This window comes from Eumetopias jubatus, unplaced genomic scaffold (assembly GCF_037043125.1).
Source record: "Eumetopias jubatus isolate StellerSeaLion01/CBP00866 unplaced genomic scaffold, mEumJub1_p1.0 scaffold_11, whole genome shotgun sequence".
NCBI lineage: Eukaryota > Metazoa > Chordata > Mammalia > Carnivora > Otariidae > Eumetopias > Eumetopias jubatus.
In genome coordinates, this window is record NW_028274817.1 from 31354709 (window position 1) to 31426797 (window position 72089).

The 72089-nt window shown below is 38.2% G+C and overlaps 2 protein-coding genes and 1 pseudogene across 2 annotated transcripts; 2 read left to right on the forward strand and 1 right to left on the reverse strand.

The window, feature by feature from the left end:
* Positions 1 to 10067: 10067 nt before the first annotated feature.
* LOC114196961 (glyceraldehyde-3-phosphate dehydrogenase pseudogene) lies at positions 10068 to 11083 on the forward strand (annotated as a pseudogene).
* An 8749-nt stretch (positions 11084 to 19832) lies between these two features.
* Positions 19833 to 21304, forward strand: CT83 (cancer/testis antigen 83). The gene is made up of 2 exons (XM_088028538.1): positions 19833 to 19901; positions 20999 to 21304. The coding sequence occupies exons 1-2, from the start codon at positions 19833 to 19835 to the stop codon at positions 21302 to 21304; spliced, it is 375 nt and encodes a 124-aa protein (XP_087884664.1).
* Positions 21305 to 23783: 2479 nt separating this feature from the next.
* Positions 23784 to 48055, reverse strand: SLC6A14 (solute carrier family 6 member 14). Its single transcript, XM_028087801.2, has 14 exons — positions 48008 to 48055; positions 46824 to 46989; positions 43292 to 43423; positions 41870 to 42031; positions 40612 to 40750; positions 38869 to 39001; positions 36593 to 36733; positions 31310 to 31538; positions 29677 to 29802; positions 28213 to 28331; positions 27558 to 27657; positions 27217 to 27326; positions 24902 to 25069; positions 23784 to 23930 (listed from the first exon to the last, which is right to left on the reverse strand). The coding sequence occupies exons 1-14, from the start codon at positions 48053 to 48055 to the stop codon at positions 23784 to 23786; spliced, it is 1920 nt and encodes a 639-aa protein (XP_027943602.1).
* Positions 48056 to 72089: the final 24034 nt, after the last annotated feature.

Sequence of the window (72089 nt, forward strand, 5' to 3'; positions counted from 1 at the left end):
GATTATAGAGATTATAAAAATAAATAAGAACAGGGCACCTGGGTGGCTCAATCATTAAGCGTCTGTCTTCGGCTAGGTCATGATCCCAGGGTCCTGGGATCAAGCCCCACATCGGGCTCCCTGCTCAGCAGGAAGCCTGCTTCTCCCTCTCCCACTCCCCCTGCTTGTGTTCCCTCTCTCACTGTGTCTCTCTCTGTCAAATAAATAAATAAAATCTTTAAATAAATAAATAAATAAGAACTATGATGAAAGCACAAAATGATATTTAAAAATCAGATATGGAAAAATAAAAAAAAAGAATTTAATTTTTTCTAAATGGATGAGTCAAACAAATCATAATGGAAATGGTTATATAACTGTAATTGAATAATCACAAAAATACTACATATAGGAATTTACTATGCAGTTATAGTAATTAAAACAGTGTGATATTGGCAAAATGAAGCAATTAGGCTAATGAAATAGAATTAAGCCAAATGTATATGCATACATTTGTACGTATATGAAAATTTATCATATAACAGAGATGACATAAGAATTACTTAGGAGAGCACACGCTTTTCAATAAATGGCATTGGACCAATTGAGTGTGTGTGTGTGTATATATATATATATATATATGTATATAGTGTAAAATTAAAATCATGTATTTTTCTTCATATGAAGAAAAATAAAATTGGATCCCTACATCACATAATAATAAAAATCAATTACAGATGGATTTAAAGACCTAATATGAAAAAAAAAACTTTTAGACAAAATACAGGAGACTATCTTTATGATTTGGAAATGTCACTGGCTTTCTAACACAGGAACCCAAAGCTAAAACTACAAAGTAACAGATCAAAGTTTGAGTATGTAGTAATTTAAATTTTTCTGTATGACAAAAGACAGGGTTAAATTAGAAGATATGACTGGGGGAAGACATTTCCAATACATGTAAACCAAAAACACACTGGGGATCAAGAATCTATAAAGAACTCCTATATATATATTTTTTTAAAGCAGTTAAAAGGTGGTCAAATACGGACAAGCAATTCACAGAGGAGAAATACGAACAGTCAATAAACATATGAAAGGATGTTCAATCTCAATAATAATCAAAGAAATACAAATTTAAATAAATATCTTTCACACCCAGCAAATGGATGAAACTTTAAATCTGACAGTGTAAATTTAGGCAAGGATACAGAAAAACAGGTTAGGTTCACTCAAATGCTGTGCGGCTGGAGTGCAGTTGTTAAAATAATTTTGGAAAGAACTTTATTTACAATGGAATTCTACTCAACAGTAAAATAAATGAACAAGGCCAACATGGATACATCTGAAAACAAAATGAATGATAAAACAAGTTACAAAATAATTCATATATAATAGTAAAATGCTTATAAGTTAAAAAAAAATCACACAACCAGGGTCCACCTTAAAAATAAAATAGCCAGTTATTGAACCAGCAAAAATGAATTTATTTGGAAATAATGTAGGAATTGCTGTCTTGGGCATGCAAATTAAGGCAAACCATAGTCCAGTTCAAAGAACTAAGGAGCAGAGCATGCTTTTATAGAGGAAAGGAGGAAGTTGAGAAGGGTCATTTTGAACAAAAGCTCACTGGAGGAGATGGAAAGTTCAGGGTAGTGGCAGTGTCTCATTGGCTAGGTTGTTGCTAAGCAGGGAGAAAAATCATTCTTCCTGCTAAGTATGGAAAGAAAGCTGTGAGGAGTGGTACGTGAGTGAGAAACCTTCCTTCATGGCTTCCCAACTCCATTTTGAATTAGGTTTCCTGTATTAATTTTCACAACAGTAATATACTGTAAATGGTTTATGGAAACATTTTGCTGTATTAACATAAAATGAGACATGGAGGACACTAACTTTAAAATGGTGGTTATTCCAGGAAGGGAAGGCATATTGGAATAGGTTCAGGGTACAAAATGGGCTTCAATTGCAGCTATAAGTTTTATTCTTTAAAAAAGACTCAAGCAGATATGGCAAAATCTTAATATCGGTGAAGGTGGATGGTGGATTCTTAGTGTCCAGATTATTGGAAAGAACATAAAAGCTCTCCTAATCCCAACATCCAGAGTTTACCATCGTTAAACTTGTAACACATTTCTTAGAGCCTCTGTGCTTCTCCCTTGTTTTCTTATTCTGTGTGTGTGTGTGTGTGTGTGTGTGTGTGTGTGTGTGTAGTAAATTGGGATCATGAAGTTTTACATACTAATTTCTTCATCTAACATCATATAGTAAGCATTTGAGAACTTGATATATAGCCATTTCAATACCTTCCAGTTTTTCACTACTTATGTAAATAAGAAATGGCTGTTTCTGATGTGCATCTTTGGCCCCATCACTGAATATTTCTTAGGATAGATTTCTGATGTGGAATTACTTGGAGATTAATACTTTAAGGCTTTTGATACCTATTTTGCTATATTGCCTTTGAGAATATTTGGGTTAATTCACATTCCTATCAGTAAAATGAGTATCCACACTCATCACGGAGAATTAGTATTTTAAAAACATTAGTCAAATAAATATACCTCATTTTAATTTTCATTTCTTTGATTGCTAATTAGGTTGAGCATTATTATTATTACCTTGGCCAATTGTTTCTCTTCTTTTTTATGTCTGTATCAATTTTTTATTAGAATATTCATCTTTGTTTGGAGTTTTCTAGTCTCTTTCCATTGTCTTTATATTCCGGTTCTAACACCACATTGGGGTTAAAGTGTTTCTTTGATACATTTTTATATAAGCAAGTAATCTCTCTTTATTTTTGTTGTTCAAAAATTTCTTGGCTGTCTCATGTTTTAAAACTTCCAGATGAGTGTTAAAATCATTTTCTCAAGTTTCAAAAATCCCACTGGGATTTTGATCTGAATTACAATAAACTTACATCTGAATTTTGGAAAACTTGGCATGTTCATATTGTTTAGTCTCCCTATCCAGGAACATGTTATTCTTCTACGTTTGTGTAAATCTTGTATCTCTCCCAGTAAAGTTTTGTCATTTTCCTCAGCCAATTTTTAATTGTTTGCTTCTGGGTATTTTGTACATTATGTTGCCATTTTCAGTGGTCTTGTTTCCCTGCTGTATTTCCTAACTAGTAGTTATCAATATGTAAGAAAGCTCTTTAGTCTGTTTGTTTCCTTTGTATTCGGGCATTTGACTAAACTCTCCTGTTAGTTCTAAGATTTTTAATGCAGAACCTCTTAGATTTTCTATGCAGATATTTCTTGTTGCATTGGCTGGAATTTCTGTGCCATAATTCTAACGATGAAGTATGCTTGCCTTGTTCTTAATTTTGATTATAATGTGTCCAGTGTCTCACTGTTACAGATGATGTTGCTTATTGTTTTCATCTCAATATCATAATATTAAGAGCCTATTTTTTCATGCGTAGGCTTTTAAAAAATTAATGCTTAGCTTCGTTTATCCAGAAATGGGTGTTGAAATATAGCAAATGCCCCTTTTGGCCATGTACTGAGATAGTCTAGTAACTCAGTTTTCTTTTGACCTCTGGGTATGATATAGTAAGAGATTTCCTAATGTTGTCAGGCTAACATTCTGGAATAAATGGTACTTGGTGATATTATTTTCTTTTTAATACTGGCCATATTTTATTGGCTTAGTTCTTTATGTCAGTTTTTTTTTTAATTTTAAGAGAATCAGTCTTTAATTTCTATGTGCTGTCTGGTAAGATTTTGTATCAGGGTCAGATTAACTTCAAAAAATGTGTTTAGGAGCCTTCCTTCTTTCGTCATGGTGTGATTTTTTTTTTTTAAATTACCGGCTAATTACATATTCCATAAATATCTGAAAAAAAACATAAATAATCAGTCTGGGAATTTGAATAGAGCTTCTTATAAGCCGCAAGGAGGATTTTTGTCTCTCTTGTTCACTACTGTATTTCTACTATCTAGAACAGTTCCTGGCATAGAGTAGGTATTCAGCAAATATTTGTTGAATAAATGTATTGGATAGTATCCTCAGACCTTTTGTATAGTATTGTTTGGACGGTTTCTTTCTTTCTGAATTATTCTGTATTTTGCTCAATAAAGCTCTTTTAGTGTATCACTTAACACACACACACACACACACACACACACACACACACACCCAAAAAACTGGTTTATTTTAGACAACCAAAGTATAGGTGTTACTAGAAAGATCATGTATTGTGCTTAAATTCCCCACTGATATTAAGAACAATTATCAAAATTTTCCAATATTATGTTTTAACAAGGCTATAAATTATGTTTTAAGAAAATTTTCAAGCTGACATTTCAAAGTTTCAGTGATAGACATAATGAATTGTTAGTCTCAATTTGAGATGGACATGTAGCTCATTCTCTTGGTAAAAAAGCTAAAAGCAATTTCTCTTCCAAGTCCCTTAATACTTTCCAGAACACATTACAGAACTAAAAGTCACTTAAAATAAGCTCTAGATGTCACTTGAAGTAAAACTATGTCACTGAAAATAAAATATCAAATTTAAGCATCATCGCTCAGATTATATAATCGTTTTCTTTTGCCTATATTACAACATCAGGGGTAATATGGGGATAGAGGAGCAAAAAATGTCTCAGGTTGGGATTGATCATAATATATATAGTTTTTAATCCCTTTCTTTTCAAACAAAGAGAAGAAATATGGTCTGATAATGTTAACTCAAATATGATTAATTTTAAAGAGCATGACCTCAGCAAAATACGATGGTAATTTTTATGTAGCGACTTCTGGATTACGGTGTCATAGATCAATGATCTGTGGTATATTTCACAAATACAACATACCACTTATTTATTTGACCCTGGATAATATGGTACTATTCCAAATGAAAGGAAGCTGTGATTGAACAGTATAGAGCAACCAAAAAATGAAATAAACCTACAATGCCCTCTGTTGATGAAATGTGTGACTACAGAATGCATGATCAGAAAGGAAAAATTCAACATATGTTTCTTAGTTCATTTTTGTATCAGTTTAAAGTAGTTTCTCTAAAATATGTCTTAATTTAATTTCATAAAATGAATGTTCCATTTTTATAGCAGTCAGCACAGAACTATAAAAATTAATAGAAAAAAATCAAAATAAAAATGATTAATGCAGTAGTTCCAGTCACATGGCTTTGAACAGGTATGATCTAGTCTGGCCTTGTTCCAGGAGAACAACAGTAGGGACAGAAGAACCATTTTTAGAGAATTTCAACTAAGGCAGAGTGGAAGAGGTAGATGGGTGGTCTTCTGAGCAAGTCAGATAGATCACTATTCTCTCCCTTATTTTCCCTAGTCTTCAAATATCAGCCAAGTCCTTACAACTGATGGAGTTCACCTGTGGCTTAGGGGTGCAAGGATGGGTCGGTACCCTGAAACAAAATCGAAATCCCCTCCTCTAGAAGGTGTTACAGAGATTAATAGACATCCTTTGATACTCTTCTCCCTCTCCTTCTTAGTAACATGATCATAAATTTTGGTTGGGCATATTGGTACCCAGCATAAACACTATATTTCTTAGCCCCTTTGTGGTTAGATTTGACCATGTGTCTACATTCTGGCCAGTAAAATGAACGTGGTAGTAACATATGTAACTCCCAGGAAATGTCTTTAAAAGAGAGGACACATGTCCTTCTTCACCTTTTCCACCAGCCTGGTAAGCAAGGACTGTTCGGCAACCACTGGAATTTAGAACATATATGTTGAAGATGACAAATCAACAGAATATAACATTTCTGTTCCCAATACATTTATGAATCTCCCCTACTCACGCTGGACCGCCTGTCTCTTAATCAACTATTTCTTTGTTAAGTTATTAGTTTGCATCTTAGCTACACCTGAATCTAAACCTAAACGAAAATAAAAAGGAGTATTGGGTAAAAAATTCCAGAGACTATGACACCATCAAGCATTATGACAAGTTGCTTTATACTGATTATTTGCACAACCTTTACCACATTATTCAAATAAATTTGCATTAAATTTCCATTGAATGTGTTAAAGATACATTGCATAAACCTAGGGTAAATTTTATTGTTATAGAATGAAAACTATTGTAATGTTTTCTGGATACCAATTACCTTACTTCAGTGGTTATGTTGACTCATTTGTTAAGGAGCACTTCCTTGATGATTCAGGTTGTAGAATGTCCTTTTTTGTGCAAAGGATTATTCTGAGGAAACTCAGGTTTCATTCTACACTCATACTACTCTTCCTTCAAAATCAAATAGAAATGGGCTCACATCTTCCAGACACCAGGAGCTACTATACTTTGAGCTTAAGATGTATGACATTGTTACGAAGGTGATTAAATATGGTAGCATAACCCAAGAGAAGCTCCGGAGCAATGGCAGAATCTCCATAGCACAACTAAAGAGGCAAATGCTTCAATTACAACAACAATGTCTTAATATCATTTGATATCCCCTCTGGCAATTTCACAACTAGAGAGAGGATGGGTTGCTTGTCAGTGAACCTGATGGTGAACACTGAAAGATTTAATGTGTATAGGAAACTGCTGCCAAGGTATCTCCATTTATTCATCTTTTCAACACAGGGACAGGAAATTAATAGCATAGACCATCTAACTCGTGATTCTTCTCTATTTCGGGATAAACATATTGAGGCAGTATGATGAAAGGACCCCAAATCAAGAGGCCTGGTTCCTAGTTAACTAATTCTGAGACCTTTTTTTTTTTAAAGATTCTATTTACTTTTATTTGAGAGAGTGAACAAGAGAGAACACGATTGGGGGGAGGGGCAAAAAGAGAGAGAGAAGTAGACTCCCCTGCTGAGCAGGGAGCCCGATGCGGGGCTCCATGCTGGGGCTCCATGCTGGAGCTTGATCCCAGAACCCCAGGATCGCGACCTGAGCCGAAGGCCGACGCTTAACTGACTGAGCCACCCAGGCGCCCCTAATTCTGAGACCTTGAGCAAAGCAATTAAATCACACGAGCTTCCTCTGCCGTAAAATAGGAATTACACTTGTCACGCCTACCACACAGGACTGTTGAGAAGGATTAAATGAAATCATGTAAATGAAGATACTTTGGAAATCATAGAGATGATAAACAAATGTAAGAGCATTACCTTCCTATCCAGATTACCAGAGATAGCAAACTGTTTCCACGAATAAATTGCCCATGTAACAAAATACACTTACCTAACTTCCATCACCATAGAAAGCACAGTCAATGCTCCCACTATAATGTAAAAATCACATCTATTCAAACACCAGCCTTGGAAACACTCACCAAGTTGCCCACAAATATTTCATAATAATATCCAAATGGCTGAGGAATCTGGTATTTTCAAGTTTAATATTATATAACGTATACTTCAGGACTTGGGGAAAATTGCAGTAAAATTTATACACGATATCCTCAGTATACTTTTTTTGTCTCGATTCGATCCCCATACTCCCTACCTATTTTCTCATTTTACCCCCTTCCACCAGCAGAACCCCATCAAATAACTAAGGTAATCTGAGTATTTAAAAAATCGATGTCATGTACATCTTGGCATAAACTAAAATCTCACAGGGCGCCTGGGTGGCTCAGTCAGTTAAACGTCTGCCTTCGTCTCGGGTCGTGAGCCCAGGGTCCTGGGATGCAGTCCCAAGTAATGGGGCTCCCTGCTCAGCGGGGAGCCTGCTTCTCCCTCTCCCCCCTGCTCATGCTCTCTCTTGCTATCTCCCTCTCAAATAAATAATTAAAATCTTTTTTAAAAAATAAAAAAATAAAAAAAGTCTCAAGAGGGAGAAGTATTTTAAGTTTTATCTCTAAAATGTGGAGTAAACAAACGCTTTCACAACCTCCTCCCCTAAGAATTTCAGCTCATTAGTAGGGGGATTAATCTTCTCCTGTGTGAAAACCGAAGTGGCAAAGGACCAGCCCATGGACTTTAAAACCACATTCTGTAAGCATATGAGATAAGCCTAATTCTGGTGGGAAATCAAGGGCAAAACATACTTTTTCCGTCATATCCCAACAATAAGATAGGCCTCTGTAATTCCTGTCTGAACCATGTAGCTTTACAAAATAGCACTTGTAAGACTGCAACAGTTTAGCTTGTTAACAGCAATTAAATAAGAAGCAGAGTACTGCTGCTTGTTTCCTAACTTTCCTTTATTCTGGATAATCTGAGCTGCGCCCCCCACACACACCTGTAAACTCTCACCACGCAACCATCCTTCTAAACCACATTTACTTGACTTGTTCCTTCCTAAAGGGCTTAATTTTTCCTGTTGCACCAAGAGGCAGTTATCCAATTCTTGAAACTATATCTGTATACTGGATCTCTATCAATGCCAACACCCTGCCTGTGTCTAATGCCTGCCATCACACTTCCTAATATCAAACATAACCTTTCTGAGATATTTTAAAAATTAATAGTATAATGGGGCACCTGGGTGACTCAGTCGGTGGGCATCTGCCTTCAGCTCAGGTCATGATCCAGGAGTCCCAGGATGGAGCCCCAGAGCTCCCCGCTCAGCTTCTGAGTCTGCTTCTCCCTCTACCCCTTCCCCCCACCCCTGCTCGTGCTCTCTCTCTATCTCTCACTCTCTCTCTCTATCTCAAATAAATAAAATCTTTAAAAAAATAAAAAATAAAAATTAATAGTATTACTAAAATATCAATAATCTTTCACATTTCATAAAATTCAGCAAATCAGTAATATTTCACATTTTGCAAAGTTTCTGATAGTCACAGTACTTAAACAGTAACCAAAAGGATGAGATCTTCATTGAATACATTGATTTACAAAGGAATAGGTACTTGGGAAAGCATGTGTTCTACAGTGTCTTCAGGTTGAACTCATATTGTTAGGGGCCCAGAGAAGGAATAGTCATTAGCAGAGAGAAAGACCTGGAAGGCACCTTTCTTTTCTGCATATACAAATAGGAAAAGGCACCAACAAGAAAATGCAAATTTTTCCTTTTATCCACAATAGTTCGCAAAGATAACATATTTGTCAGAAACATCATTTCATAGCACAAATCAAGATTTTTGGGGGGGAAATAGAGTGGATTTTTGTTTGTGCTAACATAAAAAGCAAAATCATTACAAGGGGAGAGAAGTAGTAAAGAAGTTTAGAGATATGCTCATTAAATTAAATAAATTTGCTGCAGAGACCATTGAAACAATATTTTATAATTGAATAAGCATATTCCTGCCAGTGACCAAGATTACAAATTTTGAAACATTTGTAGCTAATATTTTGAAAGCACAGCAATAAGCAACAATAATTATTAGGAACTTAACTTTTTCCCCGAAATAAGGAACTTTTAAAAAGATGATTTAATTATAGGCCAGAAACACAGAGAGAGTTTACAAAATATTTCAATAATAAAAAGTAATCTGTTTTCTGTGTACACAATAAGTTGGTCTTTGAACAGAAAGAAACTCAGAATCTGATTTTATGTTCTGTTTGTTTTAATGTAATAATTTCCAGTAAAGTATTCCTAAACCACCTTTATTTCTAATCCTATTATAGCTTTAGATAAATGTGTTTATACATATATAAATGTATGTTATATGATAATGTGAATCTTTCCATCTTATTTTTAAAATATAATTAACTTTATATGCATATTAAATAAGACAATGTGTAAGATGTGTTGAATTTATTATCTTAATAAAACTGTAATAATTTTTCTGATAAATTAAAATATAAATTATATCCATTATCTCATATGTATTCATTTCTAACTATTATACTTAGTCTAAACTCAACCATTTAATGCTACCAGAACCAACCATTAAAACTTCTTTCCGTGGGGCGCCTGGGTGGCTCAGTCGTTAAGCGTCTGCCTTCGGCTCGGGTCAATGATCCCAGGATCCTGGGATCGAGCCCCGCATCTGGCTCCCCGCTCCGCGGGAAGCCTGCTTCTCCCTCTCCCACTCCCCCTGCTTGTGTTCCCTCTCTCTCTCTGTGTCTCTCTGTCAAAGAAATAAAATAAAATCTTTAAAAAAAAACAAAAAACTTCTTCCCTTACAGGCTCTCTGCTCCTCCCCGTTCGACAGACAGCCGCATCTTCTGGTGCAGTGCCAGCCGCGTCCCGGAGACACAATGGTGAAGGTCAGAGTGAACGGATTCGCCCGTACTGGGCGCCTCGTCACCAGGGCTGCTTTTAACTCTGGCAAAGTGGTTATTGTCGCCATCAATGACCCCTTCATTGACCTCAACTACATGGTCTACATGTTCCAGTATGATTCCACCCATGGCAAATTTCACGGCACAGTCAGGGCTGAGAACGGCATGCTTGTCATCAATGTTAAGTCCATCTCCATCTTCCAGGAGTGAGATCCCACCAACATCAAATGGGGTGATGCTGGTGCTGAGTATGTTGTGGAGTCCACTGGGGTCTTCACCACCATGGAGAAGGCTGGGGCTCACTTGGAGGGCGGGGCCAAGAGGGTCATCATCTCTGCTCCCTCTGCCAATGCCCCCATGTCCGTGATGGGTGTGAACCATGAGAAGTATGACAACTCCCTCAAGATTGTCAGCAATGCCTCCTGCACCACCAACTGCTTGGCTCCTCTGGCCAAGGTCATCCATGACAACTTCGGCATCGTGGAGGGACTCATGACCACCGTCCATGCCATCACTGCCACCCAGAAGACCGTGGACGGCCCCTCTGGGAAGCTGTGGCATGACGGCCGAGGGGCTGCCCAGAACACCATCCCTGCTTCCACTGGCACTGCCAAGGCTGTGGGCAAGGTCATCCCTGAGCTGAACGGGAAGCTCACTGGCATGGCCTTCCGTGTCCCCACCCCCAATGTGTCCATCGTGGATCTGACCTGCCCCTGGAGAAAGCTGCCGAATGCGACGACATCAAGAAGGTGGTGAAGCCGGCATCAAAAGGCCCCCTCAAGGGCATCCTGGGGTACACTGAGGACCAGGTTGTCTCTTGAGACTTTAACAGTGACACCCACTCCTCCACCTTCGATGCCGGGGCTGGCATCGCTCTCAACAACTACTTTGTCAAGCTCATTTCCTGGTATGACAATGAATTTGGCTACAGCAACCAGGTGGTGGACCTTATGGTCCACATGGCCTCCAAGGAGTAAGAGCCCCCTGGACCACCAGCCCCAGCAAAAGCAAGAGGAAGAGAGAGGCCCTCGGCTGCTGGGGAGTCCCTGCCCCAACTTATCCCCCAAAACACTGAGAATCTCCCGACCTCCACCGTTTCCATCCCAGACCCCCTGAAGAAGGGGAGGGGCTTAGGGAGCCCTACCTTGTCATGTACCATCAATAAAATATACTGTACCCAGCCAAAAAATAAACTTCTTTCTTACAGAGAAAACTAGAATCCAGGAAGTCAAGAACTACCTGGCCCTTTTTTTTTTCCACCATCATACATTTCATATTACTTATAAAATGTTCAAGTTACAATAAACATATGTATTAAAACTATCCAAAGACTTTATTTATCCTATCAACTTATAGCTGTTACAGAAATAAGGGACAAGAGTAAATGAAAAATTCTGTGTAGTGACCAATGTGTTATATACTTTTCTTGCTTAGAAATTGGTGTCCAGATAGCCAAAGAATATTTACTAATTAGCTCAATTCAATATGAATTTAAGGACATAAAGTTAACTAAAGACATGGAACTTAGAATTTAAGCCAACACATTAAGACCTAATGATCTTAGCATTATAAAAATTCACAAGACTAAGCTTTTTAATATACCCATTATTGCAAATTCATTTAGTTCACAAAATTTTACATTTTAGTAATTTAAAACTGCTTGTGGAAACAATAATGACAATTTATTTGACCTATAAAACAAAGTAGGAAATTTAAATATTTTAAACCTTCATAAATTGAAGTCTTAAACTATCTAGAATATTATATCTTTATTATTTTTACACGGTGGTGAAATCAGGGAGAAGACAAAAAATTGTCATTAAACCAAAATTAAGTCACTGTGATTTGTCCGAAGTGTCATCTTCTTATTTGGAATATTACATGAACTATTTTCTGATACAATTCATAAAACTCTTTACTCTTGAAATCATCCCCAAAACAACGTGTCTCCTTTTTCTGCTATTTTGTTACCTAGTAACCTATGCCAATAGAAAATTTGGCATCTAATGAACAGGAGGTAACAAAATTAAAAGTTAATAATATGTGTGACATTCAATCCATAATTTGTTTTTGTTTTTCTGTTAGTTTCTCACAGGTGGAGAGACTCCATACTTTTTTTTAAGATTTATTTATTTATTTACTTATTGAGAGAGAGAGAGGGTGTGGGGAGGGGTAGAAGGAGAAAATCTTTCAAGCAGACACCTTGCTGAGTGCAGAGCTCGATGTGGGGCTCCATCTCATGACCCATGAGATCATGATCTGAGCCAAAACCAAGAGTCGGATGCCCAACCAACTGAGCCACCCAAGTGCCCCAGGACTCTATACTTTCAATTATTCCTACCAGTTGTCACATTTTAATTTATTTAATTTTTTTCCAGTTGCTGTATTTTATGTTTATTTTTGTTTTTTAAAGATTTTATTTACTTATTTGAGAGAGAGAGAGAGCACAGAGAGAGAGGGAGAAGCAGACTCCCCACCAAGCAGGGAGCCTGACACTGGGCTCAATCCCAGGACCCGGAGATCATGACCTGAACCGAAGACAGCCACTTAAACTGACTAAGCCACCCAGGCGCCCCTCCAGTTGTAGTAATTTTTTAAAAGATTTTATTTATTTATTTGAGGGAGAGAGAGAGCACATGAAAGGGGGCAGGGTCAGAGGGAGAAGCAGACTCCCTGCCGAGCAGGGAGCCTGATGCGGGACTCGATCCTGGGACTCCAGGATCATGATCTGAGCCTAAGGCAGTCACTCAACCAACTGAGCCACCCAGGTGCCCTAGTTGTAGTATTTTAAAAGTCAGTTGTTAGTGGGTGATATCAACAAGATGGTGGAACAAGAAAACCCCAGGCCCCAGACCCTCTTTTCCCCCTGGGGATATCAAACAACTACAGATTGACTAAAATAACTTTATAGGCACAAACAATGAATCATGGAACACTACATCAAAAACTAATGATGTAATGTATGGTGATTAACATAACAATGACAAAAATTTAAAGGAATCACCCAGTGGGTGAAGAACCTTGTACTAGAACTAGAGGGAAATAAACGTATTCATATAGCAACCCTCAAAAAAAAAAATAAATAAAATAACTTTATTAACTCCGTAAACCAATGAAAGATCTATAGCAACCAACTGATTGCCCAATCAAAAAACAAACAAACAAACAAACACGAAAACTAGTGGGAAATTTTGCAGCCTTTTTGCTCACTCTTGCCTCACCCCTCCCTGATGGGGGCATGCTTGAAAAATAGCAGCCCAATTCCTGGTTACATCCATCGGGCAGAAGCAGGGTGAAACTTGTTTACAAGGACTTGGTCTGTCCATGGGTTGTTGGAGTGACTGGTTTATGTCTTGCCTGCCTCAAAGCTCACTTGAGGAACAGCAGACACTTTTGGATCTCAGTCTGGAAGTCATGCAAGACAACGGAGAGTATCTTGGCATGCAAACACTATAGGGAGGTGCAGGCCCACGAGCCAGAGATTCTAAGTAGAGGTATACAATAGAACTTCTAAGGCCCCAAGAAGCTTGCGTGAGACTTTTGGGGACATTGAGACATTTAAAAGCCCCTGGGAAATAAAAATTAAAAATTAAAAAAGCACACACACAGGCTCACAAAAACACACGCCCAGAGAAGACCCAGGGCTGATCCCAAGGCTAAGGGTCCCTCTAAATAGTGAAGGTCTTCTATGTCAGTCTTTAAAGACTGGAAAAGGTGGGCATTTTTCCAAATGCCCGATTCTCAGCAAGGTATCAAAAAGCATACAAAGAAACAAGAAAACACAGCCCATTCAAAGGAATAAAATAAATCTCCAGTAATCATTCCTAAAGAACATATGCATCAGACTTACTACACAAACATTTTAAAAGAACTATCTTAAATATGCTCAAAGAGCTAAAGGGGAGCATGGACAAAAACTACAGGAATTCAGGAAAAAGATACATAAACAAAATGAGAATATCAACAAAGATAGAAATAATAAAGTATCAGATTCTGGAGCTGTAAAATACAATAACTGAATTGAAAAATTTAGTAGAGGGGGATTCAAAAGAAGATTCAAACAGGGAGAATAAAGGATCAAAGTTAAAGACATTAGAAATTATTTTTTTAATTATTAACATATAATGTATTATTTGTTTCAGGGGTACAGGCCTGTGATTCATCAGTCTTACACAATTCACAGCGCTCACCATAGCATATACCCTCCCCAATGTCCATCACCCAGCCACCCCACCCCCACCCCCTCCACTCCAGCAACCCTCAGTTTGTTTCCTGAGATTGAGTCTCTTATGGTTTGTCTCCTTCTCTGGTTTCATCTTGTTTCATTTTTTCCTCCCTTCCCCTATGATCCTCTGCCTTGTTTCTCAAATTCCACAAATCAGTGAGATCATATGATACTTGTCTTTCTCTGATTGACTTATTTCGCTTAGCATAATACCTTCTAGTTCCATCCACGTCATTGCAAGGACATTAGGAATTATTGAGTCTGAGGAGTAAAAAGAAAAAAAGACTGATGAAAAGTGAACAAAGCCTAAAGGACCCATGGGACACAATGGAGTGAACCAATACACACATTAGGGAAATCCCAGAAGAGAGAGAGAAAGGCGAAGACAATTTATTTGAGGAAATAATGACAGAAAATTTCTCAAATTTAAGGTAATATGTGAATATACAAACCCAAGAATGTTAACAATTCCACTTAAGATATACCTAAAGAGTCCTACCCTGACACCATTATAATTAAACTACTGAAAGCCAAAGAAGGAATAGTGAAAATAGCAAGAGAAAAGTGACATATCATGTACAAGAAATCCCCAATAAGATTATGGGTGGATTTCCCAGCAGAGACCTCGCAGGCCAGAAGGCAGTGAGAAAGAAAGAAACTGTCAGCTGAGAATTCTACATCCAGCAAATACGTCTGTCGATAATAAGGGAGAAATTAAAACATTTCCAGACAAAATCGGAAAGAGTTCATTACAAATAGAAATGCTAAAGAGGGGCACCTGGGTGGCTCAGTCAATTAAGTGTCCAACTCCTGACTCTTGATTTCCACTCAGGTCATACTCTCAGGGTCATGGGATCAGGCCCTGTGTCAGGCTCCACACTGGGTGTGGCACGTGCTTGAGATTCTCTCTCTCCCTTTCTCTCCGCCCCCCCTAAAAAATAATATTAATAAGTAATGCTAAAAGAAATACTAAAAGGAGGGGCGCCTGGGTGGCTCAGTCGGTTAAGCGTCTGCCTTCAGCTCAGGTCATGATCCCAGGGTCCTGGGATCGAGTCCTGCATCGGGCTCCCTGCTCGGCGGGAAGCCTGCTTCTCCCTCTCTCACTCCCCCTGCTTGTGTTCCCTCTCTCTGTGTCTCTCTCTGTCAAATAAATAAAATCTTTAAACAAAAAAAAAAAGAAAAAGGACACTAGAGAGTAACTCAAAGCCATATGAAAATATAAAGACTTCTAGTAAAAGCAAATGCATGGGCAAATGTAAAAAAAAAAAAACAACACAGTACTATAGCGATTTTGGTTTGTAACTCCACTTGCTATTTTCTACAAGATTTAGAGAGACAAAATCATAAAAAATAATTATAAATCTATGTAAGTGGGCATCCAATATATAAAAGATATAATTTGTGACATCAATAACATAAAGTGGAAGCAGGAAGCAGAATTGTAAAAGAGTGAAGTTTATGCATGTAATTGAAGTTAATTTGGTATCAAGACAGATAATCATAACTTTAGGATGTTATATGGAACCCCTATGATAACCACAATAAAATATCTATTGAATACACACAAAAGAAAATAAGAAAACAATCAAAATGCATCACTACAAAAAACTGAACTAAAGATAAAGGAGGTAAGCAGTCATGGAGAAAAGGAAGGACAAAAACACTCAAAGAGGTACAAAAAACAAAAAATAAATAAAGTGATAAAAGCAAATGCTTCCCCAACCAGTAATTACTTCACATGCAAATAGATTAAACAGCCCAATCAAAAGACATATATTGGCAGTATGGATTAAAAGCAGAACCCAAGTGTATGTTGTGTAAAAGGGAGTAATTTTAGGTATAACATGCAGAGATTGACAGTAAAAAGATGGAAAAAGATATTTCATGCACATAGTAATCAAAAGGGAGTGTAAAGTTAAGTTGTTGATTTTTTAAAAAGATTATTTATTGGGGCGCCTGGGTGGCTCAGTTGTTAAGCATCTGCCTTCGGCTCAGGTCATGATCCCAGGGTCCTGGGATCGAGCCCCACATCGGGCTCCCTGCTCCACGGGAAGCCTGCTTCTCCCTTTCCCACTACCTCTGCTTGTGTTCCCTCTCTCGATGTGTCTCTCTCTGTCAAATAAATAAATAAAATATAAAATAAAATTTAAAAAGATTATTTATTAATTTATTTGAGAGAGCAGAGCAAGTGAGAACACGAGTTGAGGGGGAGGGGCAGCAGGAGAGGGTGAAGCAGGCTCCCCGCTGAGCAGGGAGCACAACGTGGGGCTCAGTCCCACCACCCTGGGATCATGACCTGAACCAAAGGCAGACACTTAACTGACTGAGCCACACAGGTGCCCCTAAGTTGTTGATTTAAGTCCTTTTTTTTTTAAGATTTATTTACTTATTTTGAGAGAGTGAGAATGAGAGAGAGAGAGAGAGCGCACATGAGAGGGGGGAGGGTCAGAGGGAGAAGCAGACTCCCCGCTGAGCAGGGAGCCCGATGTGGGACTCCATCCCGGGACTCCAGGATCATGACCTGAGCCGAAGGCAGTCGCCTAACCAACTGAGCCACCCAGGCGCCCCTTAAGTACTTTTTTAAAAAGAAAGCATTTAAACCTATCAATTTCCTGCTCAGCACTGATTTTGTTGCATCCCATAAATTTTAGTGTATTGTATTTTCATTTGCATTTGCATCAAGATAGTTTCTAATTTCCTTTCTAATTTCTTCTTTGATCCATTGGCTGTTTAAAAGTGTGTTGTTTAATTGCCACAGATTTGTGAATTGACCAGTTTTCCTTCTGCTGTTGATTTCCAGTTTCATCCGTTGTGACTGGAAAAGATACTTTGTATGATTCAATATTTTTACATTTATTAAGAATTGTTTTGAGCACCTGGGTGGCTCGGTTGGTTAAGCATCTGCCTTTGGCTCAGATCGTGATCCTAGGGTCCTGGGATCAAGCCCGGCATCGGGCTCCCTGCTCCGCGGGGAGCCTGCTTCTCCCTCTGCCTCTGACTCTCTGTCTCTCATGAATAAATAAATAAAATCTTAAAAAAAAAAAGACTTGTTTTGTGGCCTAACATATAGTCTATTCTGAAGAATGTTTTCACGTGAACTTGAGAGAAACATGCATTCAGCTATCTTTAGGAACAATAACAAAACTAGAAAAAGAACAAACTAAATTCGATGGTAGCAGAAAGATGAAAATAATAGATGTTAGAGCAGAAATAAAGGAAATAGAGAATATCAAAACAATAGGGGGAAAAAAAAACCCAAACTAAGAGTTGTTAATTTGAAGAGATCTAGATGACCCTGGGTTTGGTGATAACTTTTAGACATAACACCAAAGGACCTACTCATGAAAGAAAGCATTGATAAGTTGGATTTCCTTAAAATTAAACATTTCTGCTCTGTGAAAGACTTTGTCAAGAAAGTAAAAACACAAGCCACGGACTGGGGGCAAACATTTGCAAAAGACATAAAGGACTGTTATCTAAAACATACAAATAACCCATGTTCATAGCAGCATTATTTACAACAACCAAAAGGTAGAAGCAACATAGTGTCCATCGATGGATAAATGGGTAAAAAAATATGGTATATATATACTGTGAAATATTATCCCGCCCTAAAAAGGAATAAAATTCTTACACATGCTGCAGTATGGATGAAACTTGAAGACATTATGTTAAGTGAAATAAGCCAGTCACAACATGACAAATATTGTGTCATTCTACTCCTATGAGGTAACTATTCTATCTAAATCTGTTAAAAACAGAAAGAAAAATGGTAGGTTCTAGGGGCTGAGTGGAGGGGAGAATGGGAATTTAGTGTTTAATGAGTATAGATTTTCAGTTGGGGAAGATGAAAACGTTTTGGACATGGATGGTGGTGATGGGTTGCACAACCATGTGAGTGTACTTAAAGCCACAGAAATGTGTCCTTAAAATTGTTTAAAATGTTAATTCTATGTCTCTATTTCATGTCTCAATGTCACCTCAAACTCAACATGTCCAACACCAAATTCATGATGACTAATCCTATACGTGGTTATTTCCTATCCATCTAGTTGAATAAGCCATAACGCCAGGAGCGTTGCTCTCCTTTATATCCCATTTCCTGTGAGAAGCTCCTGTGCCACCATGTACTTCTTGCTACCACTTATCTCATCAGCACTTTTACATCCATTTCTGTGGGTGTTTGATTAATGTCCATCTCTCACACCACAGTGCACATTCCAGGTGAACAGAGACCTTATTTTCACTCATAATCATATCCCCAGAATATATTACAGTGTAAATACCCTTTACATGAGTGTTTATTACACACCTGTTGAATAAACAAATCTTTAAGCTTTGACCTCATTATTGGGAAATAAGTTGGATGTGCAAAATTTATAAATAATTCTTTTCTTTCCTATCTGTATGAAGATGTGAGTCATTCCCCCAAGCAGTTAGGGGTTGTAGTTTGCCACTCATGTTGACATTACCCGGGCCATTGCTTTTAGCTCTGAATTTTTAGTTCGGTGTCATCTTGGACATCTATCCAAATTTCTCGAACATTTCCTGTTGAGTACAATGATTCTTGTATCTGTTACCTCTCATTAATATTAATCCAAATATACTGTTCAATTCCTTGAGTGGAAAATATTAAATACTCGATGCTCACAAGTCAGCAAGTACAGGTAGAGGTCCTGAGGATGGGGATGGGGGAGTTTATCTCAGGACTCACCTCTGTGGATTCGAGTCCTGCTTTTGCTGCTAGTTTCAAATGAGCTTACTTAATACCTGTCTCTGTTTTTGCATTTCTGAAAGTAGACACAGTATTAAAAATACCTATAGGCACAAAATTATTGTGAGAATTATATGGGAGAATGTCTCTGGAATTACTTTTTAAGCTGTACAGTGACACAAATGTATATAATTAGCCCAATGTGAATAGGGTTAAAGTGAATCCTAAAACAGCAATGGGACTGTGGAGGCGGTTTCTGGCAAAGACTTATAGTTTGTGGGTAACTACTTTTCACAGTACATTTCCGTCTTGTTTCTGGACTTGTTTTTGAAATGAATAATGGAGTGGTTGCTGCAAGGACGAAGATAATTTAAAAGAGAAAAAAAGGAGGGACGAGCACTTTTAATATCTTGTATTTAGCCGATGAATTTGGAGTCTATTTCTACCGTGTTTCAGCTTCCTGGAAATCCCGACCCCCCCGGGTGTCTCTCACCGCCCTCTCTAAAGACCTGACACCGCAACCAAGCAGGCCGATGTAATGCTGCCTGCTTTGGGATCTTAACGTCATCAGATTGTGACGTAGCGCCCTCACGTGGGTGCTCGATTGTGACGTCACACACCCTTTGCCGTATATAAAGCCGAAAGCGGCAGCGTCTTCCAGTTGCACCAGGCAGTGTGGGATGCTTAGACTCGTGGCCCGCGACATCGTGGCCAGGCGACTGGTGTCCCCCTGCTTCCCAGCTGCCAGCTGAGTGCCTCCGTGCCCGAGAAGAGAGAAAGAGGCGGAAGAGGAAACATGAGCATGCTGTTGCTTCTACTGAGCGGCATTCTGTTTGCTTTTCTGTTTGTCTTCTGGAAAAGCCGCTTTCAGGTAAAGTGTGTAAGAGAAATTGGAATTAGATGAAGTGAGGTGGTTCATGGATGGGAGGTGTGTGTCTGAGAGAGTAGACCGATACTAAAATAGTAAAATAAGAGTAAGGGAAGGTCATTTCATTCTTCTCTCTTCTCTTCATTCTTCTCTTCTCCCCCAACGCTTCCTTCTTATTGCCCAATGACTGGGCAGCTGTGGTCTGCTGTAAAAAGCCCCAAGTCACTGAGTATGTGGTCAGCTTTTCACCCACTTGAAAAGTAGAGCTGAAAGTGCCCGCTCCACCACCACCTCCTGTTTTAGGAATCTATACCTTCTCTCTCTTTTCTAGCTTCTACTACCCCTTAGGTTTGTTTGCCTCTTTCTCCCCTGGTTTCAGTCATCTGTATGGCAGGTATTAGGGCTTTCACAAATAATTCAGGTCAAAATGTGGGTTTCCTGGTGATATTGAAAGCTGCAAGTGACTTCAGATCTTTAGTGATCCTTTTAGATAAGGATCAGGGTCCAGGTATAGACCTGCTTTTCTAAGAAATGTAAGCCAAAGATATGACATTTTGATATTTAAAGGCTACTTTTATATATATTTTTTTTTCCAGTGTTTGGGAAGAGCGTATTTCCAAAATCAACGTTGTTGTTCAACAGATTTTCAATGTCTAATTCTTAGGGGAGGACAATCAGTTTATTTTGGTAACCAAGACTAAACATGTTAGTTGGCAGCACAGTAGACCCTTGAACAACATAGGTTTGAACTCCATGGGTCTTTACTTTCTCTCTTTTTTTGATACAGTCCTGCAAATGTATTTTCTCTTCCTTATTATTTTCTTAATAACATTTTCTTTTCTCTAGCTTACTTTATTGTAAAAATACAGTATATAATACATATGCAAGATATGTGTTAATCGAGTGTTTTCTGTAAGGCTTCTGGTCAAGAGTAGGCTATTAGTAGTTAAGTTTTGGGAGAGTCAAAAGTTATACATGGGTTTTTGACTGCACAGAGAATCGATGCCTTTAACCCCCCCCCCACCTTGTTCAAAGGTCAACTGTATTTGGAGATTGTTAAACTCAATAAACTACATGTGTATAATTTCCTTCCCTTACAGAGCAGCGTTGGTGAAATGTCATCAAATTCAACTTCTCTTGCACTAGTAAGACCAACCTCTTCTACTGGGTCAACTAACAGCGATACTGATAAGAGTCTTTCAGTCATCAGCCTCTCTCAGGATATCTTAATTAATTCCCCACACACCATAACCATACAGAAGCGAATACTGGTAAACCTCGGGATCGTGGAATACAAGCTGGCTGAACTGGAACATTTCCTAGTTACCAAGGGTTTAAATGGTGCATTAGTTAAAGGGAAATCTGACAAGCTTAGAGAATGTAATGACAACGGAGGCAATCATTAAAGGCACTTTGAGTGAATTCACTTGATTATATGTGTTTATACCAAATGAATTGTTTAAAAGGGGAGGGGATGCCAAGTCAGGTACAAAAACCAGACATTTATCAATTTGCTTTTACTGACATTTAAAGAATTGATTACATGTTTTATATACTTATACATTTATATATTTTATATATACAAGTTTGACAAGTTTATAAACATATATAAACATATTTATGTGTGTATGTATATATATATATGTTTTACTGGGGAAGGAAGGAATACAGTAGAGAAAGAAATGGTTCCTCAGTTTTGCGTTAGAAAATAAGCTACAGCAAAAAGAATATAGTTGAGATATGGTAATTTCAATTTCACTCACATGTGAAAAACAGTTTTGGTATACAATATGCAAATGTCTTTTTGCATTAAAGTGAACGGGATTTGATGGAACTCTTTCTATTATACAGAATTCTCTCTTACTACTGTCAAATCTGTAATAAGAGCTATCATTGAGCACCTTAAAATATGCCAGGCACTGTTAAGATCTTGCTTTAGATACTTGTGAAGATAATCACACAAACTCTTTACTCTTTGTAGTCAGCTCTTGAAGGGGATTTCTTCCCCATCACCCTCCCCTCCATCAATTTGATGTTATTTCATTAAAAATGTGCCTAAATCGTCCCTGAATCACAAGAATCACCTATAGAAAATGGCATGCGTTTTTCTATTTGGTGGAAAATTGACACCTCAGATAGCACCAAAATATAATGATAGAATGCATGTAATATGGATTAAAATGAAGAAAAAGTGTTTCTTTAGTCAGCCATCTATTTCAAGTATTTTATAAAACCCAGTGTAACTGAGGAATTAATCTGTTGAAGTTCACTAATGACATTTGACTTACCCTCGAAATCCTCAGAATCTCTAACACAAGTTTATTTTATATATATGTACATAGCTCACTGAAATTGTTCAGTTATAGGCTTATCTGTTTACCTACCTTCATGCCCCTTCTCCCCAAAATAAATTACCAGTATAAATTAAATACCTTAATCCCTTACTCTTTTAATCTTCAATCAAAAGGAAGAGGAAAAGGAATTTAAAATGTATCAGAAATTAAGGCTTAAAATGATTCCTTTTATTCCTCACTTGCTGAGAACAAAAAGCCAGAAGTAGTAGTATATGTGGTTCTTAAGCTTTTTTGAGTCACAGATCCCTTTGGTATTCTTATGAAAACTCTAGACTCTCTCCCTAGAAAATGCAAGTACACATTCACATAGAAAGATATTATGTATATTATGTATAATGTCGGTTTCATATGTTCTCTGAAGCCCAGGTTAAGGACCTTAAGAACAGCTGAGAAGTTTCTTACATATTTGGGCAATGTTCACTATCCTAGGCTGTGATGTTTAAACCAGTGGTCAATAATATTATGCTTGTATAAGCCTATTAATGATATGTTTTCATTACCATTTTTTTTAGGAAACTGGGACATAGGACTTTCTAATTTGCCTTCCCTCAATCTTGACAAGTTTATCTCCTTTAAGTGTATAAATAAGTTATCATCTGTAAGCAGTAACTTACTCAAATAAGACAAATATCATTTTACTTGATCTATTAATGATTTATTACAATCATAAGATCTTAGATTTGATTGAAGCCATTTCCTCATTAGCATTTTGTCCCATGTTCTATTTGAAAATAAACCTAGATTTCAGAGAGTATAATGAACAACTCTTAATTTTGTGAAACACAGTAGAAATTAGGAGGGAGATATTTTCTTCCAAGTATAACCTAGGAAGACATTATATGGGGAAAGAAGTACTCGAAGCTTCTGGATTCCATTTTCTAGATTTATCATTTACTGGCCATAGAATCCTTATTTTTCTGCCTTATTTCACTATTTGTAAGTAAACATAACCACTACGTGCACATAGAAAAAGAGACCCATAAATATGTGAAAATTTTAGATATATTTGGATTAAAAGTATTAAACTACAGTGCTATAGACACAGTCCATTTTTTCATGTATGTGTAGCATTTCTAGTTAAATGAGGCCTTCAATTTTAACACTTTCTTTTAAATATACTGATTTATTTTCCCCAGCTCTATGGAAAAGAAAGATTATATACCAAGAAAATATAGGTAAATAATATTTTTAAACTTGTATAATAGAAAATATAACAATTTTCTAAATAACTGGCTCAAAATAAAGTCTTTGGTGTATTAGAAAAATATGGTAATATTTACAAAAGTATTACTGTGACATAGAGACAGCTACATATGTGTTATACAGATAGATAATCTAAAAAGAAATATAATCACATTGTTAAATATTAGTAGATTCACATTATATTACATTCCTGCTTAAATGGGAAAAACTTATACTATCATGAACATAGTATATACATTTTTCTACTCAGTTAACATAAAATAAATAAAATTTTCCTCTGTTCTAAAATAATCACATTGTATGACCACGTATTTTAAAAAATTAGATCTCATTCTGGTTTTCTGCTGCCACTAACAGTAGGTATTTCATGGTCAGTCTCTTTTTTAGGATCTACCATATCTTTATATCTCTCCCCACGATGTCGTTCCAGGTATGGACCCCAGTTAGAAGCTGGTCTGCAGCAGCTTACAATGCGCTGAAAAGGAAAAAAAAAAAACAAACAAACTTGTTTTAGACCATAAGTGTTACAGTCTGTAAACAAGCAAATATCAAACCATATTATTAAGTTTCTTTGCTAACCAAAATGAAATAAGAACCTAGAAAAGTAAAAAAAGTGATCATCAAAATTCTTAATACAGTATATTAAAAAAATGATACTCAGATTTAACTGTTACTAGAATTACACCAACTATGAAACCAAAATAACTGAGTATGTAAATGATTTTAAAAGAAAGTGTATGAGCCCATTTGAACAACAGAATCAATCCATGTATTTTCACTGAATTATCCGACATTTCTATGCTGCCCTTAGAGGGAGGGTTAGGTGAGGATTTAAACCAGTGTATACTTGGGAGGTTTCAAGAACCGAACAAAGGGAGCTCCAGGGTCAAACCACTGATCGGGGTGGGCTTGGGAAATTATTTATAATCTGACCCCTGAGATTTGTCTTTGTCATTGTCCTAGTGAGATGTCATAATCAACTCCATCTGCCTACACCTCCATGCAAGAGGGATCACTCAGGGTCTAGATTGGGTTTGAAATAATTTACCAGGCTTTTTCCAGTCTAAACACACTATGAGGACATGTATTATAACCAGACAATGTATTTAAAGATTATAGATATAAAACAAAAAGGTCCTTTGCTTTGTGTCATCTTCAGGGAAACTCAGTACAAGTATAAATATTACTTCTATGTGCTCAGCACACTCATAGGGCCTGAGGATATAGCAGCAAGCAACATAAAACTCTCCCTAAAGGAGCTTAGAGTCTAGTACGAGACACACAAATACACATATGGTGTAAAGCTATGCTATGCACATAGTAATCAGATGATTGTATCAGGTGTAGAAGTAGTCTAAAGGTTCATAACTCATATTGCCACCATATGAGTAATCTTCATTTTGATAAGTGCTTTCTATAAAGTATAAATAATATAAATGTGCTTACTTGAAAGATATTTCCTTCAGCTTGAATTATTTTTATGACGGCCATAATTGGAATCCAGATAATGCAGAAAATAATCATACACCAACCTAGAGCAACCCCCCAGTCAGGGTATGGAATTTCGGCATAATTAGGCCTATGAAATTTCACGAGTGACCAGATCAAAATTGCCTGTGAAAGTAAAGTATGAAGAGACAATGCTAAAGATTAGACTTTATTGCCCTAACGATTTCAGTTGCACTAATTGTTAGGAATTTGATCCCTATCCTTAGAAATAATTTATCAAAAGCAATTAAAATGAAGATACACTCAAGCAACTAAGATAATCCCGTAACTAGCCAGAAGATAATACTAAATGAACTAAACTAAATAACCTGTATTTGGCTTTGAATAGATTCTTCCAAAATGAGCACCTCCATGTATTTATAAGAGACAAATGCTGGCCCAACATGTTTTTCAATAAACTACTTTATCATGAAATATTTCAGATTGAAAATAAAACAATATCTGAACATTTCCATGACTGAACTTTTAGGTTTCACTTATAATAGTATGGTTTTATTCTATGCTGTAAGCTAGCCAGCATATCAATTCATTCAAGGAGAATGTAAAGTACCCTTTAGTGAACATGCTTTGCTCCTTGCTTAGCAGTTGCTTCTATTATTTCTCTCTGCACAGAGCACCCCTTACTCCACACCAAAAACACAGACACATTCACAAGCTACTGGTACATATTTGCTAAAGCACACTTCACTTCCAGCCTCTCTTTGAGAGAAAAACAAGCTCAATGTATGTTTGGGTAAAACAGTGAAATCTGAATCTTAACAAGGAAAACACTTAAAAGCCAAGTTAAAAAAAAAACTTTTTCAAAAACCTACTAGACATGTTGCAGCATTAAAACTAATTATTTAGAAACCCATAAAGCAAACAAAACAAACAAAAACCAGAGTCACCTAGTAGTTTCTCTAAACTATTTAGCTGTCTATGTTTTACTAAAATCAGTGGAGAAATGGAATGTAAGAATATCAAATAGGTAAAGTTTAATAGATTAATTTTATCTAATAGATTAATAATCAATTTAATAGATGAATTCTACTTAATTACAGTAATTTAAATGTAGTTCCCAATTATAATTTTTTTCCATAACTACAAGAGAATTGGATGAGGGATACTGGAGTATCCATGACTTCACATCACTTTATACAAAACAGACGATAATGTATATCATTTAATATATAATACTTTTGCATTTTAAATTAAATCCAGTTGTCAAAGCTATGTAATCAATAAAAACTAGCGGGCTAAAAAGTCTGGTGAGAGCTTCTTAATTGATAAAGGGTTTATTTTATTATGGAGAATTGTCAGAAGAGGAAAACAATATTTAGTACCACTGTCTAAATCATTTAGCTAGAATATGGAACATCCAAAATATTTTAATTCAGTACATCCAGTCCCAAACTGCTCCCTACTTGAAACTGACCTTATAAAATGTGAAAAAAAATAAAACTTAGCACCCTCTAAAACAAACATAATACTTCAGATGTGAAGCAAATTCTGGATCAAATTATTTAATGCCCTTTCCCAGGAAAAGCTTTGAAGCCTGGAGGCAATGAGAACCAAAACACATCCTCTGTGAAGCTTTGCCACTGCCCCACCTCCACCATTGCAGTAATTCTCCATCCTGTTAAGTGTTTATTTTGTCACTGACTGCCCTGAACTGTTATTTAACGATATCATGTATATATGCCGGGTCTCTCCAGTAGGCTATCTTTTGCTTTCCCTCAGTTCCTAAATAGCACCAATTGTTGAATTTAACATAAACTATTGCCTCTGTTGACAGTGGTTTCTTTTAGTAATTTCGGATAGTAAATCCCTCTCATGAAGAAAAAAAAATATGCATTAAAATCTGAGTGTTGTTTCTTAGCAATTAATATATTTAGATCACATTCCTTACAGTCCACGTCTGGGTCTTCGCAGAGAGTTTAGGAACATTGTAGATGACTCAGCATATTTTTTAGGGGACCAGCAGATGAATGATTTATTTTTATTCAATTGATAACTTTTAAGTATGTAAGACCTTTATAGGAGCCTGTTCATTTTCTCAAATGGTAAATGTTTAAACCTATAGCCTCAAAAACAATACTGCAAAGGCATTTTAATTGAGGGAACTTGGCAGTCATAAAGCAAAATTTGAAAGTCATTAATTTATGAACTTAGTTTGCCTTATTGTCTCCGATATGAATTATTCTTCAAGTTTATCTTAGAAGTGGTCATGTATATATCATTGATACCAAATTCATGGCATATTAATTACTTACAATCAGAAGAAGAGGTGTAATGACAAACCAGCAGGCTCTCCACCATAGCCAGAATATCCACCTTTTTGCTCCAATCATCATTTCTATATCTTCAATGAATCTGTTCCCACCTTACGAAAAAAAAAAAAAGAGTACATTCAGTCCTTGCTCACATTTTCCTCTATTAATAATTGTGGCCCCAAATTATCTTTCTGTCTAAACATTTTCTTATTCTACAGCAATGAAGTATACACCTTTTTTCCAGTATTATTATACTTTACAATTTTAGTAAACATAATGAAAAAGAATCACACTAAGTTATTTTAATAAAATGCGTAGATAATTCTATAGTTACTATTTACCATAAATCCAGATGATTCCTATTATTTCCAGTATAGCCGCAATCAAAATGCCCCATCCAGCACAGAAGTGGTCAATCAGATGAACCCAGTAAATTCCAGCCTACCAAAAAAAAAAATACCAATTACATCTAAGTATATTTTTAATTATTTTTATGATTGATGAAGTCTTTAAATCAAATCTATTCATTTGATTTGAACATGTGCTCCTTGGTTTCACCTGTGCTAAGATGTGAAAAAGGAATATTTTCAAATGTAAACACAAATGTGGCTTTAAATATCTCAAAAAGGATGCACCTTTCATCCTATACTGAGTCACTGGAGAAAAAGCATTTAGAGTAGTTGATTATCAAAATGACATGCAGTGGCTGTGTGCTGTGTGGTAGCTATCAAAAGTCTAGTACGTATTGAACGTTTATAACTTTATTGTAATTGGAGAAATTGTCCAATAATGGGTCCCCACCCCTCTTCACAATATACTTAACTATCGAAATTGTGCTATACTGGGAAAAACTCTGGGCTAAAACTCAGAAAGCCTTGAGCTGAATCAGACTTGGACTTGTTCCTAAACATCCTCTTAAACCTTTGTTTTCCTCCTTTAGATTATAAAGCACGTTCCAACTAATGATTTGTCTATGAAAAAATACTATAGTAATACCTGAGTCACGCAGACGAGACCAAGGAGAAACAAAACCAAGCAGCAACCCAAAGTTATAGGAACCCTCATTTTCTTCATCACTTTGGGAAATAAATCTTGAATTGTTGTTGTAATTGTTTCTTCAGAAGGGGAAAAAAATGGCATGTCATATGTCAACTCATTTGCCAATAATTTTAAATCAAAGAATTCAACTTCTATTAATCAAATTTACAAATATATGTTGAAAATATACTCTGGGTCCTACTCCTTGCTTTAGTTATTTTTCCCTACATGAAGTGCTTTATTTTTTATTTCTTTTTAAATTTTATCTTCTTTAAATTCAATTAAATAACATATAATGTATTATTAGTTTCAGAGGTAGAGTTCAGGGATTCATCAGTTGCATATCACACCCAGTGCCTACCCCTTGCTTTTAAAACTCCATAGGGTCCTTTCTCTTGGCAGTCACCACTTGATGGGTTGGATAAAAACCAAATGCAGCTCTGTTTCTTTGTTGTTTTTGGTCTGTTTTACAAGGTTTTTCATCGCTAGTAACTACAGGGTAATAGATCCCTGAGGGCTGACGTAGTTTGAAAGAGGGTTATGGGAAAGGAAGAATTCTAGGAGAACTTTTAAATAAGGTGAATATTTGAATAAATGGCATGGAGACAGAAAGGCCTTCTAGGTTTAAGAAATAAATGTGTTCATGAAAGAGAGTACTGGCTGAAAGCAGAAGGTTATAGGGGTGAAAGAATTAAGATACAGGTTTAAAATTTTCAAGGGCTTTGTAAGTCAACCAGAGGAAGCCAGACTTTCTGCTGTACGTAGTCAACTATTAAAGTGTGTTATGTAAGAGTGATCTGATGAATAATGTTTCAGAATGTCTAGGTGTGTACCCTAGGGAAAACCCCTATGTGTACGTAGAGCCACGTGCAGGAACAGTCATTGCAATAGCGTGTGTAATTTGTCAGAATCGGAAATAATCCAACTGCCCATCATTATGGCAACACATTGTGAATTAAGTCGATCTATATGAGTATGTATCAACACAGATTCACAATACATGTAAAAAAACAACTGTCAGAATGATATGTATGTTATGAAACTTCACATTTATGTGACAACATTTATATGTTATTTATGGATACATATATAACATATACAGACATGGACTGAGTAACACATAATCCATGGGGACAGTTAGTTCTAGGAAGGAAGAAATGTGAATTGTATATGGGAGAGAAAAAGAGGGGACTTCAATTTCATTTCTGAAGCAAACATAAGATATTAATGTCTGTTCCTTTTGGGTATCTACAACATAAGTACTTTGTACTTTTCCGTATTTAAAATCAAGTTAAAAAGAATTTTCAAATTCTAAGAGTGAAAGCTAATGGGGAAAACAAGGGTAAGAAAAGGATGTTTTTAAGTAGAGGAAACATGCGTAAAATATAAGAGGGATATGGTAACACTGGGAGTATTACTTACCAATGGATGCAAACTGAGAGTCGAGACCCAAAGTCAAAAGCATGAAGAAAAATAATATGGACCAAAATGGGCCACCTGGGAGTTGGGCTAACGCTTCTGGATAAGCAATGAATGCCAAATCAAAACCTAAGAAAAATGTATGAATTTCATTTAAATTAGTGGCCAAAAAGTTCACACATTTGGACATTTTCAAAATAAGATACTAGAAAAATTTCATTTTAATTTGCCGACGCAATCCATGATATACATTCTCGGGCAACTATTTCACTTGCACTTTCAAGAATATTTGACTTGGTTGCTCAATGAAGTGATAATGTGAGCATGTGATGTGAATTAAGCTAGTGAAATGAATTTTGTAAATGGTACATTTCTCGCATAAGAAATCTTAACTATTTAACGATTTTGTTTAACCTATTTCATTTTTTAGAGATTCATGAAGAATAACAGCTGTCTTAAACTCCAGAAACCTAAATTGTTATCTTAGCCTAGAAATTCTAGAAGAATTACACTATCAAGAAAGCTATGCTTATGGAACTACATTTTTAGTCTGCAGCCATCTCTCCAAATGTTCACCCAGGGTCACTAGCTGTAGTGCCTAAATTTTAATTAGTATATGGCCACTTGCAAAATTGTATGTAACAAAACTAGAAGCTGAATCTTATTTTCTATTTGATGTATATTATCGTTAGAGGTGCTTTAAATTTTTTTTTTCAATTATATTATGTGATACTTGGTTGTTTGAAGTATTTTAAGTTTCTCCAGACTCCCAGAGGACTGACCTAAGATTCAGGAGAATTAGCTTCTAGCCTAGGCTCTGTCACTTCCTAATCATTTAATCTTCTGCAAGACATAACATTTCTGTGCATCAGTCCACTTCTCTGTAAATGAGGAGCTGGACACTAGATTATCTGTAAAGTCCCTTCTAGTCCTAACATTCTATTTTCCTGCATTAGTCTCTCCATCAAATGATATTGGCCATAAATAAAAATTTAATGAGGGATTCCTACTACTAAGAACCCTGGAATTCTTTTCCTAAGAATCTTAACCAGATAATTAAGCATCCCTAGCTAATGTCTTTAAAGTTAGGAAGTTCATTAATCAGATTCCTTTAAAGCCGGACATGGCTGGACACTCAAAGTTACCTGGGTTTCTATCTATATGATATTAATGTGTTTTAAAAATGCAGACCCAAAAAAATATTCAGACCCAAGGCTGCACTTGTACATGGAGGAATACACACACACACACACACATATACACTCATACAGTCATAGATATATGAATACATACATGTATATGTGTGTATGTGTATAAATTAAATGAAGATAACACATGTAAAGGCATCCATGATGCCTGATACTTGTACAGTAAACAGTTCATAGTAAGGACCAGACAAAATTCAGAAAATTATTTTCTTAAACAATTATTCCCTCATATAGTCCTGTTTATTCAGACCATCTAAGAATTATTACATCATTAAAGTAATCAAATTATATAAGATGCAATGAGAAAGAAAATGCAGCACCCTAAACCTTGCTTGAGTGCTTTAAGTAAATTGCTATAAAATATATTAGTGTTTCTTAAATGAGCTACACCGAATTAATTGAAGTTATTAATGTAGAGCATCACATACCTGATTTTACGACTTGAGCAACTTCCTTTCCGGATATATGAGCCATGTGTCCCAATATAGAAAAAATAGCAAATCCAGCGAACACACTAGTGAGGCAGTTTGTCAAACAAACTAAAATGGCATCTGAGAAGCAGTTGTTATTGAACTTATTGTAAGATGATAGAGCAACTAAGCCACCCCAAGCCACTGAAAGGGAGTAAAATATTTGAGTGGCAGCATCCTTCCAAACCTATAAGAGAAGATAATTTTATCTTTAAAAACATACACTTTAAACTTTTTACTACTACAAAAGATTTCACATATACAAATGAATAAATATGAATAATAATGAAGTAAACACCAGAACACCAAACCCACTGCTCAGCTTAAAAAATGAAATGTTACCAGTCTTTGGAAAACTCCCAGGGCCCCTTTCTGATTAGATCACCCTTCACCCTCCAGTGGTAACTGCTATCCTGACTTTTGGGTTTCTCATTTCCTCGTTTTTTCTTTAGATTTTTACCCTAGAAACATGTAAACCCAAGCAATACGGTGTTTAGCTTTTCATGTTATTGAGTTGATAGAAAAGTTTTCTAAATGCATGTAAACTTATACACCTTGCCTTTTTTCATTCGGTATTGTATGAGAGTTATCCGTTACCAATTTGAACCATATGAAATTTTAATTTTGTGTCAAAACTGAAAAAATATAGACAAATCCATATGGTTTAGTTAAACATATGTAGTTTTGAACATTTTTTTCACTGCTGTATTGCCCCACGGTATATACCACAGATCATCCTCTATCCTGTTGAGGGACATTGAGGTGGTTCAATATTCTGCTATTAAAAATGTTGTAGCTATAAGTATTCCTGTGCATGTCTCCTCATACCGAGTTAAGGAACTGTGATGTCAAAGAGTATATGCATCTTCTCTTTTATGAAATAGTGCCATATTATTTTACCACTTTGGACTCTCACCAGCTAGGTGTGAGAGTTCCCATTCCTTCACGTTCTTGCCAATATTGGTCAGAATTTTTAATATTCTCCAATCTGGTGGCTGTCAAATGAGAGTTTTCATTACCCTAATTATTTATAAGGTTTAGTGTGTTTTTATGTCTTCGTATTCCACAGGTTTTTTTTCCCTGTGAAATTCCTGTTCAGGTCTTTTGCCAACTTCTTGTTTGGGTTATTTGTCTTCTTTGATCTCTAGAAATTCTTTATGTATGCTGGATTCTAATCCTTTGTCTACCATATATGTTATTTTTTCCTCCCAATTTGTGGCTTATTCTTATTCACCTCTTAACATCGTGACCTTTGATGAGCCAAAGATTTTATTGTGGTTTTAATGTGACTAAAGGTGCCCATCTTTGCTTTTATGTATTGTCCTTGATTTCTCTGACTTAAAAAGAAATCTTTAGCCAAAGATCACAGATACTGCCCTACATTTTCTTCTAAAAGATTTAAAGCTTTGTTCATATTGTTTTCAATTAGTCTGAAAAATTGATACAGTACATATTAAATTGGAAAGTCCAATTCATTTTCTTTTCTAAATGGAGTATCGGTTGTCTAAAGATAATCATGGATGTCAGTTATATCAATTAGCCAGTCCATCCTTTCCCCACATATCAAGTTCCAAATGTTCATGAATCTATTTCTGAGACCATTCTGTCCCACTGATCTGTAAATCTCTATCTACGCAAACCCCACATTATTTTAATTCCTATAGCATTATAATATTGTTTCATATCTGGTAGGACAAGTCTTCCTTCTTCAAAAACAGGGTTTTCTTGCCTTTTTCTCTTGCATGTAAATTTTATAATCCGTTCTCAACATCTAAGGAAAACTGTGCTTTCAAATCTGATTAAAATTCTATTGACTCTACATATCAGTTTGGGGACAACAGATACATATCCATTCTTAACAAGGACAGTACTAGGCAATTTTTGAAGAATAATGATATATTTAGAATCCCTTAGATCACCAGTTCTCTCATCCCGTGTTTGTTCGATTAGAGCCTCACGTAGCCGACCTCAACTCTTTAAGCAGCCTCCCACTCATTCCATCTAATCCTACCCTTTTACTAGTCTGCCTTTTACAATTTACCCCTCCTATATCTTTGCTAAAGGACAATAATCTTAGAAACTAAGCAAATCCATGTTAACAGTGAAAATCTGTAGATAGAACATTACAAAAGAAAAAACCTAATTGTATAGATTTCAAATAGATTGGCAAAGATTTGGGCAAAAGTGGTTTTGTTTTTTTTTTTAATTTTTAGTCCATTGAAAAACAGGACTGCTCAGTGAAAATCATCCATATAACGTGGCGACAAAGAGCTCTAACTCTGGAGTCAAAAAGAATGAAATTTATATCCAGTACCTCTTACTCTCCTTGACTTCAATGTATTTAACATTTTTAAGCCTGTTTTTCATCTGTAAAATGGAGATGATGATGATGATGATGATGATGATGATATATGTGTACTAGGAATGATGTGAGAATTGAGTAAGATAGCATATGTAAAGCAATTAGGATGCTCAATGGTAGCTGTTATTGTTATTATGGAAAATAATCATAAATTGATACTCGGTTTCTTTTATGGAACTTAAAAATTATAATTTCCCCTTTGAAAGGTATGTAATCTATTTCCAATTTCAATAGATATAAAAGTCATTGGGGAATAAAATTTACTAGGTCTTCAGAACACAGCTTGATGTTAGATTATTATTACATTATAATTGCTTCACAATGGCAGGCAGCCAGTAGAAAGCAAAGTGAGTGGATGGATAGATAGATGTTATTTCACTTATAACAAAATCATTACAAATTAAATGCTCTTATTTTTTAGGCACCTGTACATATTAAGGGATGAACAACATGCTTATGTTGATGTCTCAGCTGCTTTTATCTGATACATTTTGTATTCATATGTGAGTTAGGGGGAGCTGGAAATTGGTGTAGCAGGTCTGGATTCTATCAAAATGCTACTGCAGACCATGATGTGTACCTAGGTTGCAAATAAAGTGAAGCAAAAGTCCAAACATAGTTCTAATCTCCGTATCTATCAATCTCATAGCTATATACAAAATTAGTAATTTAGGGATTAGAAAATCTTAATTCAAGATGCACAAACTGGCTGTGTAAACTTAACTAAATGGGACACTTCCCGGGTTTCAATTTCATCACTGTAAAATGAAGGAGTTAGTAAAATAATCATTGAAGACCAGAAGACCCTTCTAGCTATAAATTTGTATGGTTGCAACAAAGTTCAGATATTCAAAGAAAAGGAAAAATATATATATATTTATGATCCCATGCTCAGAATATGGATTGTGAGAAATACAAAAGGTCTAAGAAAAAAATTCTTATTACCAGCAGTAATACAGTACCAGTGGGGGTACTGTATTTGTTGGGGGTGAAGAGTAGGGAGGATTAAATTGTATGTTTCAAAGGGAGCTTTAGGTTTAGGTCTGATATGTTAAAGGTAATAGAGACATTGAAACAGACCAATATAAAATAATCATATAAATTTTTCAGGAACTATAAAGCTCAGGTGATCTGAGGCTTGGAAAAGTCACTTAAAGAATATCAAAGGGGCTTTTCACCTGTGCTCAAAGTTAAGAAGTTTAAAGAAAATGGAGGGTCCACTTCTTAGGGAAAATGTTGCATCCATAATAGTAGAGTATAATATAATAGCAATAATTGAAATCATTGTGTGCTCATACTTATATAACAGTTTACCATTTTGAAAGTGCATTAATTAATATTTTATCTTGTTTAACAACCTAACAGAGAGAAGATGATGAATCCCAACTTCCATTTTATTTGTTTCTTATGCATCATCAAAAATGGTCTTCAAGTTGGAAAGATATCAACAAACAAGGTTAAAAGATGTGAGGCCCAAGATAAACGAAGAAATGAACAAATGGCCTGTGGACACATCAAACTATATTAATCTCCAAGACTAAAATAATAAAAGTCCATAGTTCTAAAATAATTTAAGTCTGTTGCAGGTTAATTGCTGAGTGAAAATTATTTGGATACAGGAAACCAAAGGCCAGATACTGACATCTCAATTTTCAAAAAAGGTAAAGGATGGATTGCCATGACTAAAAAGTGATAAATTTGACTCGCTTACCAGAAAAATTCTACAACAAATAATTAAATATCCAGATTGTAGGGTGCCTGAGTGGTTCAGTGGGTTAGGCGTCTGACTCTTGATTTTGGCTCAGGTCATGATCTCAGGGTCATGAGATCAAGCCTGTGCCAGGCTCCATGCTCAGTGCAGAGTCTGCTTGAGATTCTCTCTCTCCATCTCCTTCTGCCCCTCCCCATACATGTGTTCTCTCTCTAAACAAGTAAAATCTTAAAAAAATAAATATCCAGATTGTAAGCATTTAGAAAATAGCAAATTGCTGGAAATTAGCATCAGTTCCTCAAAGAATACCATAGCAAACAAACGAATATCCATTTTGGATAGCACTGCTAGTATGGAAGATTATAGTAACAGTGTTTCTTGACTTCAACGTAAGACTTGGTGTTTTAGCTGGCCAGAAGCTTAATGTGTGCCAAGAATGTGATGTGATTACTGACAAAGTGAAACTATTCTTAGGCTGTGTGAATAGATGCATCCTATATAGAGTGCACTTAATCTATATGCTCTCTGCAGTCAAAAGTGTAGAAGATTTTATGTATCCATGATATACACAGCCATTATCTGGCGATAGACTGAAGTTAAAAGAGGGTTACCCAATTCATATTCATGGCACACATTTATGTTGACAAATAACAGTTTCATTTATGGAATGCTTCATTTCAAGTTTGTGGTTTAACTTCATAATCCAATAGGTACACTTTGATCTTAACTTGGGGGATATTAACTTTTGAAGACAACTAAAATGTATATTAGACCATTAGACTTTCACCTGTAATCTTGAAATCTATGAGTTTATCCAAGAAGTCTCACCGTCCTATTCATCAACTTGTAGGTAGGTATCCAAACAGGAAAGGTTCTTTCTCAGATTAATAGGCCCCAAATCCTTTTGGTCAAATAGAATCAGTTATATGAATAATATGACTTTTAAAGCCTTACTACTAAAAATGATTATCTCACTTCCAAAAGAAAAGCACTAGTGTCATGTTAAATGGCTACATTGGACTTCCTAGTGGACAGAAACACTAATAAATTTAACTCCATGTTCTTTTGAAAGCCACTACATTATGACACTCATATGCAACCAAGATTTTCAGTGTTTGCTTTTAAGGTTTACCTCCTCAGATAATTTGAAATCCAAATGAAGTCTTACCTCAGCTTCCCTAAGTTTTGTAAAATTTGACTGTGCTCCAATATAGTATGAAATGCCTTTCGAGGCACCCTCCAGAGTCGCCCCTCGGATTAGCAGGATGAGCAGGACAACATAGGGGAAAATAGCTGTAAAATATACCACCTACCAAGAAAAACAACCAGTGGTGGATAAGTTAAATTTTTAAGTCCTGTTATGTAACTGTATATGCACAAAGTTATTAGCCGGTTGACATTAGTAAAATAAAGTATTAAAGGATTTCATAAGCTATTAATAAACCTGGTGATACCAATACCAAAAATGGCATAATTTTCTCTTTCTCTTCTCCCCAATCTCAGATGATCCATTTTCAAAACACTCTGATGTATGAAGCAGTATTTCCTGGGTTCACATTGTAAATACACAGTACATCAGCAGGGGTAACTTGGAATCTAGGTAGAGTGCTTTCCTAAATATGTCTTTGTAAATGTCTGAAGGGACTGAATATCACTTCTTGGTAAATTACTACATTGAGGTAGAAAGGGAAATGCTTGTATACCTGCAATAGTTAGTATATATTCAGTCCCCAAGGAGAAGGAAAATAATCTCCTAGTAGATGTCCAAATCCCCTGGAAGCTGATTAAAGTGAATACTGAACACTTGGTATTATTATCCTTAGAGATACCATTAAAGGCATTTGGTAGCACACATAGCAGTGTACTTGTATCCTGGATAACATACGGTTCCAGATGAGCAGATTGCCTTTGAGGCCGGCTTTTCATTAATATAGACAATTTCTTTGATCCATAGATGTCCTGTGTTTGATAATATGCCCAAGGAGACAATTTAAAGTCATCCAGAGACCAGTAAAAATTAATCGCCTAGGCAAATGGCCTTCAATGGATTATTTCAATATTAACGTCAAAAAGGAACCATGGGTCTCAAAAATGTGCAACTGAAAAATTATTTTGGAAAGTTTCCACTGACTTTGTGAGGTTCACAATATTTTTGTGATCTAACAGAATGTCTCATCATAATTTAGCATGAACTGAACGCGCTAGATATCATACCAGGAATACAAAGGTAGTATCCACAGTTATCCCGGTCTTCCATCTTTAAGGAGATTTCAGTCTAGTAGTTACCGTGAATATTCACTTTTCTGGGTACTGTACAACTGTTCATGGAGAAAATTTTATGTTGTTCCCTGAAATTGCCATGATGCTCTTGGGAAAGTTTAAAAAACAAAACAATAAAGGGGGAAAGTATAATGTTTTTCAGAAGAGGACTCTTCACTGAAAAAGAGGGTTCTGAGTCAATTCTGGCCAGCTTTAAGAGAACAACTACATATTTGATTTTTTTTTCTCTCCCATTAAAGGAATCCCTACACTAACCTTATATAACGAGGATCTAGACTTGCCAAACCAAACATGGCAATATATAATTCCATCCTAGATGCTTACTTCTGTAATAGGACACACAATTTTAAAATATACACTCAAGTCTCCGAATGCTGTATTAGCTAGCAGGGTCCGACTTCTGATAAAGTTGACCTTTGAACAACACAGGTTTGAACTGTGTGGATCCACTTAGATGAGGATTTTTTTTTTCAATAAATACAGTACTGCAAATGGATGTCCTCCAGTGATTTTCTTCATAGCATTTTCTTTTCTCTAGCTTACTTTAAAGATTTTATTTATTTATTTAGTTAGTTATTTGAGAGACAGAGTGAGCATGAGCAGGGGAGAGCTGCAGAGAGAGAAGCAGGCTCCCAGCCAAGCAGGGAGCCTGACGCGGGGGTCCATCAAGACCCTGGGACCACGACCCTAGCCAAAGGCAGACGCCCAACCGACTCAGCCACCCAGGCGCCCCGCTAGCTTACTTTATTGTAAGAATAAGGTATATAATATATATAACATACTAAAATGGGTGTTAATTGACTTTAGGTTATCAGTAAGGTTTCTGGTCAACATCAGGCTGTTAGTAATTAAGTTGTGGGAGAGTCAAAAGTTATAGCTGGATTTTCAAGTGCAAGGGGGTTTTGGCACCCCTCACCCCCACGTTGTTCAAGGGTCAGCTGTAATTGCACAACCCTAGTACTAGTTTTGCTTGTTTTGTTGTATTTGTACCAATAGCAGGGATCTTATGTATTTTCCTACAGCTAGGCTGCCTACTTAGAAAGCTTTTCACACATTTGAATGTTCCCATTATAGAAAAAAACATGCCTCTGATTGTGCTTGACATTGAACTGCAATGAAATTGGAAAAGAGCTACATCACCATTTAATGTGTTTTCCAAATTACCTTGCCAGAAGACTTGATTCCTTTAAATAGCGCTGCTCCAACTATGAGCCAAGCCAGAAGAAGACAAAGTGCTAAATACCACACAATTACTCCAGTCTCATCCATTCCACTTGACCGCTGGAGTGCCACTTTACTGAAAACACACAAGCCTTTTTTATGAACACAGAATCACTTGTCTTCATACATTGAATTTTGTAATATCTATCATCCAAGGAGATGTTTCATGAGTGTTCTATCTTACTAATACATCAATGTCATGGGAGCCTTTTATGTTTTTAAAGATTTTATTTATTTATTTGAGAGAGAGAGAGAGAGAGTGAAAGAGAGAGCATGAGAGGGGGGAGGGTCAGAGGGAGAAGCTGACTCCCCGCTGAGCAGGGAGCCCAATGAAGGGCTCCATCCTGGGACTCCAGGAACATGACCTGAGCCGAAGGCAGACGCTTAACTGACTGAGCCACCCAGGCACCCCCATGTGAGCCTTTTATTGATACTATTGTACAGAGGGGCAAAAATAGTAGAGTAAAAAGCTAGGCTCTGAACTTTAGGGTTAACTGTAGCCAGTCCAAAGTTCCAAACCCCAGAATAAAAAATCTACTAATTCCTTTAGCTATGATTTTTCCCTCTAATATTTCAAAGATCTTTTATGTAAAAAAAAAAAAGAATCTTATCAGATTATTTCTTTTATTTGTTACAGTATTTTTCTCAAGGTAAAAAGATGAAGAAAACATCTAAAATTAAATTATTCATCATACTTATAGTTAGCATCAAACCTAAATGATCCAAATTTTTATGACTCTTTCAAAGGCTTTCTGTAAAAATCAATGATTTCTATTAGGGACATGCATAGATCTAGGATTTTAATTCTTAGCTTGGTGTTTGGGAACATTTTAAGATCCAATTTTTGAAAGGGTCCCACAGAGCATGAACATGTAGATGAGGAAGAGCTCATTACAGCAATAATCAAGGCAGTTTGGTAAGGGTAAAAGGTAGGTGTAAGTCAGAAGAGTAAAGAGTGATCAATTGAAGTTAATACAAATAAATATAACCCTGAATATCTATTTTATCATATAATGACAATTATAAGCAAACTGGATAATGAAGAATCGCAGCTTTAAATGGCAATTTTGCCCCCAATATTACTCATCACCCAACAGTTTATTATTCAAATTTGCTCATTATAGTCTAAAATTTGAGTATTTTATTCTTCAGAGCAATGCCCTAACTTATATATAATAAGCACGGAACAGAGCATTACTGACAGTATTGCGCTCATTTGATAAACAATTTACAAATGACAATTTGTTGACTAGAAGCTGATCCTTCAGGTTACTACTCCCCACACAGGCTAGGTAAGCATTTGAGTCCTATTAAGTATAATTTGCTCTGATTCCCCTTTTTTTCCTACCTGTATGAGGTAAGGAACAAACTGATTAATATTTTATTGTTATTTACAAGAACTTTTAAATAACATCTGTTTAAGAAGTAGATCATCTACGAACCATGAGAGACTATGGACTCTGAGGAACAAACTGAGGGTTCTGGAGGGGAGGGGGGTGGGGGGATGGGTTAGCCTGGTGATGGGTATTAAAGAGGGCACATACTGAATGGAGCACCGGGTGTTAGACACAAACAATGAATCATGGAACACTGCATCAAAAACTAATGATGTAATGTATGGTGATTAACACAATATAATAAAAAAACCAAAAAACCAAAAAGAAGTAGATCATCTAGCATACTTACTTCCAATATTGTTCACTGGGAAGCTGCCCTGGCTGATAAATTTCACTTCCATTGATGCAGTTTAAACTGTTGATGTCTACCCAGCTTTTATTCACTCGGATGATCTCCCCCGAATTTGTGCTGATATTACAATGAGTAACTAAAAATTATAAAACAAGAATACACACACAGACACGTACTTAGTTTTAGACAAGTACTTTCCTGGAAAAAAAAGTGTTGTGGTTTTTTTTTAAGATTTATTTACTCATTTGAGAGAGAGAGAGAGCATGTGAGCTGAGGGGCAGAGGGGGAGAAAGAGAAAAGCAGACTCCCCACTGAACGTGGAGTCTGATGCAGGGCTGGATCCCAGAACCCTGAGATCATGACCTGAGCCGAAACCAAGAGTCGGCTGCTCAACAGACTGAGCCATCCAGGTGCCCCTCCTGAAAAACAGTTTTAATGGTAAAATAATTAAACCATTTAGATTGTTACTTGGTGAGGGCAGAGGAGAAATCTTGCAAATGGAATAAGCCATGCACATTCAGCATCTTAAATCTTCTCTACTACCAAGCTAGGGGTGAGTAAATATCTGCCCTTTTAAACTATGATTATATGTATAATAATTACCGCTATAAAGTAACAATCATTTCGAACAGGACTTAGTGCTCTAAGGAATTTTTAGTATGTGGACTTACTTAACCTATATAGATAAATGACACCTTTAAATCTCTAAGAAGCATTAAAGCTTTATTACTTTATTCTCTGATATACATAGACAATCCCAGTGGTAATAGTCCTATAATATCAATACTACTTGATCCCAAAGATCAGCAACTTATTATGTGGATGATACTCACTGGCTCCTGAAACACAGTAGTACTATCTATCACGGATAGTGCTTGTCTCTACCACTCTCCCACTTTCTTCCTTCTCTCCTGCCTAGTCCTAAGGATGGCTTGGCTTTACTGGTGGCCCTCAGAAATTAAAATATTGCATTAATCAGTTTTCAAAGTTATCCAAAGTTATCCTGCTTTCATCAATAACCCTGGGCTCACTTTAAGATTTGATTTTTAAGTAATCAACGTGGGGCTCGAACTCACAACCCCGAGATCAAGAGTCACATGCTCTATAGACTGAGCCTGCCAGGTGCCCCACCCGTGGCTCGCTTTAAATTGCCCCTAAATTGGTTAGAAAATCATGTAATCCTCTAAGCTTATTAGAAAAAATAAAAGAATGATGCTTCGTTCACAATATTTTTAAGTAAATAAATGAAGTTTACCTATAGGCGATCTGCTACAGTTCTCATCTGCCCAATATGAGCAATTTTTCCATGGTAGTTCACTTCGAAAAGAAGCAAACATGTAGTAAAGACTATAGGCAATTATGACATTATAATAGATTGTCACAAAAATGGATATCAGGACCATTGTAATTCCCACACCTGGAAAAGAGAACAATTGAAATCAAAAACAAACAAGTGCAATTTCTTCTGCTAATTCATAAAAAAAAAAAGCTGCCTCTCAATTTCCACAAAATCTATTTGAAAATGAGAAGGCAGGTTCAAACATTGTCTTTTCTTTTTGGGGGGTGGGGGCAGGGGAGTGGGGAGGAAGGACTACTGTCTAAATAGCTTTCTTCCCAAATTTAAAATTATTTTGATGATTGGCTTTCTGAAACCATTTTTTTTTTTTTTTAGTTAATTAGAAAATGGTACTAAGACCAAGGGCAGAAGACCTGTGTGGATCCATCAAGTTCACGTAAAGAATCGCCCATGGCCATCACTCTCTTATTATGTCTGAAAGTTCTTGTCAGAGTGGGTCCTGTTCTTAAAAACAAACAAACAAAGCTCATATCCTATTGACCCACTGACCACTACTTACATCTTCATCTATAAGCCAATATTTTGGCAAGTAGAAGATAAAGGCTCGGAGTTGACGTACAGGATTTCTAGCAGCGCATGTAAAGAAAAGTCAATAATCCAGTAACAATCTGAATTTAAACTTCCAAAGTTTCTTGAACTCCATAGTTTCAAGATGCAGTTTAGCATCCTGACTATAACCCATACGCTCAAGACTTGCTTTTGAGGTAGCTTCCTTCATATTCCCTCACAATGTTCTGTTCGCCTCACTCTAAATTTATATTTGGTGCTGTATTGAAGCTTTCACAGAGAGTTTGCAGCCACTAGCACCCACCAAAAGAATATCTAATCTTCATACAGGAAGGCTGTTTGATGTTTAATAACAATCAAGGCACTCTGAAAAACTTCGCCAGTGTCCTATTAGGGAGTATCACAGAAAACATAGTGACCTGCCCTTCAACTTATCTAAATGAGGCATTGTAAAAGATACGCAAAGGCAAGAAGACAAAAGACTGCACATGAAGGAGCAAAAAGCCAGAGCCGCGAAGTTAATGCACAGCCGGCCTATAACTATGTGCCACGGGACTGTAAAATGTGACTATAGGACAATAACGACCCCCTCCAGTATCCTCCCTAACCCCTTCTGTATCTTCGGCCCGAGAGAAACAGAAATCCAAATTACCATTTGGTCTTTCAATTCTCTGGCAAATATTCAGCAAAACAACATCTGCTGCTTTGCCTTTACCATGTCCAAATACGAAACATTTTCCCGCCCCCTAGTGAGGACAGCTATAGACCCCAAGGGACCAGTAGGCACAATAAGAAGAGCATTTGAACACTAACCTTGAAACAATGGGAGAATCCTCCAAACTGAAACTGGACCTAAGCTCGCAAATTGTCCCAGTGAACACTCCAGGAAAAACAGAGGTAAACCAGCCAGTGCCAGCATGATCGCATAAGGTATCAAGAAGGCACCTAGAAAATGCAAAATAGAAGCAAAGCACTATTATATCCCAAAACGTTGATGGCACGTTGATAACCAGCATAACATTTTGAAAGCATTCTGATAGAGTGGAGTAAGAGTACAAGGTTTAGGCCCCAGATTTACTAGTTTCTGTGAGAAAGTAGTCGATTCTCTAAACCTTGGTTTCCTCATCTGTGAAATGGGATTCTAGTATTACCTAAAGAGGTTGCTGTGGTTATTAAAAACAATAGCCTATAAAAAAGCAATCCAGAGGAGGTGAATGATCACAGGCTTTGGAGCCAGATACACCTAGGTTTATATCCTGACTCTACCATTTACTAGTTACGTGACCTGGGCCAATTTACCTAACCTCTTGGGACCTTGGGTTCCTCATAAATGGGGAGAGCAATACAAGCTCATCAGTCTGTGGTAAGCGCTCAATTATAGAGCCTCTGTGAAGACACTGGGCAAAATGGCAGGCACACAGTATCTGTTCAAAGTTAGTTTCCCTCTTTTCTCCTTTCCAAATAGTCTATTTTTTTAAGACTTCGGGTGCGAATGCTGCATGTGGTTCAGAGTGGAAGTTATTGCAGCTAAGTGGATTATTCTCCAATTAGTCATAAGGGTCTTTCCTCAATGTCAATAAGAAATTTCTTGGTTTTGTTAAAAGATTCTGAAGTTTTGAGGTACACTCAAAGTTAACTTTCTGGGGCGCCTGGGTGGCTCAGTTAAGTGTCCGACTCTTAATTTCAGCTCAGGTCATGATCTCAGGGCTGTGGGATCAGTGTCGGGCTCCACCCTCTGCATGGAGTCTGCTTGAGATTCTCTCTCTCCCTCTGCCCCTCCCCCGCACCAGCACTCACACATGTGCGAGTGTTCTTTCTCTCTCAAAAAAAGCTAACTTTTTATTTTAAAAGGAAGGACTAATGCTCATACATTTAGATTATCCAGATCCCTTTTTGATTTTTTTTCCACCCACTTCTGGGACATAATAAATTGCTCGTGCGAACTTTGGCCAGATTGTAGGTGGAAGCAGGGACAGAATACTAAATTTATTGATCAAGTACTCTAGAAGTCTTAACAAAGTTTAATAAGAAAACGGGATCAGTAGATTAAAAAATAGGCTTTTGGATTACATACATTTCATTGACCCATGTGGCAAATGTTTCCCTCATGTATTTTTCATACTATGATATTGTAACGTCATACCTGGGAATTACATTTTTCCCAACCCTCAAAATATATTCCATTAAAAATAATAAGGCAATAAAATACTTGTTATGTACAAGTCACTAGTCACTAGAACATAGGGACAAATATGTTTTCGTAGATGTTGCAATGTACATACCATCACTACTATGACTAATAGAAGTTTTAGTCTTACCAATGATAAATATGAAGAAAAGTAATACAGACTATCCCTGTCTCAATACAACAGTAAGGTGAATCTTAATAGCCCATTATAAATAGTTGTTTTTTTTTTTTTCAAAAAAAAGATTATTTTCCTGAGTGGCATATATAGCTTTTTACCCATTATATTGTTTTTATTAACAACCGTAACTGGTAAATTGCTAACATAATATCCTGGGCCCAAATTGTTGACACTGCCGTCTTAGACCCTTTGGTTGTGTGATACTTCTCTTTCATAAACTGGTAAAAAGAATCTATAGATAAAATTGACTCTAGATTTTAGCCATAGTTTTCCAAACCTAACCATATTTAAAAATCTGATCTATTAACACTTGGCAAATCTGAGTTTCATGTTCCTCTCCTACACGTGGACAGGAGAGAAAGAAGCAATCAAAAGAGCCTAGATCATGCATTATCCAAATGATAGAATCTTTAAAAACTGAGAACTGATGTGATATATTAATTTTTAGAGGAAAAGGTGAGAGAGATAATAGCATACAATAAATAATAGCATTTTGGGGAGAGCTACGTTTCAAATTCTCTATTAAACCTAGGTTAATATAGTTCCTGGAAGTTTATGGCCACCACTGGACTGATGTACGATGGTAAGTCACAGGGAATTTCTGAACCTGTAGTTTTTCTGAACCTGAGCACTAGAGGCTGGAAAGAAGCCTGAATGCCGGGGCGCCTGGGTGGCTCAGTCGTTAAACGTCTGCCTTCGGCTCAGGTCGTGATCCCAGAGTCCTGGGATCGAGTCCCACATCGGGCTCCCTGCTCAGCGGGAAGCCTGCTTCTCCCTCTCCCACTCCCCCTGCTTGTGTTCCCTCTCTCGCTGTGTCTCCCTCTGTGAAAGAAAGAAGAAAGAAAGAAAAGAAAGAGAAAGAAAGAAGTTTGAATGCTCTTCGTTACACTAGACCTTAGGACTTGAACACTCAAAGGATTGTTGATTCCTAACTCATTTTCCAGTTCAAACTTAGACCCAACCCATGACTAAACAATGGAGGCTCCAGAGAGGAGAATTTATTGCCACCAACACTTAAAGTGTTTGATAAACAGAGCTTCTCTCTTAAGTCTCCACAGGCCAATATGAGTGTTCTAATGCAACCAATTAACAAGAACTATAAGATTGAAACATCACCACAAAAACCCTATTATACCAAGAAAAATAATTATAGTGGCACAGTTTCACTGGTTCCCAATTATGAAATCTAAGGGCATGTCACCTCTACACTTCTAATAGAACCTGTAATTACAAGTAAATAAAATATGGTGTAAGTGAAAAGTTGTTTCGACACTACTAGAGAATTGTGCAATTCATTTTGTTTCCCTTTGCATGTCACCTCAGAGTTATTTTTTTTTCTCCTTGTTCTAACTGAGTCTTCCTTAATGATCTCTGAGGTATAAACAGTATCATTTTGCAAAAATTAAACACCTAGTCTTGAACTAAAGTCTGTTGCATTCTAGAAGGATCCTCTACATGGTCAATCCAATTTGATACTGCAGCTTAAAATACTAAACCTTTATTTCTTAATCTTCTCCTTCCACACTTGTATTTCCAAAATGTAATGCCTTATGCTACTTAAGCAACCAGTGTATTTCAGCTTCACATTAGAAAGAGAATCCCCAGCCTCTTGCTTAGATTCAGCCATAAATAAAGCCAAACACAACTTGAGTCTGAACAGATTATCACATGAACGTGTATAAATGAAGAAAAGCAAGTCATAGTGGAAGATTACATTGGATCCTAAACCAGAGACTCAGAAGTGCTAAATGTACAACTTTTATCAAGTTTATACCTGAGGATTTTGCAAAGCCAGCTTCCTAACTTGAGCTAGCAACTCAGTCTAATGATGGATGCAGTATGCTTGTTTCCCATCCCCCTACTAACCCAAACTGTCATATACCTTTCCTCAGTTCTCAAAATAGCTTCAGAGGCCACACAGCACACCATTTAAACCGGAAGGGAAAGAAGTTGAGCTGGGGCGGGGTGGGGGGGAATACCTCCGCCATTGTTGTAGGTCAAATAGGGGAATCTCCACACATTCCCTAATCCCACTGCATATCCAACCATAGATAGAAGATAATCCGATTTTTTGGACCAGTTACCACGGTCCTGATTCTCATCAGTTTCACCAACATGGAAATTCTCAGACGAAGCCGTCACTTTCTGGAGAAGAGAAAATATCACGAGTTTGTCTTTCTACTATTAAAAATCCACAGAAGCATAATTTCACACACACACACACACACACATGAGAAAGAGAGAGAGAGAGGTGGGGGGAGAATGAACCCTGAAAGCCTTAGCCAAGGGAAACACTTTCCAAAGGTTGACGGGATTTCCGCTGATGGCCGCTTTTACTTTGCAACATTTACCCCTTAAAATGAAAAAAAAAAACAAAAAAAAACCAAAACAAAACCAAAAACCTCTTCAGGTGGGAATATTTACTACTTCTTTGGGTGAGATCATCCAAATTTTGCTAGAAAGATTACACGTGGTACCCAGCATGAAGGACAAATGAAGGTGCACAAATGAGACTTCGAAAATACCAAAGTCTTAAAGATGAATTAGGTAAAATCAACACTCTCGAGATTGCAGGAGATCTTTGAGAAGAAGGCTCCAATATAGCTTCTACTAAAACAAACAAACAAACAAAAAGAGTTTATAGACTCCTTTTCCTATAGGCTGATAGTTTGGGATGTTTGGAGTTAAAGCAAGTTTAACTTCTCTCCCTATCCTTGGCTGGAAGCCACAGAATAATATTCAGAGACAAACTGTCCTGTCCCACCAGGTGGAGTAGCGCTCTCTCCACCTCACAGGGAAGGGGTTCTCTCCCAACATGTTAGCTGCTCTGGGGTCTGGAGGGCTCCTCAGGTCAGATAAGGACAATGCATTTTCTCATTTCCCTCCAGCATATGGACACGGTCTGGAGAGGGACAAAAACCAGGATTTTGTGGGCACACCCAAGGCAGACGTTGAGGTGATCCATCCTAAGTCTTCTGGCTGCCCCGGGAAGAGTTGTTCTCCTTCCCCTCTATCCTATGGGGACATCTCAGGCACACTTGAAGGCAACAGAAGAGAAATGTGGAGAACAAGAAACAGCCGCCGAAGGCAAAACCTGCGCCGGCCTCCCCTGAAGTGTTCCCTTCCCAGGCCCCCACACCTCCCACGGTTTCCAGACCCCTACCTCCTTCCCTCTGCACTTGAAGAAGCTCAGGCACTTCAACTTGTCCATGGTTGACTCACTCCCTCAGCTCGCTCCGACTCGTCTGGCAGTCTGGCTGAGCTCGACTGGTGGCAGGTGCACACTCCCCTGTTGCTACCTGCCTGAGTGAGCCACCTTGCCCAGGAGTGGGACCATTTATGGAGGGAGCTCTCCCCTCCCCCTTCAGGGCGCCCTGTCGTGTCACTTACCGGAAGGGACAGAAGTGAGGCTCTGGTTTTTCCCCAGGTAAACTGGCATGTAGCAATCCCCTGCCCCGGCCCCGGGAAAGGGCTGGGCTGTTCACGAGCGGAGCAGCCTGAGCCGAAGTGACTGACAGCCTTTGACTCAGGTGCCTTCGCAATCTCGCCTCCTTTCCCAGGTTCCCTGCTTCCTCCTAACCTCCTCTCTTAATCTGGTCTCTGTCCTGACGCCAAGTGCTGATCTCCACTGGCGCTGGGGTGGGGGTGGGGGTGTGAAGAGCACGGTCTGTGGGGCCCGTTCTGTTCCCCAACATTCTTCTGAACAGACCATATCGTCCTGGGCCCTGGGATGTCTCAAAGTTTTGCCCCTCACTCGAAAGCACATGATCCCCTGGGGCGAACGCTGCTCCCAGAGGGAAAGCACCCGAATTGGGCACCTCGAAAGGCAGCCACCTGAGATAAGGTTACTCAGCTGGCTCTGCCTGAAAAAGCAACTTTGAGCCGCTGTCTCAGGGACCTTTCTCAGCCTTCGGGACAGCATTGCCCTTTACAGGGATTGCTTTGTGTAGCATTTCAAAGAGGGCAAACAAAAACAAATTATCAAGTGGGTTTATGGGAAATTCTAACCCTAACAAAGGACTCCACTTTGCAAGAGTAAGACCTGGAAAGTAAACTACGAGGAAGCCTCCCAGGTTGGCCAGGGAGGAAAGAATTACTATAATGCTGGTTACCAATGTAGCACCTTTTCCTCAGAAAGCTCAAAGGATTTAATCTGACTCAGGTCAAAGATGGCAGCGGCTTTCTGAAACACAGTAGGAATCGGGGCACACAGAGGAACCAGCAGAGAGTCGAATTCTGTAGCCTGTGTGCAGCTCCTTTTGTCTCCATCCACCGACATGAATTTCTCACTTGCAGAAGAAATACGCCCCGAGGAGTCTGGGCAGGTAAAGCAGAGAAAAGCACAGGAGGGAAGTGGGAAAGTAGTCATGAGAAAGCATTAATGAATTTCATCTGGCTTTGTTTGTGCACGTGCGTGTGTGTGTGTGTGCCTGCTAGTATTATATACACACAACTAGGTGTGACCTAAAGGCTAAAATGAAGGAATTATTAGCCTGTCTCAGACATAGAAGAAAGGAGAGGCAAAGGGACGTATAACGCTCTTTGTAAAAAGATGAGCTGAAAAGCGCATCTAGTCGCATTTGCCCCAACTATCAACATCTCATAGAAATTAAAGGGACCCACCAAGGGGCGCTGGAAACAGATGGTGACTGTGGGAATAGAAAGAGAATAGGAGTCTTAGGGACAGATAGATTACGGGGATATCAAGGCAGGGGTAGGGAGCATGCAGAGGAAACAACTAGCAATTCCCCCAGCCTGTTACGCAGTAGAGAAGCATCTGACGACTTGGAGAGCTTAGAGCATCAGGGACATAACATTTAAAATAGAAGGTATTTGAGAGAAAATATTATTTGTTTGAGGGATATTTTCCCATTGTCATGCATCTCTTGCCATTCTCTGCCTCAAACTCCTAAGCTTGCCTGGCGTTTCCTGTGCAGGCACCTACATGCCGTTTCTCACCTCTGTGCCTTTGCTCCTGCTATTTCTTCTGGAAATTCCCACCCTCCTCATTTGACTAACTACTACTCATGCTCTAAGACTCTGCTTAGGTGTCACCTCCTCCAGGTCTTTCCACATGGTTGCACCTCGATTATTACACACGGTTTGGATGCCTCTCCTCTATAGTCCTATGCTGCCCCATACTCACATTACATCGTGTGAAATTATTTGCTTACGGTCCTCTAGACTGCCGGTTCTCCAAGGGAGGGCAGGGTAACCGTCCTAATCATTCCTGTATTCCCAACACCTTGCACAAAACCTGACACAGACAGGCATTCAGTAAATGCTTATTAGGAAATTTGACTCAGAGAGGCCATCTAGTAACTCCGTGGTCCAGAAAGGGAAAGGACAACTGGTCTACGATCCATCCCCAAGAAATCATAAAATACCAGGACTGCATTTCCTTCTCTTTGGGTTCTGACTTAGTAACTGACAAATTGTGTTTGTGGATTTTTTTTTTTTTATTTATTTGAGACTCGAAAGAAGTATAGAAGTTGAGTGGGTGGGCACTCGGGTGGCTCAGCCAGTTAAGTGTCTGCCTTCAGCTCAGGTCATGATCTCAGGGTCCGGGGATCGAGCCCGGAATCAGGCTCCCTGCTCAGTGGGGCACCTGTTTCTCCCTCTACCCTACCCCCCTGTTCATGATTTCTCTCTCACTCTGTCTCTCTCAAATAAACAAATAAAATCTTTTTATTGAAAACGAAAAACAAGTTGAGCGGGTAGGGGCGCCTGGGTGTTGCAGTCAGTTAAGTGTCTGCTTTCCACTCAGGTCATGATCTCAGGGTCTTGGTATCAAGCCCCATGCCGGGCTCCCTGCTTGGCAGGGAGTCTGCTTCTCCCTCTCCCACTCCCCCTGCTTGTGCTCTCTCTCTCAGTCAAATAAATAAAATAAATAAATAAAATCTTTAAAAAAAAAAGAAGTTGAGTGGGCATAAGAGAGAGGGAACTACATAAACCCAGTCACAGGGGTATGAATGAGCATGATGTAGGAAAATATGAGAAGAGTCTGGTATTCAATAGGATAATAATAAATAAGATTGGAGAGAGAAAGTGTGCCTCAAAATTTAGGCCTAAGCCATGGTCTAGTAGGCAATAGTAAAGTGATTGTTAACTTGGGAATGACACATAGTACACTCTACTTCAGTTGTGCAAAAATACCTCAAAATTATAATTAATGATCTCCATGCACTGAGTTGTGCAATGCTGGACTTTTAACTATGGGTCAGCTCTTCCAGGACACCCACACCACAGCCATGAATCTGCTTAGCTGTAAAAAAAAAAAAAAAAAAGCACTGACAGCAATTTAAAGATTTATTTAGTAAGTCACCAGCAACTAAAGATCATCTTATAACTGTGATTTGGCCAGGAAAAAAAGTTAAGAACCAATCCAATAGTTGTATCCCACGTTCTTTGCCCCTAGTACTAAGAATCAATTTATGTCATCATTCACGGAAGTCCCTTCGATATTTTTAGTCACTAAAAATAAAGGAGACTCATTACCTAAAGCTTTCTTCCAGCTATTTGGATGTGAAAAGTTTGCACTAATCAGAAGGTCTTTGAACAATCTCAAAAACCCAATGTCTTATTGAGCAACCACACGGTTCTGTAACCCTCTCCCGGAAGAACCCCATTAAACTTCACCAGCTGAAAGCCTTAAGAAAAGGAACCCTACTAGTCTATCAACAGGAAAAAGAAATAAACATATATTTTTAAAATCTTATCATAGTAAATGTGTGTATATGAATTATCTCTTTTTAGGTCTATAGTTTCAGGGGCGCCTGGGTGGCACAGTCGGTTAAGCGTAAGACTCGTGGTTTTGGCTCAGATGGTGATTTCAGGGTGGTGACATCGAGCCCCGCATTGGGCTCTGTGCGGAGTCTACTTAAGACTCTCTCTCCCTCTCCCTCTGCCCCTCCCCACCATGCTCTCGCTCTCTCTAAAATAAATAAATAAATCGTAAAAACACCATTTAAAGTCTAGCTTCGGACATTAAACACTTGATTAAAAAGTTAGACTCTGCCCGTAGTCAAAACAAATGAATAAGTAATTAATAAATTATTTCCTTAGAAAAGTGTCTTTCAGTTCTAGGAAGCAAGACTTAGGAAAGACCGATTGCATAGATGTCCTTGCTGCCAGCAGAGGAGGCAATGATTCTCTAGCTGGAGCAACTAGTGAAGAGACAGGAAATACACACTCCTGTCTTACAGAATACTCGAGGGTACCATGCCAGAGAAACTGGAAAGAAAACGATAGCTCTTGGTGAATAATTTCATGCGGGTGCTTTCTAACAGGAAAAGTTAATTTGTCACATTTCATAATTTTTTTTTTAAGTAGACTCCACACCCAGCACGGAGCCCGACTCAGGGCTCCAACTCAAAATCCTGAGATTAAGACCTGAGCTGAAGTCAAGAGTTGGTCGCCCAACCGAATGAGCCACCCAGGTGCCCCAAATTCCATCATTTTTACATTCACTGTGGCATACCATATACAGCTTTCCTTAAGTATTAAGTGTACAGCTCATAGGTGTACAACTTGATGAATTTGCACAAATATAGCATTCCCATGCATCTAGTTTCAAGTTCAAGAAACAATAGTGCCAGAACCTCAGAAGACCCCTCCTTACCGTCTTCAAGGTTAACCACGATCTTGAATTTTTAACACCATAAATTAGTTGGGGCAGTTTTTGAACTTCATATAAATGCATATTACTGCATGTACACTTCTATGTCTGACTTCTTTGGGTTCAACATTATGTTCTGGAGATCCACCCACACTGTAGCATAGACCTATAGTTCATCTATCGTCATTCTACGTGGTATTCCAATGTATGACTATACCACAATTTATTGATCTGTTTTACTGATGGGCATTTGGGCTGTTTCCAGATTGGAGCTATCTTGAAGAATGTGGCTCCGAACTTTCCTGTAACAAGGTCTTCTGTGTGTATTTCTGTTAGGCATAGACCTAGTATGGATCATAGGGTATACCCTATTTAGCTTTAACAGATGTTGCCAAACACTATTCCAAAGTGATTTTCCAATTTGCATTCTGTCTAGCACTACCATATCGATTTTAAAGGCCACATGGCATAGAATAGGTTTGTGGAAGGAAGAGAAGGGAGATGGAAGGAAGCGGGCGAGTGACGGGAAAAGAAGAGAAATACTTACTGGGCCAGGTACTGTGTTAAGTGAGCCACATTTCCGATCGCATTTGATTCTCATAGAACCACTTTGAGGTAGGAACACCCATTTTACAAACAAAGAAACAGAGGCCCCGAGAAGCTAAGTGACTTGCCCAAAGTTACACAACTAGTGACAGGTCTGATACTTGAACCCAGACTATCTGACTCTCCAGTCCATGCTCCCAAACCACCTTACTATAATAAGAACACGAGCACAAGACGTCAGAAAATGCGTTATCTGTGGAATTCCTGCCTCAGAGGACTTGGCACTCCAGCAACAGGAACGATGACATGGAATAATTAGGCATCATTTGATCCCCTGTATCCAGGAGAACAGTCCACAGAAATGGAACTTTTTAATCTCATCTTTGGGAAGATTGAATAAGCTTTTCTGCATCGCCTCCTTGGAGAAGTCACGACTTAGACATTCATGATGGCTTCCCAGCTGAGTCTCACACTGTCAGTTTGCAAGGGTCACCATCGAGAGATTCGGATTCAGCTGATTCATAGTTAGGCTACTCAGTAGTGTTCAGGGTGAGGGTGGATTTCAGTAGCTAGAGCTTAGAAGCAAAGAAAGACATGCAATGCTCTTTCTGTAACAAACACATACGACTTGGAGCCTGTGGGACCAAACCCCATGCAATGCAGCTTTTTTTTTTTTTAAATATCTTTAACCATACCAACCCTTTTCTTAAAAAAGATATTTATTTATTTATTTATTTATTTATTTATTTATTTGAGAGAGAGCGAGCCAGCACTCAACAGAGAGAGAGAGAGAGAGAGCATGAGCAGGGGGAGGGGCAGAGGGAGAGGGAGAAGCAGACCACCCGCTGAGCAGAGAGCCCACCATGGGGCTCCATCCCAGGACCTTGGGATCGTGTCCAGAGCTGAAGGCAGATGCTTAACCAACTGAACCACCCAGATGCCCCTAACCAAACCAATCCTTAATATAAGAGATACCTGAATCAAACCAGGCAATGGAGCTAATGTGAATTTTTTAAATATTTATTTATTTATTTATTTTGTGTGTGTGCATAAACAAATCAAGAATCTTCTCTCCTAGGACATATATGGCCTTTTTAGGCCAGATACATCAATATTCATTCTTTCCATTGCGCTGAGACATTGGTTGTGTAGCCACTACAGGTACTCTTTAAATTGTTAGCAACAATGAATAAACATTTTAATTTGACCTACTTATCTGATACTATTGTAATGGTGCATTAAAGGAGAGAAATATTTAGGTTTCACTCTTGATACACTGGTATTTCTCCCTTGGAAAGCATTGCTGTAAGTCATGCTTATTCTCAGTTTGCATTTATAATAATAAACTGTATCAGAACTGTATCAGAACTAGCTCTTAGACATTCAGGCCCTTTAGAGATCCAGGTGCCCAATTTTTTGCTTTCCCACCTAAGGAAATCATTCACTTCATATGAGCCACATAATCATTGCTTTTGTTAACTTCTTAAATAAAAGCAAGCATTAAAAAAAAAATCATTTCAGTATGGGACCTAACTGAAATCTACATACTAAAATCCTTTGAGAAGATAAAATCAATTTAAAATAGTTATGTTAATACTATCTGTGTTCATGTGCAAAAATTTTCAGTATCTTATTCTAATTAAGAAAGATCAAATTGGGAGTTGCTACGTCTCAAGAACTGGAAAAGGAAGTATGACGAACAACACGGATCATGGTATAAAACACAGCATTCATTCTTTTCTTGCTTGGCTGAGGTCCTTTGATGTAAAAGTGAAGGGCGGTAGAATGTCTAATATGTGAGCCATGTAATGCAATTCTTTTCCTCCTTCACCAACACAGCGATGTTCTAGCTTCTTTTGCTAAAAGCTGACATCTGGAGGGCTAGCTGAGACCTTCTTCATCTATGCACTTTCTTTTATTGATGAATGTCATGGCAATTGATTTGTGTTTTATTACCATCAAACAATACCATCACTAACAACAATAATGTTACTGCTTCTTAGAATAATAACAATAACCACCACAACAGTAATAATATCAGCTACCCTTTGAGTAGCTGCCATACGCCATGTACTTCATGTACGTTCTTTTCAATCCTTACAACAATTCTACCAAATAGGTACTATTATTATCCCTAATTTTATAGATTAATAAACAGGCACAGAGGGGCAAAGTAACTTGTCCAGAGGTCATAGGTCTGGAAAATTCAGGGGCAGATATCCAAACACAGTTCTGTTACCAAAATCTGAGCTTTTCCCAGTGATCATACTGTGGGGTTTCTCTGCCTCACCTCAGCCTTTCTGGATTATTCTATAACTTCTTTCCCTCTTCCCAACGTTCCGCCCTCCTGCTGTTTACTTCTATGACACTTTCCTTTACCCCTTATCATGCCTAACCCAATCCTTCATGGAAATTATATTCCCATTCTAGACCTTCTCCCTCTTTTTGTTCCTCCTCTCTCAATCAGTCTCTCTTTAAAACACAAACACAGGTTAATCAGTATTCATCACCAGCCTGAGCAGACAACACCTTAACACCTGCCAGGTATCTCACTTCTCCAAGCTGGGGATCTCTTTCGGGAGACCATTGAAGAGAAGAGGGGTGACTCAGTGTATAAGCCAATTGGATCAGTTCCACAGGCTTCCTACAACTGAGATCAGTTTATGAGACCAGGACCAAGACCTCTGCCAATACCCATGGAAGGAAGGGCTTATGAATACAATGAAGTCCAGCACTATAACCTGTTTTCTAATGGTTATTAACAGCAATGGGGTTCAGCAACCAGTCACAGGGGGTCAGAATTTCAGGCTGCCCAAGACCCAGGGTCATTGGGATACTGTTGTTTTCAGGCTTAGGAGTGGTGATGCACCTGTTTTGTAATTACACAACCCCAGCTAATGCCTCAGTTACAGATTGACTCATTTGTTTAGATCTTTTGTGTCTAGAAATGAAGGGAGCTATATGATTAAGACTTACTGGGAAGTATTATTGAAAAGTGCAAGAAAAATGTAAACACTACCTCTTACATAATGTCTTTCTGTTAAGTCATTCTACCAATTTGAGTTGCTCATTCCAATGAGGCATACCAAGCGAAATAGGTGCAATGGGTATTAGTCTCATTTTTCTAAATAGTTAACAGAAAACCACTCAGGTTGCTGTTGCATAACTTCGTGATGCAAAAAAAGAGAAAAAAATCTGTGGGGCTAGAAAAATGGCAACATTTCCTGATGATATAGATACTAAATCCTATTACCTATTCTGACTAGCATGTCCTTTAGAAATGGAAAAAATAATCATATTGATATCCAGTTTATTGAACAGCGTTGTGTACACATGTAACTTTTTTTCTGATTACTGCCTTTAACCATGACGTGTTGAACCTCCATTTCCTGAACCTTAAAAACACCTCAGGAGTAAAACTGACACTATTTACAGATGACATGATATTATATATTTTAAAAAAACCCAAAAACTCCACAGCCCCCAGAATTGTTAGAACTAAAAAAATAATTCAGTAAAGTTGCAGGATAAAAAAATCAATATACAAAAATCTGTTACATTTCTATATACTCATGACAAACTATCAGAAAGAGAAATTAAGAAAAAAATTCCCAGCTACAATTACATCAAAAAGAATAAACTACCTAGGGATAAATTTAATCAGGGACATAAAAATTCTGTACACTGAAGGCTATAAGACATTGATAAAAGAAATTGAAGAAGACAGAAATAAATGGAAAGATATTTCGTGTTTATGGATTGGAAGAACGGACATTGTTAAAATGTCCATGCTACCCAAAGCAATCTACAGATTCAATGCAAACCCTGTCAAAATTCCCATGGCATATTTTCACAAGAAATAGAACAAACAATCCTAAAATTCGCAGGGAACCACAAAAGACCCTGAATTGCCAAAGTAATCTTGAGAATGAAAAACAAAGCTGGAGGCACCATAAATCCCTGATCTTAAACCATATTACCAAGCTATAGTAATCAAAATAGTGTGGTATTGGTATAAAAATAGATGCAAAGATCAATAGAACAGAATAGAGAGTCCAGAAATAAACCCATGCATAAAATGGTCAATTGATTTATGACAAAGGAGGCAAGAATATACAATGGGGAAAGGACAGCCCTTTCAGTAAATGGTGTTGAGAAAACTGGACAACGACATGCAAAAGAATTAAACTCTTACACCATGTACAAAAATTAACTCGAAATAGATTGAAGGCTTGAATGTAAGACCTGCAACCAGAAAACTCTGAGAAGAAAATATAAGTGGTAAGCTCCTTGACGTCGGTCATGGTGATGATATTTTAAATATCAAATGACATCAAAAAGCAAAAGAAACAAAAGTAAAAATAAACAGGTGGGACCACATCAGACTAAAAAGCTCATGCACGGGGGCACCTGAGTGGCTCAGTCGGTTAAGCGTCTGCCTTCAGCTCAGGTCATGATCCCAGGGTCCTGGGATCTAGTCCCATGTCAGGCTCCCTGCTCAGGAGGAGCCTGCTTCTCCCTCTCCCACTCCCCCTGCTTGTGTTCCCTCTCTCGCTATGTCTCTTGCTGTCAAATAAATAAATAAAATCTTTAAAAATAAAATAGAATAAAAAAATAAAAAGCTCATGCACAGCAAAGGAAACCATCAACAAAACGAAAAGGCAACCTACCAACTGGGAGAAGATATTTGCAAACCGTACAACTGTTAAGGGGTTAATATCCAAAATATATAAGAACTGATACAACTCAATAACCAGCAACCAACCACAGACAAACAATCCAATTTAAAAATGGTCAGAATATCTAAATAGACATCTTTCCACAGAAGACCTACAGATGGCCAACAGACACGTGATTAGATGCTCAGCATCACTACTCAGGGAAATGCAAATCGAAACCACAACAAGATATCACCTCACACCTGTTAAAATGGCAATCCTCAAAAAGACAAGAAATAAGTGTTGGTAAGGATGTGGAGAAAGGGAACTCTGTGCACTCGTGGTGGAAATGTAAATTGGTACTACTTTCGAAAACAGTATGGAGTTGACTCAAAAAATAAAAATAAAAACGGAACTACCATATGATCCAGCAATTTCACTCCTGGGTATTTATCCAAAGACATTGAAAACACTAGCTCAAAAAGATATCTGTACCCCCATGTTCATTGTAGCATTATTTACAATAGCCAAGATTTGGAATCAATGTAAGTGTTCATTGATGGATAAATGGATAAAATGTAGTATTGGGGCACCTGGGTGGCCCAGTCAGTTAAGCTTCTGACTCTTGGTTTCTGCTCAGGTCGTGATCTCAGGGTTGTGAGATCGAGCCCCGTGTCAGGCTCCGTACTCAGCAAGGAGTCTGTTTGAGATTCTTTCTCCCTCTCCTTCTGCCCCTGCCCCTGCATGCACGCGCTCTCCCAGTCTCTCTCAAATAAATAAATAAATCTTAAAAAAAGAAAATGTGGTGTATATATATGCAATGGAATATTATGCAGCCATGAAAAGAATAAAATCATGCCATTTGTTACAAATGGACATGGAAGGGCCATGAAGACATTATGCTAAGTGAAATAAGTCAGGTAGAGAAAAACAAATCCTGTATAAGACATCATGAACTCACTTATATATGGCATCCTGAAAGCTCATAGATACAGAGAAGAGATTGGTGGCTGCTAGAAGTGGGGCATGCAGAGGAGAGGCAAAAAGAGTGAAGGGCATCAAAGGGTACAAATGTCCAGTTATAAAACTGAGAATTCATGGGGATATAATATGTAGCATGGTGACTATAGTTAATCATACTGCATTGCATATTTGAAAGCTGCTAGGGGAATATATCTTCGAAGTTCTTGTCACAAGAAGAAAACCTTTTAAACTATGTATGTTGACAGATATTAACCAGCCTTATGTGGTCATCACTTGGGAACATATACAAATATCGAGGTGTTATACTGTACGCCTGAAACTAACAGGTTATATACTAATTATACTTCAAAGAAAACAAGTGAAGGACACATGAGGAAAAAAATCTCCAACACCTCAGGCATATAACATTGCTTTCTGATCACCTTTAGGTATGAAAAAGTCCAAACTAGTCCACCCATTTTAAAACTCCAATTCACTGCCCGTTTCCCCTTCACTTTTTTGTCCCCCTCAGTAACAGCCAGACTTCAGCTTCAGGGACTTGGAGCGGTAAGGAAATACAACTGGCTCTTAATCCTCCCCCTCTCTTTACAGAGTCCCTTTCTCCTCTGCAGCTCTGCAGATGGGGCGAGCTCCTGGCATAACCTGCATTCAGCTGTCACTGCTTCTTTGACGATGAAAGCCTGGCCATCCGTGCACTCTGCCAGGTAGGGATCCAAATCCCAGGTGCGTCTGACAACTTCTGGAGCCATCTTCTGGACGTGTGGCTCCTCCTTGCACTCTCCTCTGACCTCCAGTTGCAACCTCTTCCAAGCTGACATCTGTAGTGCACTTGGAGCCTCTGACTCCTGGGAAAACCTTCACCCACTGGCGGCCCTCTTGCGGAGCATCCTGGCAAGATGACTCCAGCCCGGCTGCTTTCGGTGGCATCGGCTTGACCAGTGGGAAACACATACATACTTTTTTTTTTTAAAGATTTTATTTATTTATTTGAGAGAGAGAGAATGAGAGAGAGAGAGCAGGAGAGGGGGGAAGGTCAGAGGGAGAAGCAGACTCCCCGCTGAGCAGGGAGCCCCATGCGGGACTCGATCCCGGGACTCCGGGATCATGACCTGAGCTGAAGGCAGCCGCTTAACCAACTGAGCCACCCAGGTGCCCCAACACATACATACTTTGCATGCCAAATTGAAAGTTCAGGCAGTTTCGCAGCTCTTTGTCTCTGCCCCGCCATCTCTCTTCGATTATTTTCTCCTGTTGCTCGAAGGAACATTGAGGGACAGATCAGATGGTCCACTAGATAAGCAGCGGTGGAAAGAAAAAAACGATAGGCCGGGGTCCTCTTTTTACCAAACCTGCAATTTCTGGCCAGCAGTTATCTTGGAGTCCTCTCTACTCTAACTTATCATTGGAACACTCCTCCTCTTCCTCTGTAAGAAGAAAGAGGACCTATGGCGGGAACCATTTCACAATCTCTACAAATATGAAATCATTATGTTGCACGTGTGAAACATAGCATTATATGTCGATGATATCTCGATGAAAAAGAAATCTATTTTTTTAAAGATTTTATTTATTTGACAGAGAGAGAGAGAGAATGAGGGGTGAGGGGCAGAGGGAGAAGGAGGCTTCCCGCTGAGCAAGGAGCCCGATGCAGGGCTCGATCCCAGGACCCTGGGATCATGACCTGAGCTGAAAGCAGACGCTTCACCGACTGAGCCATCCAGGTGCCCCATTGAGAAAGAAATCTAAAGAAAAAGGGTAGAACTATAACACTTCACACATAGAGCTTTTTACATCTAACTCCTCATACGGTTCTCCTAACAATACTATAAAATAGGTAGCAAATATATCATTGTCTCCATCTTATGAAAGAATCTAAAACACAAGAAGCATATGATTCCCTCAAGATGTGGTTTCAAAGGTCCCCTGTGTGAGTGGCAGATCCAGAAACAAACTCTGGTTTCCTGATTCCCAGGCCCATGCCACGGGCTGAGCCCCACTCTAACACCGACCTCAGGGGCTCAGCCTTATATTTGCAGCTAGACTGACTTGGAGACACTGAGGACCTCTGTTGTGAAATCTCCTTGGGCAGGGTTGGTCCAAGACAGAGCAGCCTTATTCAGAATCTCATCCCACTGATGGAAGCCAAGTTCTGGAAAAGAAGGGGCTACTTGGTGCATCCACTACACTAGGTGCTGTAGGTAAGCTATGCATAATGAGCTTGCTGTCCTTCTCAGAGGAGTCGAAAAAGACAATGAAGAATCAATTGTGAATACAGATTTGAGTGCTTGGATGAGAGGAGTCGCTGGGGAGAGTTTCACAGGGGACTTAGGATAAGCCTTGACTGTAAGGATTAGTGCTTATGGGACAAGATTAACTGTAATCGGGCAAGAATGAGCATAAAGCAGCTCAAATACAAGTCTGACTAGAGCAAAAGATTTTGCATTGGGGAGGGAGAGTAGAAGAAACGGTCGACCCCATTCAGTAGAATTACCAGACTACAAAATTCACAGAGGGACCATGTCTTGTTCACCAGGGGATCTCCAGTGCTTTGAAGGAGGCTTGGAGCACAATGGGCTCAATCAATAGTTACTGCTTGCTGAGCCTGAGCATAGAGATCTCGAATCTGGATTCTATGGAGGGGAGCCTGCAGAGTTAACATCAAGAACAGAACCACTTGAGCATTTTCCAAAGTGCCTTTAGAATTATTTCAAGGTTTATTTTGTATCCAGTCTTCATCAACCCGCACCCTTATTCTACCCAAGGAAATCTCAAAGTAAATACGAGCAAACCACCAGTCTCCGCCCATGAAATAAGGCCGAAGAATGACCAAAGTCGTGTTCATCTTTATTTCTTTGGCTGTCATTCAGCATAGAATTTATGATAATATTTATGTTATTTCTTGTGGTTTGAAAATCCAGATTCACATCCATCTGCATAGTTGATAGGACTGTACATTTGTATTAACTCCTGGAAAAGCAATGTGGCAGCATGTGTCAAAAATTTGAAGAATGTTCATATCCTTTGACCTGGTATTTCTTAATTCTAGCAATGGAGCCTAAGGAAACGAAGATGTAAACAAAAATTTAGCATAATCGAGAACAACTAATAACACACTGAGTCACTAAGCATTCGTGAATGTTTAAGTAAATTTTATGTTATTCAAGCAAGAAAATTTCTGTTGTAGAATAATGATATTTAAAAATGTGAACATATACCTAGAGAGATTGGAAAAAGACTGGAAAAATTATGCTAGAATATTATAGGGAGATTTCTCAAGGCAGTGAGAGTATTAATAATTTATATTCCAAATTATCATGTGTATTTTTTATAATCAGAGAAAAACTACACTCTCTGAGTTTATTTCATAATCTATCTTTGCTTTTTATCTTCTCCTACTTACTGCAGTGGCAAAAAAAAAAAAAAAATGAAAAGGGACAGAGAAATGGAAGCAACAATAAATTCAAGGCAACTTAGGAACATACCAGACGGTATTTAGGGACTATGCCTGAATACCCTAAGCGCATTCCCAGAGTAATCATGCAGATTCCTCCCTTCCTCTCATGTTCTTGCCCCAGGATGGCCGTCCATGCAAACTACAGGAATTTTTTTTTTTTTAAAGAAGAACAAAAACAAAAACAAAAAAACACAGTTCAATTCAGATGGTGCTCTGCTTTCTGATGTCCCAGGATGGGGAGAGAGGGGTATATGTCGCTCTGAGCCTGGAATCTCTTTGAATTCTAGTCTAAACCTCCATCCTTCTGCTTCCTGTCCTTCAAGTTGGTCTACAAGTTTTTAAAAAGAGAGGAAATAGAAGTCTTGACAATGTTTTCCATACTTCCTCCCAACTTCGCAGTAATTATGAATATTAGGAAATAGGGCTACTAACCCCAAATAGACAGGTCCCTGCTGGCTAACTTTCTGCTGACATCATCCAAGATAATGCCTGGGTAGCAGCAGGGAGGGTGGTTCTTCTCTGAACTCCATGCCCTATGGCCCCCAGTCTTTCCTCTTTCCTTCTCCCTTGGCTTCATCCTCTGCCCCATGTCTACTGCTCACACAGGCTCAGTCAGCCAGTTGAAGTGCAGAACTACTTACAGAGTGGGGCAATTTCAGGGTATAAACTATACACAGATTAGGTAAATTGCAGTTACACAGGCTTATTATTTAAATTAGCGCGACATGGCTTGTTAATTAGGCCCTTAAAGAGGCTGTTGTTCTAGATTTTTCTCCAAGGCTGGACAGCTCACACATTTGGCCTTCTTCTTCCATGACAGACTGGCAGGCCGACCACTCAGGGCTGAGGTAAAACTGCACCTTCTTTAAGTGCTCCAAAACGGGATAGCATATAGTATTTATTTTACCTGCTGATTATAAAAGTAATATTTTTGTTAAAAAAAAAATCACGGAATAAGAAAAGTATAAAGTAAAGCAAAAATTATCTGTAATACCTCCATCCAGGTATAACCACTATTACTTCATCATATGCTTTACATATATATGTGTATATATGTATGTATACATAAAATCAAATCAGTTTGATATTGTAAAAAAAAAAGTTTTGGATCCCATTTGCTGCACCTAGCATTATATTTTGAGCATGTTTTATGTGAACATCTCTTAAAATGGCTCCATAGCCTCCTATCATCTGGGTATGGCAATTTATTTGACCTGTTCTTGGTGATTAATAATTTTTCAAGTTTTCATTGCTATAAATGATGTTTAGATAAGCATCCATGTCTATAAGTTGTTAAGGATTATTTCCTCAAGATAGATTTTTTTTTTTAGACTTCTAGATTCCTAGAAGTGTGATGAGAAATCAGAAGGAATGATTGTTTTAAGCTTGAAGACGTATTTCCAAATTATCATCCAAAATTGTGCCAATTCACATTACCACCAGACGTATATCAGAGAACCTTGGTACTTCTTGGTACATGAAAACCTTGGGCCGGTATTTTCAGTATAGTTTGGGAACCCTGACCCAGTCCCAGATGCACAAGGGTCTTACTTATTTATTTGCATCCACATTTACTGCAACTTACTACCTAGAAACAGAAAGATTCTCTATGGATCTCCATAGATCTTTATAGATAATGACTTTCTGATATGGCCGTGAAGTCCAATTAGCGGTTTCATTATCTGAACTCTGAACTCTCACCAGAATGTAGTAAAAACTACAGGAACAACGTCCATGTGAAAATCTTTACCAGCTGCCAGTGTGATCTCAGATGACCAAAGAGTCCACCAAATAAACTTAAAATGCAATTCCCTAATATTTTGTGTATTAAGGTCCATTCACTTTAGTCAGTCCCCATAAAAGTTACATGGGAGAAGACTAACATTTCTTTGAGGGGTAATATTTGCCAGGGAGTGTATGCTTCTCATCTCCCATGCACAGTCTCATTTAATCATCACAAGGCTCTCAGGTGACATTCGCGGTAGCCTGTTTTACTGATGAGGAAACTGAGGCTTCGAGAAGCTCATTAACTCTCCTCCAACCTCTAGGAAATGGCAGAGTGACAGATGAGCCCCAGGTCTGTCTGACACCATGACTGGAGCTGTCTCCACTTCACCATACGAAGTTCTGAGAGGTTAAGTTGAAACAGAGGTATCATCTCTTATGATCAATAATCTTCATCCTCCCCAAATATCTCACACAACATTTGGTTTCATTTCCAGCCAGAACCTTCTACCATGAACTATTACAACTACAGGAGTATTCTGAAGATGAGTCGATAAGCGATTGCAGAGCACATTAGCAGTCTATATACAACCACCTGACAGCACAACACAGCTATGTCAAGTACATGACCTTGAAGCCACCGTACAATGAAATGACTTAAACCCAGTGGCTCCAATTTTAATGTTATCTATTAGTCTATCTGTAGATGTTCACTTTCTTATTTTACACTACTGGGAGAGGATATGTATCCTCAGACACCCTTACTGTAATTCTTGCTGACGTCTAAGAGTCCCGCACAAATATCTGGGGATAGAATATGACTCTCTTTATGTCAAGGATTGAGTTACTAAATAAGAGATCAGAACTAATCTAATGTATGAATTAACTCCGTTCAGAGCATCTCCCTCCCTCCTCTTCCCTTAAAAGGAGTGGTTTGCTTTGCAAAGATCCATTTCTTGTTTCTTTGAGTAAATGATTAACCACTGGCATGAGAATCCTATAAACGTTTGGGAAACAGTCTTCGAGACAATTCTTTGTATCCACTGGAGCCATGTTGAGTACATTCAAGCTGTTGGAATTTACAAGATAACAGCCTAGTCACAGAACCGGTATTGTCCCAGATAAGCTCATGCAACAAGCCTTGTAAGGCGCTTTGTGATTATCACTCTCCAAGTCAGAGTTTCTCAACCGCAACACTGTTGACATTTGGGACCAGATGATTCTTGTTTGTTGGGAGGCGTTCCTGCTCATCGGAGCATGTTCAGCAGCATCCTTGGTCTCTACCTGGTAGATGCCAGAAGCAAGCCCTCACCGATGTCGTGACCATCAAAAATGTCTTTAGGCACTGTCAAATGTGCCTGGGGAAGAAGAGCCGTGGACAGAATCTCCCACACCCGGGAACTACTGCTCTCAGTGAAGTGTTCATAACTTCTTTGCACTGAGGTTGATGCTGGGCTTCTTGTTTCCACTCGAAGTTTGAGGTTAGCGTAAAGAAGAGAGAAGTGGCTTTTGAGAGGAAGATCTTTGAGGTCGGCAGAAGCAGTTAAGAGGGTAGGGGAGGGCGCCTGGGTGGCTCAGTTGGTTGAGCGACTGCCTTCGGCTCAGGTCATGATCCTGGAGTCCCGGGATCGAGTCCCACGTCGGGCTCCCTGCTTAGCGGGGAGTCTGCTTCTCCCTCTGACCCTCTTCCCTCTCGTGCTTTCTATCTCTCATTCTCTCTCTCTCTGAAATAAATACATAAAATTTAAAAAAAAAAAAAAGAGGGTAGGGGATATATAAATAGATACAATGTTAACCTCACCCCTACTGGATCGTTTTAAAGAAGAATCAAGGAAGGTATTATTTGCATGATGAGATAGCACCTATTTATGGGAAATAGACTGGAATGGTTAAGAATTTAGTGTGGAGAATAAAATGGATCTTTCTGTGAATTCCAGCCCTGCCACTTCCTGGCTGAGTGAGTTTGGACAAATTTCTTAAACGTTCTGTCTCTCAGTTTCCTCATTTGTAAAATGGAGACAATACTAGAGCACTTGTTTCACTGGGTAGTTGTGATGATTCAATAATAGAATGTAAATAAAGTGCTCATCAGGGAAAAAAAAGAAAAGCACCTCAAAAAGGTAACTCCCTTTATGTAAACAGCAAAGAAAAACTCTTGGAAAGTTGTTTGGCTAGTTTTTTTCCACCTTGATGTTTTGATTTTGGAAATACAAAAAGTAAAGTGGTACTATATCTATTTGTCTGAGCTAATCCATGAAAACTTTCCTGAACAGTCTTTCTAATAATCGTCTGGTCTATATGGAATTTAGCTTTCTTATTCGTAACAGGAAAGCGATTCCCTGAATTTTAAATCCAAGCATGGTTATCCAAAACTAGACTAGGACAACGGTGAGAACCACTGTAGCTGCCCACAGGACCTGGAATTCGTCTGCACGCATGCACTGGGAACCAGAGTTCCAGCCACTCTGGAACCACTAAAGAAAAACTCTTGGAAAGTTGTTTGGCTAGTTTTTTTCCACCTTGATGTTTTGATTTTGGAAATACAAAAAGTAAAGTGGTACTATATCTATTTGTCTGAGCTAATCCATGAAAACTTTCCTGAACAGTCTTTCTAATAATCTTCCGGTCTATATGGAATTTAGTTTTCTTATTTGTAACAGGAAAGCAATTCGCTGAATTTTAAATCCAAGCATGGTTATCAAAAACTAGACTAGGACAACGGTGAGAGCCACTATAGCTGCTCACAGGACCTGGAATTCATCTGCAGGCATGTACCCGGAACTAGAGTTCCAGCCACTCTGGAACCACTACAAGGATTATTCAAAACTTATAAAGTAAGAGACAGGCTGGCTGGATTTTGGCCAAAAAAATCATGTTAGACCTGTTTGGTTCATGTGTGATTGAATTGGCTTGTGACAAAACATACAATTAGGAGACCAAAACTTTGACCTCTTCTGTATCACTAAGAAAAATCCACCAACTGAACCGAAAACATGGAAGTCCAAGTTCAGGTACCTCCCCCTGAAATCACAACAAATTTAATATTGAAGGTTCAATTACAGAATAGGTGGTTATGCACTTGAAAGGTAGATAAAGAAGGACATTGATTTCCATGTGCATAGAGATTGAGCCGTCAAAAGTTCTCTTTCTTCGGGCTGCCTGGGTGGCTCTGTCCTTAAGTGTCTGCCTTCGGCTCAGGTCATGGTCTCAGGGTCCTGGGATCGAGCCCCACTTCGGGCTCCCTGCTTGGCAGGAAGTCCGCTTCTCCCTCTCCCCCTCCCCCTGCTTGTGTTCCCTCTCTCGCTGTGTCTCTCTCTGTCAAATAAATAAATTTTTTTTTAAAAAAAGTTCTCTTTCTTCAAGGCACCAAGTCTAAGACCCCTTGAGGGCCATGAGAAAAATGGGAAAAATGTTCTGGTTTTGTCCCAGCCTCCCTAAATCGCCCTTATGTTTCAGCGTCTTTATTAACTCAGCCAAGCACCTCAGTGCTTCAAGAAAGAATAGTGTCCTACTGGCAGAGTATATCTACGGTAAGCCTTAAACAACAGGCTTCTGCACAGACCTTGAAACTCAGCAGCTCTTGCTGATCGATGTAATGATTACAACTAAGGAAAATCTGAGATATTTCTCTAGCATTCGCCCCTCTTGCCAGCCTGGCTTAAATCTGTTCAGCTTCAAGGCGTGGTATAGATCTTTTTGGTTTCCTCCAGATTTGGACTAAGCCCTCATGAGGCCCATATGTTTCTTTCTACATTACTTCCACCTCCAAGAAATACAAGTCCAAAGCATAGAATCGAAATCATCAGTGATCCCACCCGCCAAAAATGTAGTGTTTGGTACACAAATAATTTCAAACATTTTCCTATGGAGATGTGTATTTTAGAATGATTTGATAGCGATCTAGCTAAATTCAAGAGACCAGATGAAACGAGGTCCCCACTCTTCCGCCATCTTGCCTAAAATCAGAGATGTGTATTTTAAACAAAGGATCACTTGATATATTTTTTTAAAGATTTTATTTATTTATTTGAGAGAGAGAGAATGAGAGAGAGAGCACATGAGAGGGGGGAGGGTCAGAGGGAGAAGCAGACTCCCTGCCGAACAGGAAGCCCGATGCGGGACTCGATCCCAGGACTCCAGGATCATGACCTGAGCCGAAGGCAGTCACTTAACCGACTGAGCCACCCAGGCGCCCTCACTTGATATATTTTTAACAAGTGTTTTTCCTTACCTATTATCTTACATGTGAATAGGTATATACAGATACATGTACATGTAATAGAAGTACTATATATTTGTACAACATACTCATAAAGAAATGAACAAATTTTAAGTATATAGTTGGACGATTTCACAAAGTGAACATGCCTCATGTAATCATCATTCAGGTCAAGAAATAAAATATTACTGGCTTCCCTGTGCTTTGTGCTTCCTTGCAGCCACACTAACCATGCCAAAAGCAAAACACTATCCTGACTTCTTTCACCTTCCAACTACTTTTATGTTTCTTTGTATATGATCTTTGTATAAGTGGAATGGTAGCTATGCATTTGTTTTTGTATCTAGCTTCCTTTGTGTCTCGTTATATTTATAAGATTCCTCCAAGTGGTTGCATATGGCAGTAATCACTCTCCCTTATTATGGTACAGAAGTCCATTGTGTGAATATATAACAAGGTATTTATTCATTCTATACTTGATGAACATTGGAATGTTTCCAAGTCTTGGCTATTATGAACACTACTGCTAAGAATCTTCTTGTACATGTCTTTGGTACATTTATGTTCACATTTCTCTCATATCTAACTTAAAAGCAGAATTGCTGGATTACACAGGCTAGGGTAGCTTTAGTATAGAATGTCAAACCGTTTCCCAAAGTGGTTGTGTCAGTTTGCAATCCCCCCAGCAGTTCATGGGCATCGCAGCTGCTTTCCATCCTCGCCAAAACTTGTTATTACCTATCGCTTTCATTTTAGCCACTCACGTGGATGTGCATTTATGTTGCGATCGGTTTAACCCTTTTGCCTATTGGGTTGCTTATCTTTATTGATGTGTAGAAATTCTTTAGACATTCTGGTTACACCAACTTGGTTGGTTATGTGTGTTGTGAATATCTTCTCCCGATCTGCAGCCTGTTTTTTCACTCCCTCAACGATGCTTTTTGAGTAACACGTGTTCTTAATTTAATACACAATTTTATAGCATTGTCTTTTTTGTTCTGTTTAAGACATCTTTGCCCAAAGTCAGTAAAATATTCTCCTGTGTGTTTTTTCTGGAAGCTTTATTATTTTATCTTTCCCATTTAGATCGATAGTCCATCTGGAAATGATGTGTTTATGGTGTAATACAGAGGGGAGATTCCTTTATTCCTCTTGCTACCCAGTAGACCATGAATCCAGCACCGCTTATTGAAAAGGTCATCTTTCCCTGCTGTGCTACAGGGAAACCAAATAATCATATATGTGTAGGTTGGTTTCTGAACTCTCTGCCTCATTGCTCTATTTTGCTCATTTGGTGCCAATATCGTGCTATTGGCAGCCATTGCCAAGCATCTGCCTTGGGCTCAGGTCATGAAAAAAACAAATAAATAGAATAAAATAAAATAAGCATGTCAATTTCCACAAAACACCTGCTGCAGTTATACTTGAAACTGCTGTGGAACTTACAGATCAATGATAAAAAAATGGTATTTTTATAATAGTGCATAGTACTATAAATGCATGGTATATACCTCCATGTATCTAGGTCTTTTTAATATCTCTCAGGAATTTTTCAGAGTTTACTATGTATAGACCTGGTGTATATTTCATTTGATATTTCCTAGGTATTTAATACTTTTATGGTATTTTATTTTTTTAAAGATTTTATTTATTTGACAGAGAGAGACAGTGAGAGAGGGAACACAAGCAGGGGGAGTGGGAGAGGGAGAAGCAGGCTTCCCGCCGAGCAGGGAGCCCAATGTGGGGCTCGATCCCAGGACCCCGGGATCATGACCTGAGCCGAAGGCAAATGCGTTAAGGACTGAGCCACACAGGTGCCCCTATGGTATTTTAAATGTGCCTTTTAAAATTTCACCTTCTATGATTATTTCAGACATACAAATGCAATTTTACATTTGATCTTGTGGCCAACAAACTTAATAATTTATTTATTAATTGCAATAGCTTGCTTATAGCTTCTTTTGCATTTTCTACACACATAGTCTTTCATCTGTGAATAATGAGATTTATTTTTTCCTTTCTAGTTCTTACACCATTTTTTCCTTATCTTCTTGCATTGGCTAGGACCTCTGGTACAATAATAAATGGGTATTTTGGTCTCATCCCCAATCTTGGTGTGTATTGAGGGAGACAGCCTTTCACATTTTACCCTTAGACATGTCTCCCATGGCTTTTGATATATACTTCTTTTTTTATCAAAGATTTTTTTTATTTATTGAGAGAGAGAATGGTAGAGAGAGAGCGTGAGAGGAAGGAAGGTCAGAGGGAGAAGCAGACTCCCAGCCGAGCAGGGAGCCCGATGCGGGACTCAATCCCGGGACTCCAGGATCATGACCTGAGCCGAAGGCAGTCGCTTAACCACCTGAGCCACCCAGGCGCCCTTGATGTATACTTCTTATCAGATGAAACAAATTTCTCCTCTCTTTCTAGTTTGCTACAAGTGTTTTTTTAAGATTTTATTTATATATTTGAGAGAAAGAGAGATCAAGCACAAGCAAGGCGAGGGTCAGGGGAGAGAGAGAAGCAGGCTCCCCGCTGAGCAGGAAGCCCAACTCAGGACTCGATCCCAGGACCCTGAGATCATGACCTCAGCCGAAGGCAGACGCTTAACTGACTGAGCCACCCAGGCGCCCCAAGGTTTTTTTTATTTCGAATGGATTTTTCTCAGATGTGTTTTTCTGCATCTAGTGAGATAAAATATGAATTTCTCCTTGATTCTGTTAATGTGAATTACAGTCACTGATTTGCATTTCTGAAACACACGTAACCTATCTGGGGTATATTATCTTTTTAATATAGCACTGCATTTTATTTGACCGTATATTAGGATTTTCCATTATAGGAAATTTTAACATGTTGCAAATATCTAACCATTTCAATAAATATGGGTCTATTTTATCAGTTTTAATGATTAAATGCATTCCCGTAGTGATGCACTATCATGGAAGTTGTTTTCAAAATTTTACCATCATAAACAGCATTGCCCTGAACACTCTTGTGCATACATATATTTAACTTGTATCTGTTTCCCAAAGTACTAAGTAACCTTGTCTTTTTGGTTTCACTTGAACTCAGCAGCAGCTTTGTAAGTATCAACTGCCAAGAATCAGAATCCAGATTTCCTGGTAGCAGAAGCTCCTTAATATTATCTTGAGTTTGCCCCTACTGGCCCTGACTGAAGACATATCTACTCAAAGGACATAGGGTTTAGGAAGTGAAAAATCTAAACACTACAGTGCTAAAATTAAAGATAACCTGGGAAAACACTTTATGAAACAATTGAATGTGGTTTCAGGAAAACTGAAATTGATCATCACAAGAGCAAGGCAAATGAAGTCAGAAACACTAGATTCATATACCAATTACCAGCTATGTAATCTTAGGCAAATTAGTCCTTGCTGTAACCCCTGAGTTTCTTCACCAGTAAAATAGGAATATATTAACATTAGAGGATTGTTAAGAGGAGAAAATGAGCAGCTTGTACTACCGCATTTTTATAGAGCTGATATTCAGCGAATGGCAGTTCCTTTAGTTTCTCTGGAGTGAAGAGGCTGTTGAAGAAGGAGGAGAAGGAGGGGGAGGGGGAGGGGGAGGAGGAGGAGGAGGAGAAGGAGAAAAGGAGAAGGAGAAGGTGAAGAAGAAGGTGAAGAAGAAGAAGGTGAAGAAGAAGAAGAAGAAAGAAAGAGAGGAAGAAAGAATTGAGAAAGGATTTTCTACTTTTTCTTGGAGGAGGCTCAGAAAAAAAGAATGTCTTTTCCTACGTCAAGATCTTCCCTTTAACTTTAATACACATAAACAAATAGAACTTCTCATCCTTGAACACTGCCTGGAGTAAAAAGGATCTATATTATTAATGACACCATTTATTTGCATGGTCACCAAAATGTCCATGTAAATATCTTCTCCAAAGGACTGTGTATCTTGTCATGCAAGGTGAAAAAGGTAGGCTCAAGTCCTAGTTTAAAGATGACTAACTAGGATCAGAGTAGGTACTTATTAGTTATGAAACAATTGAGTCACACTCTCAGTCTACACCTTTTG

Coding starts and splice junctions, on each gene's coding strand:
- SLC6A14 (XM_028087801.2), bottom strand. CDS start 48,055: ATGGACAAGTTGAAGTGCCTGAGCTTCTTCAAGTGCAGAGGGAAGGAG. Junction 43,424..46,823: donor GACCTACAACAATGGCGGAG/GTATTCCCCCCC, acceptor TGCATTTTCTAG/GTGCCTTCTTGATACCTTAT. Junction 25,070..27,216: donor TTACACCTCTTCTTCTGATT/GTAAGTAATTAA, acceptor TTACTTTCACAG/GCAATTTTGATCTGGTCACT.
- CT83 (XM_088028538.1), top strand. CDS start 19,833: ATGCTGTTGCTTCTACTGAGCGGCATTCTGTTTGCTTTTCTGTTTGTC. Junction 19,902..20,998: donor TCTGGAAAAGCCGCTTTCAG/GTAAAGTGTGTA, acceptor CTTCCCTTACAG/AGCAGCGTTGGTGAAATGTC.